The sequence below is a fragment of the Tachysurus vachellii genome, chromosome 21, assembly GCF_030014155.1.
Source record: "Tachysurus vachellii isolate PV-2020 chromosome 21, HZAU_Pvac_v1, whole genome shotgun sequence".
Lineage (NCBI taxonomy): Eukaryota > Metazoa > Chordata > Actinopteri > Siluriformes > Bagridae > Tachysurus > Tachysurus vachellii.
Genome location: NC_083480.1, coordinates 14,315,127 through 14,385,824, shown reverse-complemented (window position 1 = coordinate 14,385,824; position 70,698 = coordinate 14,315,127). Strand labels below are relative to the sequence as shown.

At 37.3% G+C, this 70,698-nt stretch overlaps 7 protein-coding genes across 13 annotated transcripts; 6 read left to right on the top strand and 1 right to left on the bottom strand.

Annotated features, from left to right (window-relative positions):
* The first annotated feature begins 3,752 nt into the window (after positions 1-3,752).
* LOC132837587 (P2Y purinoceptor 11-like) lies at positions 3,753-7,538 on the top strand. 2 transcript variants are annotated; one of them, XM_060857338.1, is made up of 2 exons: positions 3,753-4,293; positions 6,004-7,538. In XM_060857338.1, exon 2 carries the CDS (start codon positions 6,017-6,019, stop codon positions 6,905-6,907), a length of 891 nt encoding a protein of 296 aa, XP_060713321.1. In that variant the 5' UTR covers positions 3,753-4,293; positions 6,004-6,016; the 3' UTR covers positions 6,908-7,538. The 2 variants fall into 2 exon arrangements, with proteins under 2 accessions (XP_060713321.1, XP_060713322.1); XM_060857339.1 differs by having other exon boundaries at positions 5,875-7,538.
* Positions 7,539-14,050: 6,512 nt separating this feature from the next.
* On the top strand, positions 14,051-17,397 carry LOC132837588 (P2Y purinoceptor 11-like). 2 transcript variants are annotated; one of them, XM_060857340.1, is made up of 2 exons: positions 14,051-14,145; positions 15,773-17,397. In XM_060857340.1, exon 2 carries the CDS (start codon positions 15,786-15,788, stop codon positions 16,662-16,664), a length of 879 nt encoding a protein of 292 aa, XP_060713323.1. In that variant the 5' UTR covers positions 14,051-14,145; positions 15,773-15,785; the 3' UTR covers positions 16,665-17,397. The 2 variants fall into 2 exon arrangements, with proteins under 2 accessions (XP_060713323.1, XP_060713324.1); XM_060857341.1 differs by lacking the exon at positions 14,051-14,145 and adding an exon at positions 14,618-14,882.
* A 2,642-nt stretch (positions 17,398-20,039) lies between these two features.
* On the top strand, positions 20,040-22,141 carry LOC132864187 (P2Y purinoceptor 11-like). Its single transcript, XM_060897474.1, has 2 exons — positions 20,040-20,201; positions 21,181-22,141. The coding sequence occupies exon 2, from the start codon at positions 21,194-21,196 to the stop codon at positions 22,124-22,126; it is 933 nt and encodes a 310-aa protein (XP_060753457.1). The 5' UTR covers positions 20,040-20,201; positions 21,181-21,193; the 3' UTR covers positions 22,127-22,141.
* Positions 22,142-24,149: 2,008 nt separating this feature from the next.
* On the top strand, positions 24,150-27,846 carry LOC132864254 (P2Y purinoceptor 11-like). The gene is made up of 2 exons (XM_060897594.1): positions 24,150-24,274; positions 26,939-27,846. The coding sequence occupies exon 2, from the start codon at positions 26,965-26,967 to the stop codon at positions 27,844-27,846; it is 882 nt and encodes a 293-aa protein (XP_060753577.1). The 5' UTR covers positions 24,150-24,274; positions 26,939-26,964.
* Positions 27,847-36,196: 8,350 nt separating this feature from the next.
* On the top strand, positions 36,197-44,136 carry LOC132864057 (P2Y purinoceptor 11-like). Of its 5 annotated transcripts, none has more exons than XM_060897278.1 (5): positions 36,197-36,490; positions 37,134-37,281; positions 38,698-39,121; positions 39,381-39,478; positions 43,148-44,136. In XM_060897278.1, exon 5 carries the CDS (start codon positions 43,161-43,163, stop codon positions 44,061-44,063), a length of 903 nt encoding a protein of 300 aa, XP_060753261.1. In that variant the 5' UTR covers positions 36,197-36,490; positions 37,134-37,281; positions 38,698-39,121; positions 39,381-39,478; positions 43,148-43,160; the 3' UTR covers positions 44,064-44,136. The 5 variants fall into 5 exon arrangements, 3 of the variants coding, with proteins under 3 accessions (XP_060753261.1, XP_060753260.1, XP_060753262.1); XM_060897277.1 differs by having other exon boundaries at positions 38,698-39,124; XR_009650173.1 differs by lacking the exons at positions 37,134-37,281; positions 38,698-39,121; positions 39,381-39,478; positions 43,148-44,136 and adding an exon at positions 36,592-36,739.
* Positions 44,137-44,589: 453 nt separating this feature from the next.
* On the top strand, positions 44,590-50,914 carry eif3g (eukaryotic translation initiation factor 3, subunit G). Its single transcript, XM_060897280.1, has 10 exons — positions 44,590-44,708; positions 44,789-44,835; positions 46,325-46,413; positions 46,514-46,573; positions 46,698-46,802; positions 47,836-48,025; positions 49,060-49,167; positions 49,263-49,399; positions 50,612-50,718; positions 50,811-50,914. The coding sequence occupies exons 1-10, from the start codon at positions 44,686-44,688 to the stop codon at positions 50,824-50,826; spliced, it is 882 nt and encodes a 293-aa protein (XP_060753263.1). The 5' UTR covers positions 44,590-44,685; the 3' UTR covers positions 50,827-50,914.
* Positions 50,915-52,234: 1,320 nt separating this feature from the next.
* Positions 52,235-66,680, bottom strand: dnmt1 (DNA (cytosine-5-)-methyltransferase 1). Its single transcript, XM_060897028.1, has 34 exons — positions 66,484-66,680; positions 65,667-65,709; positions 65,270-65,377; positions 64,945-65,188; positions 64,753-64,825; positions 64,581-64,665; positions 64,451-64,491; positions 64,280-64,334; positions 64,089-64,172; positions 63,900-64,009; positions 63,698-63,816; positions 63,525-63,617; positions 63,285-63,436; positions 62,262-62,449; positions 61,014-61,194; positions 59,773-59,870; positions 59,216-59,366; positions 59,017-59,132; positions 58,503-58,701; positions 58,038-58,171; positions 57,733-57,909; positions 57,197-57,421; positions 56,884-57,076; positions 56,451-56,541; positions 56,230-56,361; positions 55,832-56,114; positions 55,188-55,329; positions 54,941-55,107; positions 54,677-54,854; positions 53,951-54,146; positions 53,705-53,868; positions 53,285-53,401; positions 53,119-53,209; positions 52,235-52,544 (listed from the first exon to the last, which is right to left on the bottom strand). The coding sequence occupies exons 1-34, from the start codon at positions 66,528-66,530 to the stop codon at positions 52,507-52,509; spliced, it is 4,515 nt and encodes a 1,504-aa protein (XP_060753011.1). The 5' UTR covers positions 66,531-66,680; the 3' UTR covers positions 52,235-52,506.
* Positions 66,681-70,698: the final 4,018 nt, after the last annotated feature.

Sequence of the window (70,698 nt, the reverse complement as noted above, 5' to 3'; positions counted from 1 at the left end):
CAGACTTTTCGCTTCCATTTATAGTGGAGACTGATGCTAGTAATGAAGGGCTACTGTAGGTGCAGTCCTCTTCTAGCAACAGGGTGACTGTCGGAGGGTAATAGCCTATGCTAGTAGAAGGCTATGCAATGCAGAGAAGAATGATCGGAACTATAGTAGTATGAAGCTAGAATTACTAGCTCTCAAATGGGCTGTTTCCGAAAAGTTCCGGGGGTATTTATTAGGCTCAAAATTTGAAGTGGTCACCGATAACAACCCATTATGTCATCTGAAAACAGCAAAACTGGGTGCCATCGAGCAAAGATGGGTGGCCCAATTAGCGGTTTTTGATTTTGAGGTTAAATACTGGGCCGGACGGCATAATGCCGCTGCTGATGCCCTCTCTAGGCAGCCATTAGCAGGGGAGCCTGTTAATTTTGAAGATGCAGAATACGATGACTGTGTTGCCATTTGTAATGTGGTCAACAAGGGTACGCCCTTAGACCCAGAATTGTTGACAGCTGGTGATCAGTGCTGTAAAGTTTCGTGCTGTGAAGTGTGGGTCTAGAGACGGGGGGACTACGTCTCAGGGATGTACATTTACTCTTCCAGGCTATGCTAAAGCTCAGCTGAGGGATTTTCAGCTAAAGGATCAAATTCTTTGCTCTTTTAGGGAGTTTTTTGATCAGAAGTGGAAGCCCACCAGTCAGGAATGACAAAGCCTACCTAAGCCTGTACTGTCATTGTTAAAGCAGTGGAAGTGTATTAGAGAGATGGATGGGTTGCTCTAGCGTGTCGTGAATGATCTTCTTCGTGGTGAGTGCCAGCAGTTGCTCTTGCCTGTCTTCTTAAAGGATCAAGTCCTTGAAAGTGTCCATAATAAGATGGGACACCAGGGCATTGAACGTACTCTTGACCTGTTAAGGCAGAGGTGTTTTTGGGTTGGCATGTACGAAGATGTTGAGGAGTGGGTTAAAAAGTGTCAACGGTGCATTCTAACTAAAATGCCGCAACCGAGAATACGCCCGCCCATGAAACCGTTTTTAGCTTCACGGCCTTTGGAAGTGGTTTACAGTGAGACAGTGGATTATACAGTGCTTGAACCTGCCTCAGATGGTCGGGAGAATGTGTTGATTGTTACAGATGTGTTCACCAAGTTCACACAGGCATTCCCTACCAAAGATCAGCGAGCTGATACCACAGCCAAGATTTTGCTAAAAGAGTGGTTTATGAAATATGGGGTACCTGAGAGGTTACAGTCAGACCAAGGAAGGAATTTTGAAAGTGAGGTGATAGCTGAATTGTGTCGGCTGTATGGAGTAAGAAAAACGTGTACGACTCCTTACCGTCCACAGGGTAATGCTCAATGTGAGCGATTTAACAGAACGCTCCATGAGTTGTTGAGAACGTTACCTCCTGAAAAGAAAAGACGGTGGCCAGAACACCTGCCAGAGTTAATCTATGCGTACAATGTAACCCCTCACGCAACTCACCGTATTTCTTGCTGTTTGGTGTAGAACCACGTCTTTCGGTTGATGCACTTCTAGGCCAGCAGCAAGCTGTGGATGGTAGGCAGGATTGGTTAGAAACACACCAGACTCGACTCGGAGAAGCTCAGGGAAGACCGAGAGAGTATGCAGAACGCAAGGCTGGGGAGAGACTAGCAAAATTAAATGACAAAGTTTACTGTCCTAATGTCATTGGTCAGACAGTTTATTTGCGTCACCGTCCTGCTGGTAGGAACAAGATACAGGATGCTTGGTCTCCTACAGTGTATAGGGTCTTAGATGTAAGGGGCACCACAAATACAGTTGAGCCTCTGGAAGGTGGTCCCAGTAAGAGAGTCCACAGAGTTGTCTTTGTGTGAATTCGTGTGACAGAGTCCTTGTGTGAATTCTGATGAGGAACTCATGGTAACAGAACATAATTTGCCCTCATCAGTGTCTGAGTGTCGGGTTGAGCAGGGTAAAGTGGAAGATGCTGACCCAGGCTATGTGGTGTTGGAGGAGGTTACATTACCTCGCCTGGAAAAAGCAAGCGGTGTACAGGTTGACCTCACCGGCTCAGTTGAGGAAGCCTTAGGTGTTGAACCTGTTTCTGTTCTAGACAGTGTGGGACAGCCAGAGGAATCAGAACCATCAGCGGTGCATACACCTTTGTCTAGGAGGCCTGTTCCCACGCCTAGAAGAACCTGCAGAGCTAATGCTGGTATGCATTCAAACCCATTCAGTGAGCCACGATCGACTTGTAATTCTGTATCGCTCAGTCCTGAAGTTTTTTCCCAGGTTCTGACAAGTCTTGGTAGTGTGTTCTTTAGAGAAGCTGTGAAAGAGGTTAAGAATATGTATTGATATCATTGAGGACAATGATTTCTCTGCAGGGGAGAATGTAGCCAGGTGCTAAATATAAATTATTGTGGTGTTTAAAAATTGGTCATGGTTCCTTTAAGAGGCGCACTTTTTCTCCTCTTGCAATAAAAGTTCGCGGATGTTGCAGCTGTGGGCTATGTCGGAGAAGCAATCTTTTTCACAGTGTGAGAGAACTTTATTAAATGTGCGTGTGACGAGTGAATCTCGTGGTAATTTAACAGATTAGGTATGTAAACATCATTATTTTCATATGTAAAAGGTTTAAGTGCCGTGTTTATTCTTTATGTATGAATATTTACGTAATGACTGCAAAATGTGCGTGTGAAATGTGCATATGCATGGTTTAATGTATGTTTTGCATGATGATTGTTTAAGGAATGAAACAAAGATATGACAGCTGTACTAATGTGCTTTTATTTCCTTTGTATATTAGCCACTACCGTATTTGTTCGTATTAGTTAGTGTTAATTAATATATGTTCGTATTTTACCAGTACCAGTTGGTATTAAGTAGTATTTGTTAGTACTTATCAGTATTTGTTAGTATTAGCTAGTAGTATTTGTTAGTATTGTTTTGAAGTATGTGTTTTTGTTTAACCCGACTTATGTAATTCAATTAGTAGTTGAATCTTGTTTTTTTTTTGTGTGTTAGAATAAGGCCTTTTGAGGTGTGTTCCGGTTTAATTTAAATGAGATTTAACCTTGTAATCTCCAAATTTATACTAGATTCATCCTTTTTGTAAAAGTGTTTAATTATACTTTTGGTGCAGTTCAAATTTGCTCCCTTCGAATGCTGTCTTCAAACAGCAGTTAGAATAAACCCCAATTTGAGAAGAGCATATTTGCTTCCGGTCTGTTGTTTTCTTTATTACACCCGGGCAAATCTATATTATTCCAGGTGTAAAACCCAGGGATGATTTGTCCTAATGACTGAAAGTAGTGCTGCCAAATTCACATTACACAACTGAGGTCATAGTGTGAGCAGAGTCTGTCCTCTCTACAGCACCGGGTTTGTTTGTATCGGCCCGGGCTGTGCTCACTCAGTCTGTATTTACTCAGGGTCTTCCTCAGTGTTGGGTTGATCTGTTTGTGTTAGTGGACCCCACACCTCATTGCCATATAGTGCAATGGGTTTAATTACTGATTTAAATATTCTGAGCCAGATTTTAATTGGAATTGTTTTGTTTATTTGATAGATTAGAAAGCCTGTTTGCTTTATCTCTGAGTTCGTTTAAAGACGGTTCGCTCTAAAAAAAAAAAAAAAAAAACAGACTGACTGACAAAAATAATAGATTTTTAGCAATAGTGCTTCCTGTGCTTTATAAATATGAAGATCTAGATATCTGTGACACTTGCTGTCAATTCTGATAGAGTTGTCGTTCATCTGCTTCCCCTTTACAGATTTTGTCAGACATGCTCTCTACCACAAAGAAAAAACACTGCCTTAGCCTACAAGAAGAGGAAACTGTCTAAATTTAAAGACAAATGGCTTCTTTTGGTGCTAAAACCTTTGCCGGGAAACATAGGAGAAAAGAAAATTGGAGCACAAATTTCAAAGGGGAAAGGAGAAAAATTCTCCATTTAGGAGGCCCAAGAGGAGGACAGGGCAAAGAAGGACTTGAAGAAGAAGAAAGAGACAGTGGCAATGCTGCCAATTAGCTTTGCTAATGCTTAACTTAAAAAACAGCTGCAAAAGACTGCAATCTTTCTAAAGATGTGCCAGTGTTTTAGTTGTTTAGTTGTTAATGTTTATTATATTTACAGCAAAAACTCATAGAGCTATTAATAATGTTGTTGTGTAATAAACAGTTGACAAGTTGGAAAAAGGATTCTGCAGAGGAAATATCACAGAGATGTGAATATGTCCCAGGAAAATCTGTATTTTAGGGAAATTACCTATTTGTCTAGAATTTGAAGAAATCTTGGATCCAGTGACATTACTGCTGGTAAGTTCAACAAATCAATCATCTATTAGAATTTGCTATTTAGAAGTTAACTTAAGTTTGTGAATTGGTATTGAATTCTTTTCCCAAAAAGAATTCAATACTTTCTAAATGCTTTCTAATACTAGATTTTAAGAGTAGATTGAATTGAGATTAAATTATTTTATTGATAGGTATTTGTACAGAATTGTACATGATATAATGTTTTTTAGAATAGATCTCAGAATACAATTTGTATAAATGGTTTTGGAAATTTTCTTGTATACCTTGTTAAAAAACAAAATCCATCTGAAGGCACGGTGAAGCTGATCTAAAGGCTTACGATGGCCCCAATATCTTCAATAAATTTAAACGTACACAAAGATACCCCAGTGGAAATGTACCAGCAAATAAAAGTCTCTGGTGAAGAAAAAAAGATTTTAACCTTTTTTAACTAAAATTCCACATTAAGAAGAATAATAAAAGTGATTAAAGTGAAATAAAGTGGTTAAAGTGGATAAAAGAGAATGAAGAATCAATGTGTGCTGGATGTCGCCTGCATTTACACCACAGTGTCTGCCACGGTACAAACAGGAAATGAATTAATTTCCTTTTTTAAATAGTTGTTCAGATTAAATGTGATAAATTATCTACACACACTTGAAGAAGACAGGCTATCTTTACAGGATCTGTTCACAGAATTCTTGTAAGCGAGGAAATAAACTCAGTTATATAAAGGTAGATTTTTTTTTATAATACTGAATTTTTTTTTTTAATGGCACGGCATTTTATCGCTTAAAAAGTGTCTAAATTTATTCGTAGAAAAGTTGCATAAAACTGAAAATTGATTAAATAAAGTGCAGTTAAGGAAATGTCTTGGGGACTTTGAAAACGATTAAAAAAATTTTTTTCTCTTTTGACTATTACGCTGCCAGTATGACTCTCGGATATGTTCTCAAAGAACTTTTATCTTTCTTTTATTATGAGAACGATTTAAGACTATGTTACTACTATTCTTTATACTTCATGTAATTTTTTTGCTTCGTTTTATACATACAGTAGTATAGCATACTAGATGACTATAAATTCCATAATATACAAGCAATTATGCATAAATAATTTCAAACCTACTGTATGATACACCAGTCACAGCCAAGCTCAGAACAAGACTATGAAGTTTCCTAATATTAAGTGTTGAAAGCAGTTAATAGTTCATTATGATTTAAGTATGTGAATTACTTTTGTTCAAGATTGAAATATTATAATTATATTTACATTAAATCGCTGTCTCGATAAATTTGGAAAAACAATGTTGTCATTGTGGATGATCAAGATTTTAAACGTTTGAATGGTTAAATGGTGTCATTTATCATGAAATGGGGTTGTGACCTGTTGACCCACGTCAGCGTGGGTCTGGAGGAAAGACTACTTTAAATGTCCTATGTTATTAATTGGATTTGTTCTAAAAATAAGTGGTTTGAATTGCTGTTTTTAGGTGGTTCAGTATAACTGAAATGTAGCCATAGATTTTTAAGGAAAAATTACTGTGTGTTACCGTATGGAAAGCTATATGGTAAAATTAATTAAACATTGCTATTTTTGCAGGAGAACCAAAAATGGCAGCAACTATTGGCAACAGGAGCAGGAACATCAACTGTAGTTATATAGTTCAAACAGAACTGTTACCTCTTAATTGATTCTAATACAGCTTCTTCTTTGCATTGCTGTTTTCAGGAGTCTCAGTAAAATGGACAGAAACAGCAGTTGTAACGATACATTTGCAGTGGTCTTGTTACCTCCTATCTATGGTGTAGAGATGTGTGTGGCACTGGTGGGGAACATACTGGCACTGTGGCTGCTTGTGACTAAGGAGAAGAAGAACTGGCACATGGGAGTAGTGTTTTCCTGCAACCTGATCATCAGTGACATCTTTTACGCCCTCACACTCCCACTTCTCATCGTCTACTATTCAAGAGGACGGGTCTGGGGATTTGGTAATGCACTCTGCAAAATAGAGCGCTTTCTCTTCACCTGTAACCTCTACGTCAGCATTTACTTCATCATGTGCATCAGTGTCCATCGATACCTGGCCATCGTTCATCCAATTTTCACACGCAAACACATTCGCCCAAAACACGGCAAGATCATCAGTGTGTTCGTCTGGATATTTGTTGCAAGCATTTCATCTCCAGTCCTCTACTATTCAGGTCTGATTAACAAAAGATGTTCCTTTTTTGCAAATTACAGCAGTAAAGCACTTAACCTTAGTAAGACAAGCAACATATTATTTATGACTGTTATAGGCTGTTTGGTCCCTTTTGTTTTTACTTTTGGATCCTATTTTGGTGTAACAATGGCTGTTTTTAAAAATCCAAATATCACCTCACTACAGAAAAAAAGAGTGGCGTTGATTGTGGGTTTAGGTTGCATCCTGTACACCGTGTCGTTTGTCCCCTTTCACATTCTGCAAATATGGAATTATAAACTGAGGGAAGAAAATAAGACTAATTGTTATGTGCATAATGGATACAGAGTGTCAATGGCATTAGCCTGCCTGAACATGTGCCTTCATCCCATCCTGTACATGGCTGTGTCTGACAGTATCAGAGCAGTGTGCTGCAGAAGTAGCTCAAATTAATACAACCTGTGATTTCACCAGTTGGAGTCATTATGCAAAACAGTTTCTTGTGTGTTTTTTTTTTTTATCATAATATGTTTAATCATGCTATTTCACACACCTGGAGCAGTGGGCAGCCATTCATGTTGCGGCGCCCGGGGATCAGTTGGGAGGAGTTCAGTGCCTTGCTCAAGGGCACCTAAGTCATGGCCGGCCCGAGACTCGAACCCACAACCTTAGGGTTAGGAGTCAAACTCTCTAACCATTAGGCCACAACTCCCCCCTGACCCTTTTGACCTGACATTTTTCTTTTCACTTTTGACCTGACATTTTTCAAGTGTTAATTGTAGTGCAGCCGAAATATACAATCGTATCTGCCACGATGTACAAACTTTACCGAAGGTTAGATAAGAATGTTAAAATTAAATGTATTCAGTATAGAGAAGCTATAGGAGCAAAATGATCAAGCTGAGAGAATACAACAGCTGCTTCTCTAACTGTATACAGCCTTGTAATGACATCTTAATAAATAAATGATATATTCCTCCATTACTGTCTGCATCATGCTTAAAGATGTACTTTGTATGTGTAAAACAATCATGTAAATGCTTCTTGAATGTTCTGTAAACAATATAAACGAGAAGTGTTTTAAGATTGTCGTCTGTACATTGTCGTGTCTCGTTTATTTATTTATTTTTTTGTGGTTGATTAGTTTTGAGGTTTATATTGAACAGGACCTTCAACCCACTTGACGGTAGCTGCCACAGAATCTGAAGATAGACTGTGTAACAGTAATACTGTTGAGTTAGTCAGCAATATATTATACATTTATAATAGTTATAATATAGTAGTTATAATAGTGTTTATCTTTCTAAGGAAGAATCCTGTTTTGCTTTAAACCTTCAGTGTTTTGTATGTGGAATATACTGATATAAGATTAATGTAAGTAAGTAATAAAAAAGAACATATCCTACATTTTACGTACTGTATTTATGGTTACATTTTTATGTTGTGGAGCATTATCACTTACAATTATTATCAGTATTGCTATTTATGTTTTTTAATTGGCAAAAGATTTGTGGACACCTGACCATTACACTCATACATGATTGATGAACATCCCATTTCCCTCTTTGCTGTTATAATAAGCTTCACTCTTCTTGGAAGGCTTTCCACTAGATTTTGGTTGAGTGGATGAGTGATTGACAGCTATGAGTTTAGTTTTCATATAACCTATAACTTAATTATGCATGTTGGTTGCTTATCAATTATAGTTAACCCAGAGCTTGGTTGCTTTCTCCTTTTGCCATCTCTCTCTCCTTCCCGTATATGTAACTCAATTATCACTTTATTTTGTTTAGTTAATTTCTTATTATTGTATTTTTGTTTGATTCTTTTGTGCAATTATGTATTTGTATTTATTTTCTTGTAAATAGTTTTTTTTTATATCTACTTTTTGTAGGTGTGTATATGTGTGTAAAAAGCTGCGTTTTTCTTTTTAGGGTGAATTTTTAACATTCCGTCATGGGTCTGCGGATTTTTAACTAAAAATAGTATTTTTAACTAACTCTGTTTCATTTATAATGTGTATCTTTCACAGGATAGCATAGGATAATCATAAGCCACTCTGTATTAGCAAAAAGAGGAAATTAAATTATGATATAGAGTACATGTGATATTCTCACAAATACAATTCAATTCAATTTTCAAGTTTATTTGTTTAGCGCTTTTTACAATTTACATTGTCTTAAAGTAGCTTTACAGTGGAGTGTGTGATTATAAATATACAGTCTGACAAATGTTGTATTGATGTAAAAGACCACATGTAGTTCACATCTCTTTAGTATCGCAGAGTCTAAGGCTGGTAGATCTCTAGATGCCTCAGGATTCTCACAGAGTCGGCCTCATATCAGCCTTCGTCGCACGGAAGACATTCGGAGCTGGTACAATTTCTGGATGCCTCGGGATGGGTAGAAAGAGAGAAGTAGTGGAGAGGGATTAACGTAGATTCTGTTCATATAATATTTGTAGGTCAGATGTAATAGAGCACAATATTATGGGATGTATTATGTGTACGCCTGACTAAAGAGATGAGTTTTTCATCTAAATTTAAACTGGGTAAGTGTGTCTGAGCCCCGAACACCATCAGGGAGACTATTCTAAAGTTTTGGAGCTAAATACGAAAACGCTCTAACGCCTTTAGTAGACTCAGATATTCTGGGAACTACCAAAGGTCCTGAGTTTTTTTATCTCAGGGAGTGTGATAAAATTGGGGTTATATGATCATACTTTCTTGTCCTAGTGAGAACTCTGGCAGCTGGATTTCGGACTAACTGTAGCCTATTTATTAAAGATGCAGGACAACCACCTAGTAATGCATTACAATAGTCCTCGAGGTCATGAATGCATGAACTAGTTTCTCAGCATCAGATACAGATAGGATGTTTCTCAGCTTGCCAATATTTCTAAGGTGGAAGAAGGCTGTGTTTGTAATATGGGCGATATGATTTTAAAGAAAAGTTGCTAATATAACACCCAGGTCTTTCACTGTTGAGTTACTAGTAACAGAACATGCCTCTAAATGTAAGTTGAATTGTGAGACCTTCTGTGTACTGGTTTTTGGACCGATAAGTAGTTTTTCTGTTTTATTGGAGTTTAACAACAGAAAATTACAACTCATCCAATCATTTATCTCTCTAACGCACTCAGTTAATTTGGACAATTTAGCTATTTCATCTGGCTTTGATGAGATATATAACTGTGTATTGTCAGCATAACAGTGGAAACTAATCCCATGTCCTCTAATAATGTTCCCTAATGGAAGCATGTATATCGAGAAAAGCAGAGGTCCTCGAACTGACCCTCGAGGGACCCCATAATTAACTGGCAATAAACTGGAGGTTTCACCATTTAATTCTACAAAATGGTGTCGATCAGACAGGTAGGAGCTAAACCAACTTAAAGCCTGTCCCTGAATACCTGTGTAATTTTGTAAGCGATCTAATAAAATGTTGTGATCTATATTGTCAAATGCAGCACTAAGGTCAAGTAGAACAGTCTTAGTCTGAAGCTAAGAACAAGTCAATTGCACAAGTGCAGTTTCTGTGCTATGATGGGGCCTGAAACCTGACTGAAACTCTTCAGATATTGTTCTCCTGTAAGAAGAGCTTTTCTAGTATTTTAGACTTAAACGGATGTGAAATGGGTCTGTAATTTGATAGTTCGTTAGGATCTAAATTCTGTTTCTTAATGAGGGGCCTAATAACTGCCAACTTGAAAGATTTAGGAAAGTAACCTAAAGATAGCGAGAAGTTAATAATATTTAGAAGAGGCTCACCAGCATTACGTAACACTTCTTTCAGTAATTTAGTTGGAATGGGGTCTAGTGAACCCCCACCTAGTGAAGTTGTTGGTTTAGCTGTAGTAAAAAGTTTATCTAACTCTTCCTGTCCTGTAATAGTGTGTTCGGATCTCTGTTTTTTGTTAATCTAGCCACTGTGCTAAATAAAAACCTGGGATTGTTCTGGTTATTTTCTATGAGTTTGCTCAGGTGCTTAGCTCTAGCAGCTTTTAGAGTCTGTCTATAGCTGGAAATACTGTCCTTATACGCAATTCTAAAAACCTCTAATTTAGTTTTTCTCCACTTTTGCTCGAGGTTACGGGTTTCTTTCTTGAGGGTGTGAGTATGACTATTATACCACAGTGCAGGTGTTTTGTCTCTAACCTTCCTTATTGGATGGGGGCAACAGTGTCTATTGTAATAGTGAAGATAGCGCCTATGCTGTTTGTCATTACATCTAGATCATTTGTGTATAGTAAGAAGCTGAGACTGATCAGGTGTGAATCTGTGTAAAAAGCAGCGTTTTTGTTTTAAGGGTGAATTTTTTTACATTCCGTCATGGGTCTGCAGATGAAAAATAGTCTTTTTGGATAACTCTGATTCATTTACAGCCTTGTTTATTAATGTGTATCTTTTACAGGATAGCATAGGATAAGCATAAGACAGCAGTGTCTGTATTAGCAAAAAGAGGAAATGAAATTATGCTATAGAGTAGATGTGATATTCTCACTAATACAAACATAGATGACACTGGCTATCTGGGCACATCTGTGAACAGAGTACTAGTGAGCTGGACGACAAGTTTAGTACCAGACATTTTATCAAGACTGATTCAGGGTAAGTAAGGTATTAATTTATACTACAGTAATATTTTTCCTTATTGTATGGTCTGCCTTTTAGCTTATAGGAAGTCCTGTAACTTTTCTTTTTGTTCCCATACTTCAATATCTCAATAGAACATATTTAAACCTTCTACAATCAACAACAATACCGCAATAAATTGTAAAATAAATAACATCTAATTAATATTTTTTTATAATTTGATTTGTTTGATAAATTGATAGACAAACTTCTCTTTATCTAAGAGGAGAAAGATCAGCCCTGAATCTTTACAATTGGGCCTGTTTATGTAATTAAGCATGTCATTGCTCATCAGCTGTAATTAGCCTGCTTCATACACAATATTCTTGTAAAATATAGAATATTTATATTTCTACATCATTCAATATTTGTTTGAAGTCCATTTTCAAGGTTCAGTAAAATGTGCATGTGGTTATTTGTTCTTTGCCGTTCTGTTGCAGTGGTCAAAGCATTCTTCCGCATTCATTTTTTGACCACAAAGGCACATACAGAAGAATTTCAATCATAGTTGTACAATACAAATGTAGTTTTGCAAAAGTAAGTTTAGATGAAAGACTATGCTTAAAATTCCAGTTTTGTAAAAATCTTTGTTTCTGAATTTTACTTCAAGAAGCTCAAGACAACAATGTTAGCATCATGAAGCTGTATGGTCAAAGCATTGACATAGGATTTCTATTTGGCTATCAAAATATTATACATTACTCTAAAATGCATGAATAATAAATGTAAAATTGCTTTTGAAAAAGTTAAACTTTAGAATAAACTTTGAAAGTACCATAAATAACAATAGAATTATTTTGTTAAGGACTTTAATAAACAGCTCATTATGACTTCTTAAGCCATAATGAAAAACAGTTTTTTAATTGTGTCTCAAACATTTGAATGCAAACATGGGTCTGGAGGTAAGACTAGTGTAATAGTTGTGGTGTGTAAGTTAAGATGCTTAAGTCAAGACGCTATGTCAAACTCTTCATCAATAGTTTTCTCCACTTTTTTTTCTCCACTCTTCTTTCATTTACCTCGACCCAAGAGGTCACGGCTGCCTCATTCCTACGCAGTCCATTTTTTCCCTTTTCTCTTAAAAAGATTCTACCCATCAAAATAAAAGTCCTTCTAAATCAGAAAAAAAGAGTGGCGTTGATTGTGGGTTTAGGTTGCATCCTGTACACCGTGTCATTTGGGCCATTTCACATTCTGCAAATATGGAATTTTAAACTGATTAACACCGGTAAGGCTAATTGTTATGTGCGTAATGGATACCAAGTGTCAAAGGCATTAGCCTGCCTGAACATGTGCCTTCATCACATCCTGTACATGGCTGTGTTTGACAGTATCAGGGCAGTGTGCTGCAAAAGTAGCTCAGACATATCAAATGAAAAAATCACAGATGCAGAACGCTTGTCGAAGGACCTTGAATTGAAATCCAGAGACTGAGACTACACAACATTTTGTTTTGTGTTGATTTGGATGTATGTTTGGAGTCATTATCCTGTTTAATGTTCAATGGTTAAATCTTAAACTTCTGGAAGACAACCAGCTTGAGGGCTAAACTGCGACTCTAGTTAGTAGAATTCAGTTTATTCAAGAATTACACACTCAACAATCACAAGATGTAAAACAATCTCAAAGGTAAATGTACCTCCATATTTTATGTTGCACAGAGTTTGGGGGATTTTCCTTAGTATTTTCTTGCTACTGTCCACAGTCATGTTGATGGCCTGCATGGCCAAAAAAAGTTTCAAACTGATTCAGATGGTAGATGAAGTGATTCCTCTAAATATCATGTTGTTGTATTGTTTTATTTGAAATAAATGTATAGAATTTTTCAAAAAGAAAAATCTGTTTTTTATTATTATTTTTACTATTGGCACAAGGTTTGAGAAGCCCTTATAATATTCTTATACTAAAATGTGACCCCAAGAGTTTGGCTGCAATCATGCAACGTTCTACTTTTTCCCTCAAAACCACAGGAAAATTCTCTATATTATTCCAGGTGTAAAACCCAGGGATGATTTCTCCTAATGACTGAAAGTAGTGCTGCCGAATTCACATTACACCACTGAAGTCACAGAGTGAGCAGAGTCTGTCCTCTCTACAGCACCGGGTTTGTTTGTATCGGGCCTGATCTACTGCCAGCCTGTGCTCACTCAGTCTGTATTTACTCAGGGTCTTCCTCAGTGTTGGGTTGATCTGTTTGTGTTAGTGGACCCCACACCTCATTGCCATATAGTGCAATGGGTTTAATTACTGATTTAAATATTCTGAGCCAGATTTTTTAATTGGAATTGTTTTGTTTTTTTGATAGCATAGAAAGCCTGTTTGCTTTATCTCTGAGTTCATTTAAAGACTAAAGGTTGGCTCAGATATGTTCAACCAAAATAAAAAAAAGATTTAAAAAAACAGACTGACAAAAATAATAGATTTTTACCAATAGTGCTTCCTGTGCTTTATAAATATGTAGATATCTGTGACACTTGCTGTCAATTCTGATAGAGTTGCCGTTCATCTGCTTCCCTTTTTCAGATTTTGTCAGACATGCTCTCTACCACAAAGAAAAAACACTGCCTTAGCCTACAAGAAGAGGAAACCTAAATTTAAAGCTTCTGGTGAAAGGCTTCTTTTGGTGCTAAAACTTTGATGGTAGTAAGTTTCCCGGGAAACATATCAGGAGCAATCAGCCGGTTTGGGAAGAGTAAAGGAGAAAAGAAAATTGGAGCACAAAGTTCAAAGGGGAAAGGACAAAAATTCTCCATTTAGGAGGCCCAAGAGGAGGACAGGGCAAAGAAGGACTTGCAGAAGAAGAAAGAGACGGTGGCAATGCTGCCAATTAGCTTTGCTAATGCTTAAATAAAAACAGCTGTGAAAGACTGCAATCTTTCTAAAAATGTTGCTGTGTTTTTGTTGTTCATGTAAATGTTTATTGTATTTACAGCAAAAACTCATAGAGCTTTCTGAGATCACTGAGATGTGAATATGTCCCATGAAAATTTGTATTTTAGGGAAATTACCTACTTGTCTGGAATTTGAAGAAATCTTGGATCCAGTGACATTACTGCTGGTAAGTTCAACAAATCAATCATCTATTAGATTTTGATATTTAGAAGTTAACTTAAGTTTGAAAATTGGTATTGAATTTTTTTTTCCCCAAAAATCACTGACTTTCTGTATATAGGTATTTGTACAGAACTGTACGATTTCATTTTTTTTTTTAATTATTATTATTATTATTATTTATTTATTTATTTTAGAATAGACCTCAGAATACAATTTGTATAACTGGTTTTTGAAATTTTCTTCTATACCTTGATAAAACAAGAAACAGAATCCATCTGAAGGCACGTTGACGCTGATCTAAAGGCTTACGAAGGCCCTAATTTCTTCAATAATTTTTAACATACACAAAGAGAGACACATGTAAGGCATTTTCTACACCAGTGGAAATGTACCAGCAAATAAATGTCTCTGGTGAAGTAAAAAAGAAATTAACCTTTTTTTAGCTAATATTCTGTCAAGTTTAGACTGAAGAACAATAGTTGAAAGCAGGGCAAAAAAAGATGCAGAAGACATTAAGAAGAATAAGAAAAGAGAATGAAGAAACAATGTGTGCTGGATGTCCCCTGCATTTACACCACAGTGTCTGCCACGGTACAAACAGGAAATGAATTGCCTTTTTAAAATATTTGGTCAGATTAAATGTGGTAAATGATGTTCACACACTTGAAGAAGACAGGCTATCTTTACACAATCTTTTCACAGAATTCTTGTAAGCGAGGAAATAAACTCAGTTTTATCAAGGTAGATTTTTTTATAATACTGAATTTTTTTTAATGGCACGGCATTTTACCGCTTAAAAAGTGTCCAAATTCATTCGTAGAAAAGTTGCATACAACTGAAAATTGAATAGAGTGCAGTTAAGGAAATGTCTTGGGCACTTTGAAAACGATTAATATTTTTACTCTTTTGACTATTACGCTGCCAGTATGACTCTCGCATATGTTCTCAGAGAGCTTTAGGAAACATGCCATTGTATCTTTTATCTTTTTTTTATAACGAGAAGGATTTAAGACTATGTTACTACTATTTATTATACTTCATTTAATTTTTTTTGCTACGTTTTATACATAGTATAGCATACTAGACGACTATAAATTCCATAATATACAAGCAATTATGTGTCAATAGTTTCAAACCTATGATACACCAGTGACAGACAAGCTCAGAACAAGACTATGAACTTTCCTAATATTAAGTATTGAAAGCAGTTAATAGTTCATTATGATATAAGTATGTGAATTACTTTTGTTCAAGATTGAAATATTATAATTATATTTACATTAAATCACTATCTTGATAAATTTGGAAAAACAATAATTAAATAATTAATTAACAACAATTAAATGGTGTCAATTATCATGAAATGTGGTTGTGACCTGTTGATAAACGTCAGCGTGGGTCTGGAGGAAAGACTACTTTAAATGTCCTATGTTATTATTTTGAAATTATTATTAAAGCTATATGGTAAAATTACCTAAACATTGCTATGTTTGCAGGAGAACCATAAAATGGCAGCAACTACTGGCAACAGGAGCAGGAACAGTAACTGTAGTTATACTGTATAGTTCAAACAGAACTGTTACCTCTTAATTGATTCTAATACAGCTTCTTCTTTGCATTGCTGTTTTCAGGAGTCTCAGTAAAATGGACAGAAACAGCAGTTGTAACGATACATTTGCAGTGGTCTTGTTACCTCCTATCTATGGTGTAGAGATGTGTGTGGCACTGGTGGGGAACATACTGGCACTGTGGCTGCTTGTGACTAAGGAGAAGAAGAACTGGCACACAGGAGTGGTGTTTTCCTGCAACCTGATCATCAGTGACATCTTTTACGCCCTCACTCTCCCACTTCGGATCGTCTACTATTCAAGAGGACGGGTCTGGGGATTTGGTGAAGCTCTCTGCAAAATAGAGCGTTTTCTCTTCACCTGTAACCTCTATGTCAGCATTTACTTCATCATGTGCATCAGTGTCCATCGATACCTGGCCATCGTACATCCATTTTTCACACGCACACACATTTGCCCAAAACGCGCCAAGATCATCAGTGTGTTCGTCTGGATATTTGTTGCAAGCATTTCAGCTCCAGTCCTCTACTATTCAGGTCTGAATAAGGGCAGATGTAACTTATTTGCAAATCTTAGCAAATCAAACGTGTCTAACTCTAGGGTGTTTATGGCTGTTACAGGCTGTTTGGTACCTTTTGTAGTTACGTTTGCATCATATTTTGGTGTTTTGTGGGTGGTTTGCAAAAATACAAGTATCACTCCACTGGAGAAGAGAAAAGTTGCCCTGATCGTGGGTTTAGTCTGCATCCTGTATGTTATGTCTTTTGTCCCCTATCACATTCTGCAAATAAGGAACTTTAAACTGAGAGAAGAAAATAAGACTGATTGTTATGTGCGTAATGGATACCAAGTGTCAAAGGCGTTAGCATGCCTGAACATGTGCCTTCATCCCATCCTGTACATGGCTGTGTTTGACAGTATCAGAACAGTGTGCTGCAAAAGTAGCTCAAATTAATACAACCTGTGAATTCACCAGTTGGACTCATTCTGAAAAACAGCTTCTTAAACTGTCCAGAGTTTGTGTGGGTTTTTTTTTTTGTTGTTTTTTTTGTTCATAATATGTTTAATCATGCTATTTCTTTCAGGACCCACTGTGGTACTCTATAAGACTGTAACAATGCTAAGCTGCAGTTGAAGCTAAATTTATCACCGTGCTAAATTGCATCACATTGAAATATTAAACAGCTTTCTAGATATCATTTACTTTTTTAGGATTTCCTTTATAAACAAGAGTGGAACATTCTGAATGCTTACCAAGTCAAAAGTGTGTAAAATAATTCTCCAAAAGTGTGGCAGTAAAACAACTACACAGCCAACAGTGGTGCTGTGGCTAGAAACTGACATTTCAAAATCTAGACCACAATATGGTGTTACAGATGTACAGTAGTAGAGGCACCAGAGACACTTTTGACCTGACATTTTTCTTAGTGCATAAAAGCAGGGCTCTCAAGACTTGAAGACAGGCAAGCATGACATCTCCAACCCCCCTGCTGTTTTCTGATTAGATATTGTGTAGCCTCTTTTTTTGATTGGCTGATAAGTGTCATTCCTGCCCGGTTCCATAGTTTTTTATTCATTAATCATTAATTTCATAAATAAATTATATATTCCTCCATTACTGTCTGCATTATGCTTAAAAATGTACTTTGTATGTGTAAAACAATCATGTAAATGCTTCTTGAATATTCTGTAAACAATATAAATGTGAAGTGTTTTAAGATTGTCGTCTGTACATTGTCGTGTCTCGTTTATTTTTTTTTTGTTGTTGATTAGTCTTGAGGTTTATATTGAACAGGAGCTTCAACCCACTTGACGGTAGCTGGCACAGAATCTGAAGATAGACTGTGTAACAGTAATACTGTTGAGTTAGTCAGCAGTATATTATACATTTATAATAGTTATAATATAGTAGTTATAATAGTGTTTATCTTTCTGGTATGTGGTTATTCATTCATTCATTCATCTTCTACCGCTTATCCGAACTACCTCGGGTCATGGGGAGCCTGTGCCTATCTCAGGCATCATTGGGCATCAACCCATCGCAGGGCACACACACACACACATACACTAGGGACAATTTTCCAGAGATGCCAATCAACCTACCATGCATGTCTTTGGACCGGGGGAGGAAACCGGAGTACCCGGAGGAAACCCCCGAGGCACGGGGAGAACATGCAAACTCCACACACACAAGGTGGAGGCGGGAATCGAACCCCGACCCTGGAGGTGTGAGGCGAACGTGCTAACCACTAAGTGTGTTCCCATGTGTTTGGAAGTTATTTATTATGCACCTATATTCAAAAATAGTGATTTTTATTCTGCTAGTAATTAGAGACCTACAGTATTAGTATTTTATCCTATAGTCCTATAATCCGATTGCAAATCACTGACACCCCTTTATTTGCTTTGCATCCAATGCTGTTTAGTTTCAGAGCAAACTATTCAAGTGAGATAGCAAAATGTAACTTTACAGACAAATTTCCTATTAGACAAAGGTGGGTTTGTTGGGGCAGTGTTTTTGAAGGATTTTGACACTGTAAAGCACAGAATTCTTATGTCGAAATTATTAGGTTTTAATTTTTCTCCGGAGACTTTAAGTTGGATTGAATCATATTTATCAAGTTGTACACAGTATATCCACAGGTGTTCCCCAAGGATCTATTCTGAGTCCACTGCTTTTTACATTGCATATCAATGATTAGCATTTAATACCCTAATCCTTTCCAAGTTAATCACCAAACTTTGGGATCTAAGTAACAACACCTCCATCTGTCACTAGATTATGGACTTTCTGACCAACAGACCCCAGCCTGTCAGGTCAGGCCACATCCGTTCTGCCACCGACACCCTAAAAACAGGTGTACCACAGGGCTGTGTGCTGAGCCCATTCCTCTATTCCCACTTCACTCACGATTGCAAGCCTGTGCATTGATCTAACTCCATAATCAAGATTGCTGACGACACCACAGTGATTGGCCACATCACCAACAATGATCAACAATGACCAACCTACAGGTAAGAGGTACAGCATCTGGCTGCATGGTGTGCCAACATCAACCTGCTCCTTAATACCAGCAAAACAAAGGAGCTCATCATGGACTTCAGGAGGGAGAGAAGAGGCACGCACGCCCCAATCCACATTAACGAGCTGCCAGTTTAAACGTGTCTCCAGTTTCAAGTTCCTGGGGGTCCACATATCAGAGGACCTATCATGGACCACAATACCTCCAGCCTCGTGAAGAAAGCTCACTGCACTGCAACGGCTGGTGAAAACATGAAAAATTCACAGGTACTCTACTTAAAGCTATTGAGGAGGTCCAAAGGCAACGCTGTCTGCATCGTGTTCACAGCATTCTTAAAGACTCCGGCAGGTGCATCAAGAGCCTCTGCATAATAACCAGTAGACTGAGGGACATCTTTTTCCCTAGAGCTGTCATCTTACCAAACTCTGCCTCCTGATGATCACTCACCCCTGTATATTATGTCAATATCACCTGTATATTTGTCAATATATTATATAATATATACCACCATATATATTTTATGTCTATAGCACCCAACCTGTATATCTTGTATAGCCATACCTATATATACGTAGCATATTCATCTGTATAATAGCTAATAGCTCAAGTATAGTGCCAGGTGTTTTTGTATCAGGGGAATGACTACAAGATGTATCTGAGTATAAGTACCTCTGTGTTCTGATTGATTCCAGACTGTCATTTAAGGATAAAAAGGTCTGTAACTTGGTTTAGTGTGTCAAATTTTAGATTTACTCATGATTATACAATATGTCATCAGAGGCTGCTTTGATGTATGTGCAATCCATGATTATTTCTCATATCACTTATTGTTTAACAACTTGGTTGCAAGCTAGTATTACTACTCTGAAATCAATCACAATAATTACTAAAAACTCATAAAAACCCATATAAAATGGTTACTGACGACTCAACACCGTCAACATTAGTAATGTATTCTTTATTTAAGGTACTTTGTACTAATTGCTCTTGGCTAGTTGCTTTCTTCCTTTATATGTAACTCAATTATCATTTTATTTTGTTTAGTTAATTTATTATTATTGAATTTTTGTTTGATTCTCATGTGTAATTATGTATTTGTATTTTCTTGTGAATAGTTTTTTTTATTTCTAAAAAAAGTTTTTTTTATTTCTACTTTTTTGTAGGTGTGTCTATGTGTATAAGATGCTGTGTTTTTGTTTTTAGGGTGAATTTTTAACATTCCGTCATGGGTCTGCGGATGGAAAATAGTCTTTTTGGCTATGTTTTTCACAGGATAGCACAGGATAAGCATAAGACAGCAGTGTCTGTATTAGCAAAAAGAGGAAATGAAATTATGCTATAGAGTAGATGTGATATTCTCACTAATACAAACATAGACGACACTGGCTATCTGGGCACATCTGTGAACAGACTACTAGTGAGCTGGACGACAAGTTTAGTACCAGACATTTTATCAAGACAGATTCAAGGTAAGTAAGGTATTAATTTATACTACAGTAATATTTTTCCTTATTGTATGGTCTGCCTTTTAGCTTATATGAAGTCCTGTAACTTTTCTTTTTGTTCTCATAGTTCAATATCTCAATATCTCATATTTAAACCTGCTTCTACAATCAACAACAATAACATAATAAATTGTAAAATAAATAACAGATCTAATTTTTTTTATAAATTGATTAATTTGATTAATTGATAGATAAACTTCTCTTTATCTAAGAGGAGAAAGATCAGCCATGAATCTTTACAATTGGGCCTTTTTATGTAATTAAGCATGTCATTGCTCATCAGCTGTAATTAGCCTGCCTCATACACAATATTCTTGTAAAACAAAATATTTCTATTTCTATATCATTCAATATTTGTTTGAACTCCATTTTCAAGGTTCAGTAAAATGTGCATGTGGTTATTTGTTCTTTGCAGTTCTGTTGCAGTGGTCAAAGCATTCTTCCGCATTCATTTTTTGACCACAAAAAAAAAATAAAAAATCAGAAATTGAAACAAAAAATTGAAAACAGAAAAATTGCAATCATAGTTGTACAATACAAATGTAGTTTTGCAAAAGTAAGTTTAGATGAAAGACTATGCTTAAAATTCCAGTTTTGTAAAAATCTTTGTGTTTTGTAATAAACTTTGAAAGACCATAAATTACAATAGAATTATTTTGATATACTTTTTTTTATTTCTTTCATTTACCTCGACCCAAGAGGTCACGGCTGCCTCATTCCTACGCAGTCCTTTTTTTTTTTCCTTTTGTCTTAAACAGATTCTACCCATCAAAATAAAAGTCGTTATGAATCTTCCCATTAAAATAGAAATCCTTTAATAAATACAAAATATATATCGTTAACAAAAACAACGAATTTTGACTCTCACACTAGCTGAAAAACTGTAACTGTACTGCTCCTAATTTATTCTAATACAGCATCTTCTTTGCATTGCTGTTTTCAGGAGTCTCAGTAAAATGAACAGAACCAGCAGCTGTAACAGTACATTTTCTAAGGACTTGTTACCTCCTATCTACGGTGTGGAGATGTGTGTGGCACTGGTGGGGAACATACTGGCATTGTGGCTGCTTGTGACTAAGGCGAAGAAGAACTGGCACATGGGAGTAGTGTTCTCCTGCAACCTGATCATCAGTGACATCTTTTACGCCCTCACACTCCCACTTCTCATCGTCTACTATTCAAGAGGACGGGTCTGGGGATTTGGTAATGCACTCTGCAAAATAGAGCGCTTTCTCTTCACCTGTAACCTCTACGTCAGCATTTACTTCATCATGTGCATCAGTGTCCATCGATACCTGGCCATCGTCTATCCAATTTTCACACGCAAACACATTCGCCCAAAACACGCCAAGATCATCAGTGTGTTCGTCTGGATATTTATTGCAAGCCTTTCATCTCCTGTTCTCTACTATTCAGGTCTGAATAAGGGCAGATGTTCCTTATTTGCAAATTACAGCAGTAAAGCACTTAAACCTACCAAGACAACCTACAGATTGTTTATGGCTGTTACAGGCTGTTTGGTCCCTTTTGTAGTTACTTTTGGATCCTATTTTGGTGTAATAATGGCTGTTTTTAAAAATCCAAATATCACCTCACTGCAGAAGAAAAGAGTGGCGTTGATTGTGGGTTTAGGTTGCATCCTGTACACCGTGTCGTTTGTCCCCTTTCACATTCTGCAAATATGGAACTTTAAACTGAGGGAAGAAAATAAGACTAATTGTTATGTGCGTAACGGATACCAAGTGTCAAAGGCATTAGCCTGCCTGAACATGTGCCTTCATCCCATCCTGTACATGGCTGTGTTTGACAGTATTAGAGCAGTGTGCTGCAAAAGGAGCTCAAACGTTTCAAGTGTACAAATCACAGGAGATCACTCTAAAGGAAATTGAATTGAAATACAGAGACTGAGACTACACAACATTTTGTTATGGTTTGGATGTATGTTTGGGGTCATTATCCAGATAAAATTTTCATCTATCAGTCAGTTTTGGGCTTTAATGTTACTGTAGTAAAATTGATAAAACACAGCATCAAAATTTTAATGTTGTACCTTCATATTTTATTTTACAGTGAGTTTGGGGAATTTTCCTTTCATGCAGTTGCTATTGTTGATGATGTGATAAATATGATGATGGCATGCATGGCCAATATCTAAACAAATTCCAGTTGTAGATCCATCAACAGGATGCTCTCAGTTCTCCAAAATAGTTTGTTGTTGTGGAGATGGTGTTTAGAAAAGGGTTTTGAAACTTAAAATCAAACCAACTGTGTAATTCTGATGTTGTCAACTTGTGTTCTTCAGCAGTTTTAGCTTGTCAACTTTCAAGCTTGCAATGCACATTTAGATTGATACTTTTGATTATTTAAGAGTAAATGCTGTGAATACAAAATGGCTAAAGTTGAAGAAGAAGCTCAAATTATTTTTTTCTTCATTTATTTTGTACAGTGCAAATACAAGTACAGCGCTTGTTCTTATTTTTTATTTGAAATAGATTATATTGATGTGCTACTGTCCCTGTCTTTAGCCAGTGAGATAAAACTGCATGATAAAAGCTGCATCTTTAGTTTTCTGCTAATATAAACGATCATAGAAATTTTTTCAATCTTTGTTTTTAACATGTTTTAATAAATATCCTGATGACAGAAAACTATGTTATCATTATTGATATTGATAAAGAATACATTATTTACTAATAACTACTACTGAGTAAGATTTAAAAATGTTTTTCTTTCTTTTGAATATTGTACTCTTACAAGCTGAAAATTGGAAAGCAGACCTTAACATTACATCGCATTACTTTTACAGTATTTGGGAGACGCCCTTATCCAGAGCAACATACAAAAGTGCTTTGAAGTCTCTATCAATGAATACATCAACACTGGTTCACTAGGTTACAATCTTAGGATACCATCAACTTAATACTGTACTCTGTTAATGACACACACACATATACATACATACATAAACAAACGGAAAATAAGTGCTAGTTTAAGCGTTTTAGAAAGAGGTGGGTCTCTTCATCCGCGTTTGAAGATAACCAGTGACTCAGCTGTTTGGACATTGAGGGGAAGTTCATTCCACCACCATTCCATCTTGCTTAATAAGCATAGAGTACATTTAAAAAGCACACGTAGATGCGTTCCTAGATTGTTATGCTCGCTGCCATTTATTCATAATATACAAAAAATAGAACCAATACTCTTTTGGTGTGGAAGGATATTAAGAAATATTTAGCTATTCCAAATGACATATCTTTTAAGTCTCCTATCGCAGTCAACCCTGATCTCCCCACAACCGTACAAAATATTGGTCTTCTGTCCTGGAGGTTAAGAGGAGTGTCTGAGTTGTGGTCAATTGAAGTCATTTCAGTCATTAAAGCAGGAATTTCACCTGCCCAGTAATGATTTTTATAAATTTCTTCAATTTCTGCACTTTTTTAGAGTCATACTCTAATGAAGGTAATATACGATTTGATCTTACGGAAGTGGAAAAACAGCTCCTCTCTTCATTCAGCTCATTCTCTACATTATAAAAGCATAAAGATATGTTATATTTTCATTAGTTTTTTTTTGTTTTGTTTTCCAAAGCAATCTGTAAATGAGGCATAAAACAGTCCAAGCACAGAGCTTATAACAATGCTGAGAATGATACACCATCCTTTACAAACTGTCCAGAACCTAAAGAACTGAATCTCCATCTGCCTACCACACTTACACAATATGTCCTGTTTGTTTGTAATGCATATGCAAATACTTTTCTATATAAATGTATTTGCCAGCCTTAACAAAGCAGGTAGTCAAATAATTCATGACTCAAGGGGACTGGACTAAAAAAGTTTGCATTTTAAAGAGATTGTAATCTAAGTTCACAGTTTAAAAAGAAGACAAAGACGATGGAGAAAAACAACAACAGGGAAGCACACACGATGCTGAGTGTATGTCTTTATCATTGATCTCTTTATAAATCTTGCTTGGTGTGTGTTGTAAGTGTGAAGCCTTAAGAATCTGCAGTCTTCAAATCAATTGACTTGAACCGGGTAAGTATATTATACACAAGCTTGATTTGTACAGTTACAAAATTAAGGTTTTCTCTAAAGTCCAGTCCATGTCTATTAGCAGTACAGAACCGCAGAAATTCTTTTTTACATTTATATTACCGACACTGAAAGTTAATCCTAACTTTTGCTTTTATTATAGCTGGGGAATTGCATGTATCTGTGACATGTTAAAAGAACATTTTTATGGACTGTACAAGCTTCAAAGCTCAATATTTCATGATATCATAATTGGATATGGATATTTTATTAGATAAAGATAAAAATAATGATTTCATGGTATTGACAGGTTCAATGAACTGTTAATTCATGGAGTAATAGATATTCATTAGTATGTTAAAATTGTGTTTAATCTGTATTTAAGTCAAAAGAGATTTTATTTATTCTTTTTTGTTTATTCTATTCTATTTAACATACATTTTGGTAACAATCGGTAATCCACAGAGTGAGTGAATCTGTTGTGATTATAGTTTCTCCTTGTTCTCAGGAATTTAACATATTCATAATATATTTGTTCTTTGGTGTCTCCTGTATCACTTTTCAATTGTAAATGCTAGCATTTCTTTTGGTGCCTTAGACAATAATTATTGCCCAAATGCTACTGAAAATACAGTACGATACTGTGAAGAAACATTCTTCAGCTTAGTTTTATTGCTTGTTCCTGAAACCTAGACATGTAACATGTTGGTTTCTCACCAAATAGATTTTTCTACACTATTCGTTTGAACCTGTAAATGGAGCTTGGATCCATATTATACCCCTTTAGACTAGTATGTGATCTTTTGCTGCAATATCTGTTAAATAGGTTTATATATGGGTCTTTTTGAAAATCAATTTGTGCTGCATCAGAGAAATCCATTCTATTCTAAAATCTTATTCTACAATATATCATTTATCAATGATATTTTTCTGATTATTGATTGCACATTAGATGAATTAATGGGCTACCATGAGTATCTGAACTCTTGTAATGAACATTTGAAATTTACTTTGGAATATGATAAACATTGCATCAGTTTCCTGGATATTTAGGTATATAAAGATGGCACGACCATAAAAACTGATGTTGCATAAAATACTCCCCACTTGTGTCAGAATTTAGAAAATCTGTTTACAAACTTATATTTTTTGTGGGGAATTGTCTGTTTCTATGCTGACTACATTTTGGTGGTTTTTATGCATATGTGGTGTTATTTTTTCGCATTATTTTGGGGTTGGCTTGTATATACAGTATATAGAACCGTTTCTGCCATTGAGTGTTTTTCTATGCAAGTGTTCACTTATATATGAACTGAATAAAGGGGCTATTAGGCTTGTTTAGACCAAATCAAGCTAATTGAAATCAGAGGGTGTGTCAGTTGATTGTAAGACCTATATATCCCTTTAACAAATGTGTTCACCATTTGCTTGAAGAAGACCCAGTAGGGTCGAAACTTTGCCTTTTATTAAATATGGGAGTTATAAACAGTGTTGCGGACATTACATTTTTTTCACATTTTTTTCATCTTTTGCTGAAATAACATGAAATACAATATCATTGTAATGATGGAGTATGGGAATCTGTATGCGGAAAGATACACAGCTTTAATGATGGACAGGCAAACAGATACAAATCACAATACAATATCGAAGACAGACAAAACAGGCAGAGAGGTCAAAAACATAGGCAAGCAGTCAAACAAGCAAAAGTACAGACGAAAGAAAGGCAAACAGAGAGTAATCTAAAAATCGATAGCAATGGTCATTAACAGAAACACACAATGAACACTAGGCAAAGCAAGACTTGGTATGCACAGAGTGAAAATACTTTGTGTGGTGTGTATTGCGCACGTCGCTTAAATACCCGGAAGGGACCCAGAAGTTAGTTTTCAGGAGAGAGCCCAATCCCCACCCATGGGGTGTTCTCACAATCATTTTTATGGCTGCTGTGATCCATTTCAGCTCTGCACAATTCCAGCTTTGCTTGTGATTTTTGTCAATTGTTCATGGAAGATTTCTTCCAGGTTCTTCAGGTTGGTTTAATGACTACAACACTACCATGTTTCACTGTAGGGCTCATGCTAATTGCTATATGGTCTGCATTTGTTTTGGTGCTTTTTATTATAAAATACAGTATCTCAATCTTGGTCTCATCACACAAAAAGCACAGTGCTTTCATGTTGTTCCTGGTGCACCTTCATCTCACACTTAGCCATCGTACTCTATGACTCTTTCAGGTCTTACTGTGGCTGCCCTCATACTGTAAGTCTCTGCTTAGCTATTATGGGACACCCATGACTTATTGTGGTATAAATATTATTTTAAACTTCCTAATTTATTAAATCCATTTGCCTTTTAGCTTCTGTTGAATACTTCGCATGTCTTTATTTCACTCCTCCCTTCTTTTTTATTGACAATTCAACTGAGGTGTTTTTTGTTAAGACAATGGGAGCTTCTGGAGCTTCTGGAAACTGATGGCCTGCGATTGATTTTCTCTAAAAATGCTTTCTGATCATGTAATTATTTTTGAATGTAAGCAAACTTGAGTTGCCATTAAACTTACAGACAGAAGAATATCTGCATTTATCTTTTGTTATTCTTATAAATCTGATAAATTCCTGTAAACAATATACTGTATGTCAAAAGTGCTTTCTTTATGTTTTGCAGAAAACTGAGTCCAATTAAAGGTGAACATGAACAGGAGCAGCTGCAACAGTACATTTCAAAGAGAACTGTTACCTTCTATATACGGTGTGGAGATGTGTGTGGCACTGGTGGGAAACATATTGTCACTGTGTCTGCTTGTGATTAAGGAAAGAAAGAACTGGAATATAGCAATGGCGTTCTCCTGCAACCTGATCATCAGCAACATCTTCTATGCCCTTACTCTCCCCCTTCTTATTGACTACTATTCAAAAGCATTAAAATGGGATTTTGGTGATGCTGTCTGCAGAGTAGAGCGTTTTCTCTTCACCTGTAACCTCTATGTGAGCATTTACTTCATCATGTGCATCAGTGTCATTCGATACATGGCCATTGTTCATCCTTTCTTCACTTCTGAGCACATTTCCTTAAAACACGCCAAGATCATCAGTGTGTTCATCTGGATCTCTGTGGCAAGCATTTCCTCTCCCATCCTTTACTATTCAGGTGTCAAGAACGACAGATGCTCCTTATTTTCAGAGCCAGGCCAGGAACCCAATAAGGTTATCTTTAGGGTGTGTATGGCTGTTATAGGTTGTTTGGTCCCGTGTGTAGTTACTTTTGCATCCTATTTTAGTGTAATGGTAGCTGTTTTTAAAAATGCAAAAATCACCTCCCTGCAAAAGAAAAAAGTGTCTCTGATGGTGGTCTTAGTCTGCACCCTGTACACTGTGTCTTTTATCCCCTATCACATTCTGCAACTATGGTATTTTAAAGTAAAGGAGGAAAATAATACAAATTATTATGCGTGTAACGGATACCCAGTGTCGAAGACCCTAGCCTGCCTCAACATGTGCCTTCATCCCATCCTGTACATGGCTGTGTTTAACAATGTCACATGTTTAAGAAGGAGCCCGAATTTAGTTTTATGAATATTTTTAACCAGTTATATATAAAAACAGTTATATTCTGAAAGGCTTACATTTGCAGCAGCTTACTTTGGTGTAATCATACCTGTTTCTGTTAATCTTTTGGATCATGTAGTAAAATGATGAACGGAAAACATGAGAAAATGATAAATGATAAAATGATAGCATTTACTGTTTTCTATTATGTGTGGCTTACACCTTAAAGGTGAACTATTTTCATTTTGTTCTTTCATAGTATATATCTAGCAACAAAGTGAATAAAATGATAACTGATAAAATGATGTTTTCATATAGAACATTGCGTTTTGTAAAATTGATTGGATCTCCAGATCAATCCTGAGATTAGGATAAGAAGCTGACTCTATGTTAACATTTTTAAAGCTGAAAAAATGTAAAAGTTTTTACAGTATGTTTTTTTTCTAATTATTTATTGTTGCACATATTCAACTTAAGTATAAACTATAAATATTAAGTATATGTTTTCACATATTGTGATGTTATTTTGTGATATCAGCCACCGCTACTCAGGATAATGACTGTGTAGATTTTCTTTGTGTTTTCTTCTCTTGTTCTCTGGGTTAGCTGGTTTCCTCCCACTGCTAAAAAAACATGGCAGTAGGTGGACCGTTTAATCTACATTGCCCAATTGGTGTGAAAGTGTGAATGCAAGTGTGTATTCCTTGAGTAGGCTCTGGATCCACTACAACCCTGATCAAGTTAAAGCAATTACTGAATATGAATAAATGAATGAATGATCTTTTATTATTAATTAATATTAACCCTTGTGGACACTTTAAAAATACTACCTTTTCATGATGTTTGTGGCCAAAACGTCTACTAAATGAAACTTATATAAAAATATTTCAGATTCTTTTTTTTTTTTTTTTAATTTCTTTGCATAAATCTGTTAATAAACCTCAGTTCTAATCAAAACTTCTAAATCTTTAAAAAAATGACTTTTTATTTACTAATTGCTTAGTGACATCACAATTTTCATAAAAAATACACACAAAATGAGTTATTTTTAATATTAAAAAGGATTTAACTGGATTAAAAATTTTTTATTTACCTTTTATTACAGTCTTGGATATGTCAAAGATTACTAATATCATTGGATTTTATGCATTGTTAGTTTTTGTGCAGCTTTAGATTTATTGTATTTTTGTTTTACTTTTTGTGGCCCCATTTGAATACAGAAAATTATAGACCTGGTCAAAAATTTAGAAATAATCTTTCCAAAGTACATGTTATGTAAAGGTTTGTCCCAAAAAAATCATTCCTCTAACTGAAACACAGAGAAAGATACGGTCAAACAATGGGGAAGCTATGCCACCTAATGGCCACCAGAAGTGTCCAAAAGGGACAGACAACAGACAGGTAGATGTACGGACAAGCCACTGGTAAAGTCTTAATCTTAGCATGACATCACATCATCCGTGTATGTTACACACACTACTGCTGCTGCATATTGTACAGAAAGCATAATATTGCACAGTATTGTTATTTGTACTTCAAGTTAGAGGAGAAAGAGAGATTCTGGTGTGAATTCGATGAGGTGATTGAGAGTATTCCCACGGGTGAGAGAGTGGTGATAGGAGCGGATTTTAATGGACATGTTGGTGAGGGGAACACAGGTGATGAGGAGGTGATGGGCAAGTTTGGAGTTAAGGAAAGGAACCTTGAAGGACAGATGGTAGTAGACTTTGCTAAGAGGATGGACATGGCTGTGGTTAACACTTATTTTCAGAAGAGGGAGGAACATAGAGTGACTTACAAGAGTGGAGGTAGGAGAACACAGGTAGACTACATCCTTTGTAGAAGAGGCAATCTGAAAGAGATTAGTGACTGTAAAGTGGTAGTGGGAGAGAGTGTAGCCAGACAGCATAGGATGGTGGTGTGTAGGATGACTCTGATGGTCTGTAAGAGGAAGAGGTCAAAGATAGAGAAGAAAACTAAGTGGTGGAAGCTGAAAAAGGAGGAATGTTGTGAGGAATTTAGACAGAAGTTGAGGCAGGCTCTGGGTGGTCAGGTAGTGCTGCCGGATGACTGGGAAACTACAGCAGAAGTGATCAGGGAGACAGGGAGAAAGGTGCTGGGTGTGTCATCTGGAAGGAGGAAAGAAGATAAGGAGACTTGGTGGTGGAATGAGGAAGTTCAGGATAGTATACAGAGGAAGGGATTAGCCAAGAAGAAGTGGGATATGGACAGGACTGAAGAGAATAGACAGGAATACAAGGAGTTACAGCGCAGAGTGAAGAGGGAGGTGTCTAAGGCCAAGCAGAAGGCATATGATGAGTTGTACACTAGGTTAGACACTAGAGAAGGAGAGAAGGACTTGTACAGCTTAGCTAGGCAGAGGGATCGAGATGGGAAGGATGTGCAGCAAGTTAGAATTATTAAGGATAGAGATGGAAGGGTGCTCACAAGTGAGGAGAGTGTACAGAGGAGATGGAAGGAATACTTTGAGGAGCTGATGAATGAGGAAAATCAGAGGGAAAAAAGAGTAGAAGGGGTGAACTCTGTGGAACAGGAAGTAGATAAGATTAGAAAGGATGAAGTCAGGAAGGCTTTGAAGAGGATGAAAAGTGGAAAGGCAGTTGGTCCTGACGACATCCTGGTAGAGGTCTGGAAGTGTCTAGGAGAGGCAGCAGTGGAATTTTTAACTAGTTTGTTCAACAGGGTATTAGAAAGTGAGAGGATGCCTGAGGAATGGAGAAGGAGTGTGTTAGTGCCGATGGTGACGTGCAGAGTTGCAGCAACTATAGGGGGATAAAGTTGATGAGCCATACAATGAAGTTGTGGGAAAGAGTAGTGGAAGCTAGGTTAAGGAAGGTGGTGGAAATTTGTGAGCAGCAGTATGGCTTCATGCCCAGAAAGAGCACAACAGATGCAATTTTTGCTCTGAGAATGTTGATGGAGAAGTATAGGGATGGTCAGAGGGAGTTGCACTGTGTGTTTGACTTAGAGAAAGCGTATGACAGGGTGCCAAGAGAAGAGCTGTGGTACTGTATGAGGAAGTCAGGAGTAGCAGAGAAGTATGTCAGAGTGGTGCAGGACATGTATGAGAGGAGCAGGACAGTGGTGAGGTGTGCTGTAGGTCAGACAGAGGAGTTCACAGTGGAGGTGGGACTGCATCAGGGATCGGCTCTGAGCCCCTTCCTGTTTGCCATAGTGATGGACCAGTTGTCAGAGGAGGTCAGACAGGAGTCTCCTTGGACGATGATGTTTGCAGATGACATTGTGATCTGTAGTGAGAGCAGGGAGAAGGTGGAAGAAAACCTGGAGAGGTGGAGGTTTGCGCTGGAGAGAAGAGGAATGAAAGTCAGTCGTAGTAAGACTGAGTACATGTGTGTGAATGAAAGGGAGGGAAGTGGAACAGTAAGGTTACAGGGTGAAGAGGTGAAGTAGGTACAGGAGTTTGAGTACTTGGGGTCAACAGTCCAGAGTAATGGAGAGAGGGGGAAGAAGTAAAGAAGCGAGTGCAGGCAGGTTGGAGTGGGTGGAGAAAGGTGTCAGGAGTTCTGTGTGATAGGAAAATATCAGCAAGAATCAAGGGGAAGGTGTACAGGACAGTGGTGAGACCGGCCGTGCTGTATGGTTTAGAGACAGTGTCACTGAAGAAGAGACAGGAGTCAGAGCTTGAGGTAGCCGAACTGAAGATGTTGAGGTTCTCTTTGGGTGTGACAAGATTGGACAGGATTAGGAACGAGTACATCAGAGGGACAGTCCATGTTGGACGTTTGGGGGACAAAGTTAGGGAGGCGAGATTAAGATGGTTTGGACATGTTCAGAGGAGGGAGAGTGAGTATATTGGTAGGAGAATGTTGGACATGGAGCTGCCAGGCAGGAGGCAAAGAGGAAGGCCAAAGAGGAGGTATATGGATGTAATTAATGAGGATTTGAAGCTAGTGGGTGCAAGTGTTGAGGATGCAGAAGATAGGGTTAGGTGGAGAGAGATGATTCGCTGTGGCGACCCCTGAAGGGAAAAGCCGAAAGAAGAAGAAGAAGAATTGTTATTTGTACTTCCCACACTTTATGTACATAACTGATCAGTCATATATTCTGTATTCATATTTAATACTCATAATGTCTACTGTATCACATCTACATTGTCTTGTATAATCTGTATTATCTTGTCTTCTATAGTATAGTGTTAGTTATGTCTGTATTGTTTGTATAATCTGTATTATCTTGCATAGTATAGTGTTATTTATGTCTGTACTTTTGAGAGTCACAAACAGCTGGAACCAAATTCCTTGTGTGTGTCAACACACTTGGCCAATAACCCTGAATCTGATCATTGTGGCGAGAGGTCAAGACATGACCTAAAGAAAAATAAAAGGTTTTCTGGTGGAAAAAATATGAGAAGCTGGTACACAACTGTGATGAATCAAATCATCTGGTCTAAGCTTTATTGTCTCTTCCTGTCAGGACTCAGCCTGGACTGTGGCCATGTGCTTTTGTTTATGTTCTGTGTTCACGTGTCAGCCCCGCCCTTGTCTCTTCCTGCCCGCTTCTGCACACCTGTTCATTATGTTTCTGATTGTGTTGTCTATTTAATTGAGCCGCGTTGCCTTGTGCAGCGCGGAATCCTGTTGTCCTCATGTCTGGTTTTGTCTTTGTCCTGTTTCGTGGTTTTTTTAGTTAATAAATCCTGTTTTCGTTTAGCTGTCCTGTGTTTGGGTCCGTTTTTACCCCCGCGTCCGTGACACTTCCATCCTAAATCTTTAGAGTTGTAATTTTTGATTAGCAAGACTTTCCACAACACTAACAGAGAAAACTGCAAGTAAATGTAAGCACTCAGTGATGGTATACCTCGTCTATAGATGTTGTTTTCTCTCCCTAACAGGATGGACGTTCTCCTTTAAATCAATTTTGTTTAAAAAATGCTTACATTTATATACCTGAGGTTTTTTTTAATATTTTGATGTTCAAAAGATACTGAATATCAGGAATGCCCTGGTATGAACTTAATTGTTGTGCAACGTGTAATGTAAAGGACACATGAATGGCTCAATTGATACATTCTCAATGGTCTTAATTACTTACAACTGCTCTGGTAGCTCCAGTATTGACCACAACCACTAGAACAAAGTACACAATAAATCAACTTCACATATTTACACAGTTAACAAATTATGCACACCGCTGCTGCCACCTGTCTTACTGTCCCTAGGACAACTTACTTTAAGTCCTAGGCTCAGTGTTGTTTTATGTATTACTGCATCAGCTTTATTCAATTCAATTCAAATGTATTTGTATAGTGCTTTTATCATAGGACATTGTCTTAAGAAACATAATACAAAAAGTTTAATATTATACAAAGATTAATATCATACAAAAGATCAAGATTAATATTAGACTTATATTTAATTTTCCTATTTTCCCTGGGTCTTTTTGACCCGGATTGAAGATTTTAATGTGTCATAACTTTGGTTTTCTTCCACATATTTGCCTGAAATTTAGCAGGATTGTTCCAAATTATGAACTTTGCAAGCAAAATTCATTTTGTCTATTTTTGTTGAACTATGTGTTCGTAAAATAAATACATTGCGTTTTGGAGCAGCTTAGGTCATTTTGACCCGGCCACATTTAGTGGGGCAATAGGTCACACTTTTGCCCTTTTCAGCACAATGAATATACATACAGACACAAAAATGCACACATAAAATGTCCACTAACACACGCACCCAAAACACACACTCACACCCCACACACACACACACAAATTGGGCATTGCATTTCATTAGGCCTCCAGAAAAGAAAAAAAAGCCAAACATTTGTAAATATTTCACACTTTTGATATGCCTTCACCTAGCAGAGGGCAAAATATGATCTACCGAAATGATGCCACACACACACACACACAGTCAAACACTGTTCAAAGCATTGGGCATTGCAATTCAGTTGGCCTCCAGACAAAACAAAAGCTACACATTTGTAAACATTTCACACACACACACACACACACACACGCACACACACACACACACTCATACACACACATGCACACACACACACACACACACACACAAACACACACACATATTGGGCATTGCATTTCATTAGGCCTCCAGAAAAAAAAAAGCCACACATTTGTAAATATTTCTCTCTTTTGATATACCTTTGCCTAGCAGAGGGCAAAATATGATCTACCGAAATGATGCTACACACACACACACACACACACACACATTTTTGATTTATAAGCATTCAAGTCAATTTGGCCTGGAAAAAAACAGGTTTTATTATTTGCTGACATTAAAAATGGTCAAAATGGTTTCAAAATAATCTCCTGCCCTTGAAATATACCAGCCTGTGCATTAACTTTTGTGCCTCTATAGTGAAAATAATTAAAAATTTCTGTTTTTTTGTTTGTTTTTTTTTACTAAAATATTAGGCATTTTTGTATACAAATAAGGTTTATTATACCAAATATAAATTTTTTTTTTTTTGCAAAATATATGATAATATATTGGAAACAAGTTTGACTAAAAAGGTGAAAAAAAAAGGCTATCATATATACTTAATTTTTTATAAGCAGTCAAAACAGACAAGGTCAAGTTGACTCAGCGCTCCTAATTTGTATAGGAGGACAATAGGAGGGTTAAATGCAGAGATGGGGGACTCGAGTCATATGACTTGACTCGAGTCGGACTTAAGTCGCAAATTTGAGACTTGAGACTTGCTTGACAAATATTAAAAAAGACTCGACTTGACTTTGACTTGACATTCATGACTTGAGACTTGACTCGGACTTGAGTTAAATGACTCGAAATAACTTGTTTTTAGTTTTTGTTTTATCTTTTTTGTCTATTTTGTTTTTAAATCTGTTTTAAAACGCACACAAGAGCGTAATCTAACCACGTGCCGCAGCAGGCAAGCAGAGGGAGCACGCGCACTAACTAATAAACCTTAACAGTCGTGACGAAACATAGAAGGCGCTACACCAAAAATAATTAAGTTCAGGTACCGGGATTTTGTGCAAGATGAGAAGAGAAGAACAGCAGTATGCGACCACATCGCTCACAATTGAATGACAAAGTTCTATCAAAATACATTTTTAGTGAGCGCAATGTAGTGTAAATGGTTGGTCACTGTTTATGTGGAAAGTCAGCTGTTTTGCAATAGCACTTAAAATTGGTCTTCAGTGTTAGGCTTTGGGTGAAAAGCGTACGGATCATTTATGGGGATGCACATATATATAAATAACATAAATATAAAAAACTTCAGAGTTGCAAGCACAGCCATATTCTAGTCTCGCACACACACACACACACACACACATTCAATTTAAAGCGATAGTTCACCCAAAAATAAAAAAATTGTGTCATATTTTTCTCACCCTCATGATGTTACCAACCTGTATAAATTTCTTTGTTCTGATGAACACACGTATATATTTTAAGGACTGTTTGTAACCAAACCATTCATGAGCCCCATTCACTTCTATAGTATTCTTTTTCCCCACTATAGAAGTGAATGGGGCTCATGAATGGTTTGGTTACAAACATTCCTCAAAATATCTACATGTGTGTTCATCTAAACAAAGAAATTTATACAGGTTTGTAACATCATGAGGGTGAGAAAAATATGACAGAATTTTCATTTTTAGGTGAACCGTCCCTTTAATATTAATAAATTACACTCACTTCAATCATCTCTCTCTCTCTCTCTCTCTCTCTCTCTCTCTCTCTCTCTCTCTCTGTCTCTCTCTCTCTCTCTCTCTCTCTATGTCCCCCCCCCCCTCTCTCTCTCTCCAATAGTTAATTCACTTCGAGGTTTGTGTGATTCAATAATTTACATATTTTAGTTGACGTGATTGATTGTTGTTGTTATTCTGTTGTTAAAAAGAAAGGATCTAATTTAAGGATGTGTTCATGTCCCATTAAATGCGAATGCCTGTTCAATAAATGCCATTTGGTTGCATATGAAGTAACACCCAGTCCCCTCTATGAGGGGGTGGCTGCCCCTCGGCGGACAGGCCGAGTTGGGGCAGGGCAGCATTCTAACGTCCATCATCTTCCCCGAGCTGTAGGAGAGGTAAGGAATAGAGCTACCAGTAACCCTGAGATTGTGTCCAACCCCATTACAGTTTTGTTTAGGCCTTGGAGTTAGGAAATTGAAATTTTATTGCCATTTATTTTTAGTCCATCGTCGGGGCGCCGATGCAAAATGAAGGGGTAGATTGTGGCAGGGGGAGTGACTCCGATTACGTCACGGTGCAGGTGCAGCGTTAGCTTATTGGCAGCTCCACAGAGCTATAAAAACAGGAGCATGCACGGTTACCTAGGATGTGTCACTTGCTACGTCACTAACGCGCTTCCGTCACTTCCCGGAACTAGATGAAATTGCTTGAGTCGGTAAGGGGAACGCGGTGTTGGTTGTTTTCTTGGCCATTGCATGTGTTTGATTATGAGAAGTGCGCTGTTTTAATGTGTTTTAGAGACGGCGATTGGTTTGAAGAGCACTTCTGCCTTGACCCTACAAGTCGCGCTGCAATGTCTGTTTAGTATCGTCACATAAATCGGGCATAGATATCGGAGAAGCTGTGAGAACCTGACGCAGTGCTGGATCACTGTTTTGTAACGGCGTTTGCTGTGAAAGATTCCATTGGCTTTTTATAAAACGTTGATGTCTGCGATTGGTAGGTATTTAAGCACACATGTATTAGAATGGAGAACATATCTAACAGAGTAACAGTCTCCCTTTGTTTATAGGTGTCGTAACGGCTCGTAATTATTCCAGTCGGCGTGCTCCGCGTTTGTATGACTGCAGTGCTGTCCTGTTTCCAATCCTGTTTCCAATCCTGTTTCCAATCCTGTTTCCAATCGGGTTCCCAACCGGGTTTCCAGATCTGTTTTCAAACCTGCTTCCAAGTTTATCTGTTGTTTATTTTCTTTCTGTGGTTGTTCCATATTTTGTCTTTTTAGTTTTACAATATATTATTTTTGAAGTATTTCACTTGAAATGTTGATTTGATTCTTTGGCTTACTGTTGTTCTTCAGTTGCATTTGGTTTTGTATTGCTTCTGGGGTTTGAACAGTTAGTCAGGATTTCGTGATTTCTTGTCTAAGTTATTTTATTTTAACTGTATTGGATTTAGTTTTTATTTATATAATTTGGTTACAAAGTTTATTTCCTTTTTTTCTTTTTTTTATATTTTGTAGAAGTTGATTTATTGGAGCAACTATTTACTGGTTGTGAGAATTTAATCATTTATTTTTGTTTTCTTGAGTTGACTCAGTCTTTAAGGTGACTGGTTGATGTATGTTATCTTTTTTTGGCAGGGCCTGTGCACTAGGGGTGGAGGACTGGCTTTCGGTGGTGGTACTTCCTCACAAGTGTGTTGTGACTATCTCACTGTGGGTGTGTGTAAACAGTGAAGTGCAGTGATTCACCTATGAGTGTGGCCTTTTGCTCTGTTTTCCTGTACTGGTAAGCTTTAGTCCCTGTCCCTAATTTGTTCAAGAAAGATCTGTAGCTCGTTTGGCTGAAGGTTTCTTTATTTATTTTAATGTTTTAATGAGAGTGTCAATAAAGAGGACTTTGTATTGTGACTTATGTCTCTGACTCTAATTGGTGATACGAACTTGTGTATGCCAGTGGTAGGTGTCCCTTTCAAATTCTTTGGGTGAAATTCCCAAGGTGGCGTAGTCGAAATCAATATCTATCTTGTTTGTATTTTAGTAATTGCTCTAGAACCCTTAACACCCCTCGCAACGCCACACATAGAAACCATTGTACTTTTTTATATAAACTTTTCCATGGTCTTCTTTCCATGTTTGAGGCATATTGAAACTTTTCATGCTTTTATGTTGGCCTTATTTCAGTTACATTTACATCTTATTCTTTGTAGTTTTGATTTTTATTCATTTTTAGCTTTTTATTGTATTTACAACTCACCTGTATGTGGATACCTTTTAAAATAAATGCATATAATCATTTTTGTTGCAAATAAAACTCTCATAGTCCATAAATACTGTAGATTTAACTTTGTTTAATATATACATTTAGTTAAATCATCAAACATTTGTATGACTTGCCAGTGACTTCCTTGACTCAAGCTACGACTTGACTTGACTTGACTCTCACAAAAAATGACTTGGACTTGCTTGAGACTTGAAGGTTAAGACTTAAGACTTACTTGTGACTTGCACATGTGTGACTTACTCCCACCTCTGGTTAAATGTGTTTGTATTTATACCCAATGAACAAGTCTGAGGTGACTGAGTTGACTGTGGTGAGGAAAAACTCCCTTAGATGGAAGAGGAAGAAACCTTGAGCGGAACCAGACTCAAAAGTGAATCTCATCCTCATTTGGGTGACACTGGAGGGTGTGATTATAAACTGTTATAAACACTGAAAAGTGTTATTATGAATAATATCCTTTCTACAGTTATATACAGTCTGACAATTGTGTATTAATCAGGAGGTTGTTGTCCTCAAAGATCACATGTACTGTAGTTGGCATCTTCTCCTTAAATGTCGGAAATATTTATGAAGTGGAACACAACTGGAGATGGAACATCTCTAGATGCCTAGTGATGAGTAGAAAAAGAGAATCAAGTGGAGAGGAGTTAGTTTAGCGGCTGTGTATAATATTAACCAGCACTAGATACTAATGTGCATTTCATCTTATGTACTGGAGCACTATATATGGTTGAAATGACAATAAAAGCATCTTGACTTGACTTGACTTGATTAAAGCAGGAAACGGCGATGACTAGGAACAAAATGTTCAAAGTAAACACACTGATGTATCTTCTGAATCAAGCATTTCTAGATTTTCCTGTTGCTGTTAACTGATGCATGCAGTTGGTTTCCTTTCTACATTTGCTTTAACAACCACAGAAACACAGGATGCATAAACAGCAGATTACCTATCATCCACCCACTTATCATCTACTTATCATCCACTGTTGGTGATGAATTGGCGAGCGAATTCAAAAAGCAAAAATAAATTCTGTAGAAGAAAAAGAAATCTTCTGAAGCTTTGCTTGCTTCAATGTCAAGATTAAGAAGGATGTCCAGCTAAAGAGATTACAGCTGTAGGACAAGCAATGAATTAAAGACAGAAACAAAAGAAGAGAGAATCAGGAAGAAGGATCATAATCTGCCAAAGACCAAAGACAGGTTAAGACTTTAAAGCAGGCCAAAGAGGAAAATATGCAAGATGGAGATTGAGGAGAAAAGGTGAAGGACCAACCAATGCTGAAATGAAACCTGAACCAGGATCTACACCTCAGTGGATGCACCATCAGTCTTTGACCTCATGGTGGTAATGTTTTCAAATAATTCAAACTCCATAGACCTTCTCTTACCAGTCGTAATTCTTTTCTTAAAGATACACAAAAACAAAATTCATATTGCTTGCTAAATAATTCTTACTGGCCAAATTATTTTGTGTCTAATTTTAGAAAACAAAGAATGCAAATAGAAATGGAATAGAATAATAGCACTACATGTGGTAAAAGTAATTATTGAGGAAATGAAAGAAGGAGAAAGGCTAAAAGATGTGTTGACATGTCATACAGGAAAACCTAGACGTAGGGGAGATGGGCTGTCTGTACAGAATTTGTGAAAAGACTTTGGGTTGAGACAAGCTCAGCAAACACTTCGAGATCTTCTCAAGGTAATTTATGTTAGTTCTTTGTTTTATGAGATGCTTTTTCTAGATTCTAATTAGTATCAGATTTTATATTTCAATATATTTTTAAGTGTAATGTACAAAAGGATAAAAAATTAAAGCAGCTTCACTTGAACCTGAGAGATGATTTAGTTTAATGATTGATGATTGTTTAGGAGAAAGGCTGCCACAAGAGAAAATACTCTAGAGATTATTTGGTCATTGTTGAAAAACTCAGAAATGACTTAAAAGAATGAATCATAATGCTTACAGCATGAAGCCAGAAAACATGATCATAAAAACCGACAAGAGTATTTGAATATATTTTATGTCTGTTGTTTAGTGATGCTTTATTTAATATACAGTTATACAATATATCACTTATATCAATTTCATTCATATTTCAATTTCTTCCTTGTGTGTAACGTGCTTCAGATAGATAGTGTGGGTTTATCTAGTGCCTGGTGGGTGGGCATGCAAATTTTTTCCAGATGCGCAGCAAGTAAAAGTAAAAGAAAAAAATGAAGCAAAATACAGTGAGACTGTTTACTGCTGAGACTGGTACTGCTATTGTATGTGGAGGTAATGTTTCTTAATTTTCCTGCCAATTCCCAACCATAAGCCATCTCTTCCCGTCATACAACGGCTACCACCTGGGAAGCATTAAGGTGGTAATTGTAATCTAAAAGTAGGGTAAGCCCTGTCTTTCCATTTTTAACCAAATCAACAAGTCAAAATTCACCCAGGTGAAGACATTGAGAAGTGAAAGTAACCTCTATCAGAAGCAAGCTTTTCACATCACACATTTGTTCCCCTTCTGTGAATTAGCTTTAAGGTTGACTGCTTTATGGCGTAAATTATGGCACCTCTGTGTCAATGCTTTATGATATTAATGTTTAATGTAGAACATTAGGCACATTTCTATCATTTATTTTCCAGCAGTCTAATAAAAGCTAGTAGTCTTTAGTAGCATCTTATTTAAACAGTGTAAGCATAGCCTCAAATGATTAGATAATAATCCCCATGCTTCATTGCATATCTCATGCCCACAACTTCCAACAACATCCTCATTTATGAATCACACTGTCATATGATAAAAAATACTTTCCATCATCTATCTTCTTACAGATCCATCTGGTCTTGAGCTAAAATATGCTAAATAATGCTAACGATCCGACAAAGTAATAGGAGGTTTCCACATTGTCTCACATGTGGTGTATAGCATTTCGTAATCCATAATATCCAAATACTGTTTCTAGTCTGGAGAAGAATGCATTTTTACTTTTTAATGCCACTGTCTAATATTCAGTTATTAACTTAAAGCATTAACTACAGTATATTAATCAGTCATATTCATATGCAAAAGCAGGCAAGGAATTAAATAATGTTAAAAAAAACAAAAAAAAACCTGATGTTTGAAGTTCTTGTTTAAAGCATATATTATTTGTATTTCAGGTATACAAATTAGTAGCACTAGATTAGTATAATTTAATAAGAAGGACTAGACATCTTACCATCCATGGCAATGCTAGATATTTAGTGAGGATGTCACTAGTATATATACACATTGTTTTGCTTGTTTTCAGGTACCTGTTAGTATTGAATACTAATTTAGTATTGATACAATCAGTTGTTGTGTATTATGTTTTAGAATAGAATCAGACTAATTTAAATAGCACTTTTAACAAAAGCCTACATCATTACATTCAATACACTTGCTCTTGGTTTTAAATGTGTAGTACAGGTTTTATGGAGTGTTTTGTATTTACGGATGTTGTTCAGTAACCTAAAGAGGATAATCAATTAAAAATAATTACAACAGGCAGTAAATTGTGTAAAATGGGAAGAACTGGGAAGTGACATGGAGAGACATTGACTATAATTCCAGTAGTATGTTATCTGAGACAGGTCTTCTCTTTAACCTCCACCCCTTCCACTCCCTGACTGTGTGTGTGTGTGTGTGTGTGTGTGTGTGTGTGTGTGAGAGAGAGAGAGAGAGAGAGAGAGAGAGAGACAGAAAACAGACCTTAGTGCTGCAGATTGAATTGTTGCCAGGTCAGCAGTTAAATCTCCCTTATTTTGAATTGTATGGGATTTTTCTTTCTTTCTTTCTTTCTTTTTATCTTTCTTTCAGTTATGTATTCACCTACACTTTTATTCACTTGCATATCTACTGAGGATATAATAAAATATAATAAACAAGTGACAGTCTGTGTCAGTAAAAATAAGGGTCATGGCACGTAATGTATATGTAATATGATTCTAACATAGAAAATATATGATTATTATAGGTTTGTGCTTTGCTTTTGTTGACTACAAAAAAGCATACATTAAGTCTACCACTGGCCTTGGCTAGGATGGATTCTCACATACCTGGCAACCATGTCAGCTATGTGGACGGAGAGCTCTGAAAACGGCAAATAGAGGTGTATGTTTATAGATGGCAGTCTGTTTAGTACATATATGACTAGTTATTAGACTTTTTTTCAGTATTGATAGAATCATTTGCTAAATACATTCTTACTGGATTTGGGTCTTATTAATGTAGCTGTAGTTTAGCTGCGTACGAAGCTCCAGGTGCTGAGACATTGCACTTTCAAGTGGTGAGTAACGGCTTCTCTCTAAATAGATAAAGTAGCCTTTATTCTAAAGAGATATTTACTCCTTTTTTTATTAAGGTTCTCTCACAATGCAAGTATTCTTTAATTTGAGGTGAATGCAAAATAAAAAAAAGAAGGAAAACACATTTAAAAAGTAAAGGTAGAAGGAAAAGAGGTAAAAAAATAAAAAATAAATAAAGAGCCTAGAAAATGTTAAACAGTGGGAGATTTATTTATATAAGAAAAAGTGCATTTTGTTTAAACTCTTCAGCCTTATTTACAAGATGCATATACAGGCCTTTAAGTAGAAGTGGAAACCTTTATAAATAACACTTTATATACTGTATTAGTTCTTTATTTTAAAAGTCTCTCAGTGGGTGTTTTTGGAGGCCGCACATCTGTATGAATGCTTGGGGACTGAGTTCATTTACCAGAAAACATCTGTTTTTCCTAAAACCTCCAGACAGATTTGTTACTCACATATTTATCTTGAATGCTCATTCCTTAAAGATTACAACAGTTTGTGTAGCCCAGAACAGTGTATTCACCTCCCATAGAATTGTAGTACAATATTCTTGCATGGGTTTTTATTTAAAGCAGCCAATTTTTCGGTGTGTGTTATGTTAATACACTTATATGTCAAATCTAACACACCAAATGCAGCACGTCAATAACTGCATGATGCATGCTGAAGGTTATAAGGCTGATTCAGTGTCTGGCCTCTACATCTGCACTGTTGTCTCAGTTGAAGTATGTAATAGTCATTTTAATAGTACTACTAATACTAATACTAATATTATTGGAGCTCCAGATTAATTAAATGATTAAGTGATAAGTACATCATGTAAGCAGATAAGTATAAACAATGAAAAATAACAAATAACAGCAGTAAATAAACACTAAAATAAGGTAATTCATAATATAACAGTATGCATACAACATGTCAATTAGGGAGATAGTGGGCGGAGCTTGTATAATCACAGCTGAAGCTGATTCGTTATTTGTTTAATCTTTGATCAATTGTGATCTATCTATCTATCTATCTATCTATCTATCTATCTATCTATTTTTGCAGGAGAAACCATAAAATGCCAGCAAACATGAGCAGCAGCAGCAGCTGTAACAGTACATTTTCAAAGGACTTGTTACCTCCCATCTACGGTGTGGAGATGTGTGTGGCACTGGTAGGAAACATACTGGCACTGTGGCTGCTTGTGACTAAGGAGAGAAAGAACTGGCACACAGGAGTGGTGTTTTCCTGCAACCTGATCATCAGTGACATCCTTTACGCCCTCACACTCCCACTTCTCATCGTCTACTATTCAAGAGGACGGGACTGGGGATTTGGTGAAGCTCTCTGCAAAATAGAGCGTTTTCTCTTCACCTGTAACCTCTATGTCAGCATTTACTTCATCATGTGCATCAGTGCTAATAGATACCTGGCCATAGTTCATCCCTTTTTCACACGCAGCTATGTAAAACCGAAACATGCCAAGATTGTCAGTTTGTTTATGTGGATCTTGGTGGCAGGCTTGTCATCTCCGATCCTCTACTATTCAGGTTTAAAAAAAAAAAGATGTGCCTTATTCGCAGATTCAGAACATGGACATAAAAAGTTAATATACAGGTTGTTTATGGCTGTTATAGGCTGCCTGATCCCATTTTTGGTTACGTTTGCATCCTATTTTGGTGTAATATGGGTGGTTTTCAAAAATAACAACATCACATTGCTGGAGAAGAAAAAAGTGTCTCTTATGGTGGCTTTAGTCTGCATCCTGTACTCTGTGTCTTTTGTACCTTATCACATTTTGCAAATATGGCACTTTAAACTGAAGCATTTAAAAGTGACTAATTCTTATGTGTGTAATGGATACCAAGTCTCAAAGGCGTTAGCCTGCGTGAACATGTGCCTCCATCCCATCCTGTACATGGCTGTGTTTGACAGTATCAGGACAGTGTGCTGCAGAAGGAGCTCAACTGACTCTACTTAATCTACTTTTTTTTTTTTTTTTTGTTAACATCTGCTAGTTCTACTCTACCCAGTGCCTGGTCTCATTGCAAGTATACATTATATACAGTTAATTGCAAATAAATAAGTGATGGAAAACAATTTCCTTGTACTGATATATTCATTATTATCAAAGTGCCATAAAAAATCTTATAATACTGGTCAAATTTATCATTTGAGATGCTGGTGAAGCCAAATAACAGCTTTAAAAAATGCTTTAAAAATACTTTAAAAAAGACAGAACAGTTATCTTTAAAAGTGTGTACCATAAAACGTCATTTAAAAGAAAATAAATAAAATATTTTTTTTAATTAAAAAACTTAAAAAAAAAAAAAACAGAATTCAGGGCTTTTTTTTTAATAGTTAATTCATCTTTATTAGAAAATATTTAAATACTATAAAAAGAATGCCACTGGAAGTGTGCAAATTAAGATATTTATATTACAGCTTTTTGTAAATATTTGCTGTCTTGTTAGCGTTCTTGCTTTGCTAATGTACTTGATGCCAGGCCAACGTTGACGTCACTGAGATCTCGCGAGAAAGTTCTAGAACGTGCTCTCGGGAAAGTTCTGCGCTAGCTTAGTGGTTACGAGCAGCGGGACAGAATGCCGTCGATTGAATACGACGAGTAAGTATTTTTATTTAACATTGCTTTGTTAATTTGTGTTAAATCTTACACATCGAGCTAACTGTAGATCTCTTTCTTAGCTCGAAGCCAAGCTGGGCTGACCAGGTTGAAGAAGAGGGAGACGAAGGTAAGCTTAGCATTAGTTAGCTTAGCGTTAGTTAGCTTAGCATTAGTTAGCGTAGCGTTAGTTAGCTTAGCACACGCGCGTTCGAAAAGCGAGGCCCCATACAAGTCCCACATTATTGCGCATTTACACTGATTAGGTGTCTGAATAGACTTTCCACACGTCAAAACTCGAAAGTTAAAATGTAAAGAGATTAACATTAGCTAAACTGAATGTTATGACGTTTTTTTTAGCTAGCGTTATAATTAGGCTTTTGGCTTTTAGCGTCGTTGCTAAGCTAATCTTTTCCTACCGCTATGAAATCAGCTGGGATGGTACAGAAACGTGTCCCTGTGGCAAGGTTCTAGCTAAAGTTCTATTTTTTTTTGTTAATATGCTACAAATAACCGAACTGAAAGACATCAGAACATTTGCTGATGCTTTTTTGGCGCTGTTTTGTTGTTGTTGATACTAAAATAGTTCCTTGCTTTATTCGTTGCTAATTACTTAATGCTCCATAGTAATATCCTGGTTTACGTAACAGATGAAGTTCAAATGCTACTAGATACTCAAATGCTATTAAACTCCCTATATTTGCATATTTGTCATACAGGTTGCCATATGGGTGAAGGATAATAAAAATAATACATCGGCCTAAACTCTTCCTCTGTCTCTGTCCCTCTCTCTCTGTCTGTCTCTGTATCTCTCTCTTCCTCTCTGTCTGTCTCTGTCTCTCTCTCTTCCTCTCTGTCTCTCTCTCTTCCTCTCTGTCTGTCTGTCTCTTTTAGTCTCTCTCAAAAAAATCCTCTGTCCTGGAAACTTTCCTAAACTTTAACTTGCAACTAAGGCTGCTTTTCTAAGTGATAAATGAATTTGCTTATTGTTAAAAAAAAAAAAGTTACTTTTTCCAAAATCAATTTATTACATGTTTTGAAATGTAGAACAAGCACATTAATATTAACATGTCATCCATGTTACAGCCGTGAGATTATACTAATATAACGTGCACCTTCACCTTCTTACCAGTCACATTCGAGCCTTCAGCCGTGTTGTGGTTTAAAACAAAACTGACTGGTGGAATTTACATTTAAAAGAGTTGAGCTTGTTTATCACAGTTTTTTTTTTATTGTGTTAAGGTTAATGTAAATAATCTGCTTTAAATTGAATCATTCTTTTCTAGTCTTTCAGCTCTGACTTGCATTCTGGAAACACAGCCTCAAATATAACATTGCACATTACCGTTGGTGTGACAGTTATCAACCCTGAATAGCAGGAAAGCCAAACATTACTGATCTGTGTCGTGGTCCTAGAGTGCCCCGTCCTACATGTTTTTGTGTTTCCTCTCGTATACCAGGCACCTTTCAACCCAGTTTAGACAGGTTGCAGCTAAATGAGATGAATCAAACAGATTAGAAGCAGAGAAAACAGTAAAATGTGCAGGACAGGGACAAAACCATGCTGTAGTAGACTTTCAGTTTAATAAAAAGTCTAATAGTTTTCTCTTCTTTTGAAGGCACACTTCCATCCCCAAAAGAGACAGTCAAAGGCAATATCAAGACTGTCACAGAATACAAGATAGAGGAGGATGGCAAGAAGGTCAAGGTGAGAACATTTCTTAAAACAGGATTTGATTTTTCCAAGATTCTTACTCACTTCTTATTCACTTCTTACCTGCTTTACCACCGTTTACTTCCAACTTTAGATTGTCCGAACTTTCAAAATTGAGACGCGGAAAGCTTCCAAGGCTGTAGCTAGGAGAAAGGTATGATGGCTTTGGCTGCTGTGTGTATATATTATGCACATGTTTTTCTAGCTTGGAAAATAAAATGAAATCTGGATGTGAATCTTTTTTAAATTTAATTAATTTCTGTCTTGCCTGTATGCAGAATTGGAAAAAATTTGGAAATTCTGAATATGACGCACCGGGGCCTAATGTTGCAACCACCACTGTCAGTGATGATGTCTACATGACCTTCATCTCCAGTAAGGAGGTACGTATTTAAAAATCTTATGATGACAATGATCCACTGGATGATGTACTGCAAAACAGTACAATGACTAATATATTTTATGTTTTTTTTTTGTTATTTCTGTTGTCAACTGTAATAAGTACTCAGGTGGGAAATGTCAAGTTTCAGAAAGCGTCTATATAACAGACATAGTGATGTGATGTAAAACACTGTCCATGTACAACTAACTATCTGATGGATCGATATAGGGGATGATGGTTTGATTGATGGATGGATGCTTGGATGAAGGACTGGGTGGAGTTTAATTGGAGTAAGGATGGGTAGCTTTAATGGTGGATTCATGTATAGGTAGGAGGGATTGTTGGCATGATTGGTTAATGGTTTGTTTGGATAGATGTTTGGTGGATTGATTCATTTCATCTATTGCCACATGATTGGCTGATTGGATGAATAAGCAGTTGTGTTTCAAGTGAATCAGAATCATGTTTATTGGACAAGTGTGTTGACAATTGGAATTCGGATCCAATTGAATTTTGGAATTCGGTTCCAGCTGTTTGTGACTCTCAAAAGTACAGACATAAATAATAATACTATACAAGACAAGATAATACAGACTATACAAGACAATGCAGATGTGATATAATACAGTATGAGTATTAAATATGAATACAGAATATATGACTGATCAGTTATGTACATAAAGTGTGAGTGCACAGTATTGCAAATAACAATACTGTGCAATATTATGCCTTTGTACAATATACAGCAGCAGTAGTGTGTGTAACATACACTGATGTGGTGACTGACAGTTCTGATAATGCAGTACTTATAGATATGAAGCAGGGAATATAATTATGGTGAGTTGTTAATCAGGGTGATCGCCTGGGGAAAGAAACTGTTCCTGTGTCTGGCAGTTTTGGTAAACATGGGTTAATGGAATGAGTTGATGGATAGATTGATGGTTGACGTGATTGATAGATAATTAAGGTGGATATTTTGGAACTATGTTTTTTGGTAAAGAATCAGAACCTGATTGTCTTTCCCTGTTTTTCAGGACTTAAATTCTCAAGACCAGGATGAAGATCCCATGAACAAGTTGAAAGGTCAGAAGATCGTATCCTGCCGAATTTGTAAAGGGGATCACTGGACCACCCGCTGTCCTTATAAAGACACACTGGGTCCCATGCAGAAGGAGCTTGCTGAGCAGCTGGGCCTGTCCACAGGGGATAAGGAGAAGGCTGCAGGTAGAATGAGCACTCTGTGCTCTTCATTATATCTGATTCTTCTGATTTTGGCATTTTGATCCCTCAACACAAATTTCCTCAAGGTGTTAGTTATGGCCTACTCCATTAGTAGAGAATAAAACATGAGACATGCTGATATAGGAAACTGATGTAATCTGACAGTTTTCTTTTTTTTTTTACCATATCAAAGCTGTATATCGTCGCTGTCGGGCAGACAACGGTTATCTCCAAAACCGTTATTTTTCAGGAAATGGAAAAAAAATGCCGTATCTTATCTGCAGTGCACAGGGTGGAGTGCAGTGGATTGTCTTGCGCTAAATTCCTGTCCTCAGACGAGCACCAGAACTAGCAGGGGTCAAGATTTTTTTTTCTTTGAGCCCAGTGTTTTGATGACATTTACAGAATACGTGTTGATTCGTTGCGACTCTTCTTGAGGAGAAATATGCCGCGAAGCTCTCCCACGGAGTGAGGAAGAGGTGGACAGTTGAAGTGTCCAATGGAGTTATGAGATTTGCGCTCAAGCTATTTTCAAGACTTTAGATTGGTTAATAACCTGTAAAAATAACAGACCCACGTGGGGACTGACCAATAGCATCGATATGTGAAAAAATATGAAATTGACCAAATTTGGACATACGAGGTTTCTGCCCGACAGCGACGATATCTAAGATATGTTTGATATATTTTGTTTGAATTGTGAAATGTTCTCTTTCAAGTCAACACATTTCGGAACTATCCCTTCTGTAGTCAGTGTGCGTTATTTTCCTAGAGTTGTTTAACAGAAAAGTTTTATTTATCTTACCCAACACTGCTGAGATGATGAAATGCTACAATTTCCCCTTTGTTGTACCTTTCCACTGTTGTATGTTTATAAAACCAGAAAAGGTATTTACACAAACCTCCTGCTATTCTTAAAAAAGAAAAAAACAACAACAAAGTTTGTCACCGTAAAAGGGGTCATAAAATGTAACAATTCTTCACTATAAAATGATGAGAGTTATTTTGAGCATGGATCTTCACTGCCTGTTGTTCAGAGCCAGAGCCTGCTCAGCCTGTCCAGAGCAAGACCGGGAAGTACGTTCCTCCCAGCCTGCGGGACGGAAGCACGCGCCGAGGAGAGTCCATGCAGCCCAACCGCAGAGGTGTGTTGAGATCCAGAACACTTATACTTGGTGTTAACTCAGTTCATTTGTTTAGCTATCAGCGCTAAGATAACATGGTTTTTATTTCTGTCAAGCTGATGACAATGCCACAATCCGTGTGACCAACCTGTCTGAGGACACGAGGGAGACAGATTTGCAGGAGCTCTTCAGGCCGTTCGGCTCCATCTCTAGGATCTACCTGGCCAAAGATAAGAACACAGGCCAGTCTAAAGTAAGTCTCCTTAGTAACTATAACACTGTAAGCACACAATACTACAGAGTGAACAGTGGTAGAAAAAGAACTACCCCAAGGTTACCCATGTTGGCAGTTTATAAACCTTACACAGTGGTGTAAAAAAGTGTTGGCCCCCTTCCTGATTTTTTTTTTTTTGCATGTTTTTCACACTTTAACTAATATTTAAATTTGTTTCTATGATCTGAAACATTAAAGGTAACAAGTAAACACATGTAGTTTTTAAATGAAGGTTTTTATTATTAAGGGAAAACAAAATCCGAACCCACATGGCCCTGTGTGAAAAAGTGTAACAGGAGGTGTAAAAACACTGCATCTCCACTGCACATGAAGTGTCTGCAGTCTGCAGTCTGCAACTCGTCAATTCAATTTGATGTAAAGCGCGAGAAGTGTGAACATAACACCTTTTTGTGCACCCTGTCTTAAACAGGAGTCGACTGTTTAATGCTTTCAGCACGTGAAACAAGTGACAATAGCTACACGGTGTAATGTTAAACTTGTCCTGAATTTTTAGATTTCTGTTTCCTAGCAATTGGCCAACAATTACAATTGAACAGCACCATGTTGTAATTTTTTTTCCATTAAGATAAGACAAAACTCAGCTCTTTATAATACCAACTACAATAAAATAATGTTTGTCTTTGATAAATAACAAAAGTATATATTAGAAGTCCCATAAATATATAAACCTGATATTTTAAACATTGTCAGAACTGCTGTCAAAGAAAACTGCCCAAGAAAACACTTGACCAATCAGAATAGTAGTGATGAAGTGAACTGTTGTGAAGCACTGAATCTTTCCCCTCAACTGTATCATGACCTGGTTTATTAGTCACGAAGCTTTTCAACATGGTGCACACTCGTATCATCTTGTAGTCGAAAGGTTGAATAGATTCCAATATTTCATGTGTCTGAATGAATAAAAGAAATTATAAATGGGATCAAAGGGTGGTGATGGTGACCAGGCATTCATTATGTGAGGAGTGAATCAATTATAATTTATTAATATTATCAGGGAATGGGACAGTCTCTTGGTTTTATTTATTACATCCCCTGCCTTTTAGAAATGTCTCACTATTTGGTATGATTTGAAGCTTTGTGGTGCCTCTGTATTGAATGTGACATCACTAAAGAGGTATGAATAACCATAAACACTCAACTGACCTGTGATTTCTTTTTTTTTTTCTTTAGGGTTTTGCCTTTATCAGTTTCCATCGGCGTGAGGATGCAGCCAGAGCCATCGCAGGAGTGTCAGGCTTCGGTTATGATCATCTTATCCTCAATGTGGAATGGGCCAAGTAAGTGATGCTGAAGGACACAAAAGATTGTGCATGTCCTTGCTTGTACATGTAATAAATCAATATAAAATATTTTTTTTTTTCTTTTCCAGACCATCCAACAACTGAGAGCGGATGCTTCTTTTATATTCCAGGAGGAAGACGCCATTGTTTTGGTTGGGAATTGCTATTGGTTGAATAAACATTATGATGAGTAGTTTTGCTTCTTGGTTGTATTTTTAACATTTAAAAGACCATAAATTCTGGAAGAAAAACAATCATTACACAAACCAGTTTTCTTCATGATCTTATAAGGTACCCTGAAGGAACTGATAAGCTGTAGTGAAAAAAGATATTTTTGTAAAGGGGAACTTGGTAAAGGGGAACATGTCCATTATGTATTTTAACCTATTTAACAAAATTGTTACGTGGCCAAAATAGATGCTTAACTGTATGCTGTTTTTAATGGGCAGTCTGTCTTTTGTTTAATGTTTTAATTCACCTTCTGTAGTGGGTGGTACGTATGGGGTTAATTGAAGTTCAGTCAAAATGAAAACACTGCAGATTGACACAGAAAGCAGACCAGATATGATGTGAAACTCTCAGTATGAGTACATCTGTGCTCACTACAGGAAGTTTGCTGTCAGCCAAGTTTTATATAAAATGTACACTAGTCCTGTTTTTTTTTTTTAAAAATATTTCCAGGTGTTAAGGACATTAACATTTTTAGTCTTTACAAAACTGACCAGATTCCTTTTATAAATGTCTTCAGGACAGGGATTTATTTTTAGAGGATAAAGGCTGGCAAGAGAGTAGCAGGAAACTTGGGTGTTTCAAAACTATGAAATGTTAGTCATTAATAAATATAAATGTATAAGATTGTATTGCCTGAGCAATTTCACAATTATCAGTGTAATACATGAGAATCATTTGCACATAAATAGCTAGATTTAACTATTCAGTACACCTGGACAAGCAGATACAGGTCAAGAGTATCAAAATCTCTCCAACCTTGACAGGGTTGCTGGTGCCAGATGGACTGGTTTGAGTATTTCAGAAATTGATCATTTAGTATTGCCCTGCACAACAGCCACAAAAGCTTTCACAGGGGGGGTGAAAGGAAAGGGAAGAGGGGAAGAAAAAAAAACAGAATAAAAACAAACAAAAAACACCTGTCTTTAAACCCATGAACCAGACAACCACAATGCTGGCTCAACAAATTTATAGCTGATGTACGTTGCCCATATCTGCATGATGGTAATTTCATCTATTGCCACATGAGCTGATAACCTGTACAACTGCTTATTTGTGCAGTTTTCTTAAATGTCATTTCAAATGCAATTTAATTATCACCATCCACACCTGCTTGGGAACAGGACTAGCCTTCAGACATTAGCAGAAGCTGTTTAATTTAGTGCACAGATTTTATTGCTAATTTGTACCAGAATGAATTAAAAACAGGGGAAAAAACTAATAATTGTAGCATACTATGCACTAGAATCCATTTTACTAAATACACATTTACACAAACAGGACATCCAGTTGATAAGAGCTTTATTTGAAATATTACAACATATAAAAACTACATAGAATTTATTCCACACCTCAGAGTGGAGATTGCAAACACGATTAAAATTACATTTAGAAAATGAATAAAACCTCACTTTTAAATGGCACTGCACAAACTGCACGTTCATAGAGAGGCCAGCTGAGTGGCTAGGCTCAACAACAGCACATGGGTTAATGGAATGAGTTGAATAAATGGGATGTGAGAAACCTCCATGTGGAATTAAAATATTCAGAGGATTGCTACTCGCATACCTCCATCTTCTCCTGTTTCACAGATTCTGAAAGGAAAAAATAAATAAATAAATTACTCCAATAGGCAAGGCAATTTGTATAGCACATTTCATACACAGGAGGTCATTCAAAGCGCTTTACATAGAAATTAGAAAACAGTTTCTAAAAAGTAAAAATAAGAGACAATAAAATTATAATAAAAACAAAGAACCAAAAAAAAAAAAAGTTTAAAATATGTTAAAAAGAATAAAACAAGTGATTTGGATAAAAAGTGCAGTCAGTGTGAAGCAGCACAGTGCTCATTTAGTAAATGCAGAGTTAAACGTTTTTAATCTTGATGTAAAAGTGTCTACTGTTGAAGCACATCTGATCTCTTCTGGAAGCTGATTCCAGCTATAGGTGGCATAATAACTAAATGCTGATGCACCTTGTTTTGAGTGAACCCTTGGTATCTGTAACAGACCTGATCCTAATGATCTGAGTAGTCTGCTTGGTTTATATTCAATTAGCATATCTGTAATGTATTCTGGTCCTAAGCCATGAAGTGATTTATAAACGAGCAACAATACTTTAAAATCTATTCGATAGGCTCCGATTGTGTCAAGATTAATACTGACATACCTGTAGCATCTTCCTTCACCTTTTCCAGAACGCATTTCTTGATTTCAAGTCCAATGGCTTTAGAAAGAGGTGGAGGCACTGCATTTCCAACCTAGCAAAAAGCAAATAATGTAAAAATAAATAAATAAAAATCCAGATATTACAGTGAACAGGTGCAGGTACATACCTGTCTGTGCTTGTCCAGGATATTGCCGAAGAAGCGGTACGTATCAGGGAAACCTTGCGAACGAGCACATTCCCTAACACTAACAACGCGGTGCTGTTCCGGATGAAGCACACGCCCCTGAAACACACAATTAGGAATTACTTTGCAGGACACACACTAATTATTGCTTTAATTTCTACAGAATATAAAAACAATCGGTTGCCCAATAATCCACAGACATGCTACAGTTAACTGATTCTGAAGAATATAAATAACTGAAAACTGCATCTTGTATTATCTGTCCGTTCAAGGCAGGTTTTTCCTAAAGCAACTAATAAGGAACAAACCACTGAATAACTTGTAGACTCAATACAAGCAATTTAATCCAATACAATAAGTAAAAACTTTCTAGGTGTTCTGGTGTCGTTTTCAGAGCTGTACCTGCTTGCCCATAGGCTCAGGGTTGGTAACTGTGGTGCTAAAGAAGCCATCCCACTCCAGCCTACCATACAGTCCAGCCCAGTGGTTATGACGATTACCCGTGTGAGGTAAACACCATGGAATCAGGGTGTTGAACTGCCTGTCTGCTGGGTCACACGGTTTACCTTTTGGGAATGAAAGACAAAACGTCATGAACGAGAAGTTTCTGCAGCCATTTCTCTGCACCAAACAAAAATGACAACACACCTTCAGAACAAGTACACACTCCTCTGAGGGCACCAGTGGCATTGCGGCCATTTTTCTTGTCCGAGTGCGTGTACCGAAGCTTCTTTGTTGTTGTTCCGTCCCGTAGTCGCACCTCAATGTTAGGCAAGTCTCTCCAGTCAGAGCCTGGTGCCAAGGGGATGTGACGCATACGTGCTTCGACCAGGGCACTCATGTCCTGTAAGCATCAAAAAGGACAATGCAAGAGTAGATTAAACATGTCAGTTATGTAAAGCACAAGATGGTTGTGGGCAATACCCCAAAGCAAAAATATGATAGCCATGAGGTGTGGAAGAAGTGATCCATCTACTTGGAAAAACATGCCAGTGTTATAAAACCCACTTTCAACCCAATACAGCTGTAGCAAATGAATGCACTTAATTCATTGGTTGTTTATTTTCCAAGAGAAATCTTTTCGATTCTTGTTTGTGGTAGTGAAACAGTCAAGTCATCCATCACAATTGTTTGGCAAAAAAAAAAACCCTATGGCAAAAAGTTGCATTTAGAGAGTAATACAGTAACAAAACATACAGTTAACATTTCTAAAGATTCTGTGGGGTCCATATAGTAACCTTTTGAATTTATTTCTATGGTTTCTTGAAGTAACAACCTTAATGTAAATCCAAGACCTGTAGTGCATGGCCTACAGTCATGCCCAACAAATTATCCATCAAGGTACCATTACGAAAACCATGAAGTCAGACTAACCTTACAAATATGGTCCCTGAGAATGGGCTGGTATTGTGCACCCCGGATGTGTCTCTGGAACCAGGATTGCGGCTCGCCGTTGTAGGAAATCTCCAGAGCAGAAGCTCCGTTGCGGATCTCTGGGAGGTCAGACATGGTGTCCCGGACTGTAATGGTTCGATAAATACCGCCATTCCCTCTGGGGAAGTAAAATATTAGCACACAATCCAAAATTATAGCCGACCATGGGAAGGGAGGGGGAAAAATAAATGCTGGAGCAGTTACCTGGTGACATTGGAGACATATTTTTTGTCATCAACCACTACACTGAGGGAGCATGCTCTTGGAGCAAACACATGCAGTGGTTCTGGGTAGCGTGGGAGTTTTTCTCCTGGAGCAGCAGCCAGTATAATTGCCCTGCGTCGTGTCTGGGCTACACCATACTGCCCTGCCTACAGAAAGGGGAAAAAATAAATTGCGGGGGGAGATTTTTCATGCTTGATATTTATCTTTGAGTACCATAAACACTTACTTGTAGTACACCAAACGTGCACTGGTAGCCCATGCGCACAAGGCAACGCAGTGTGAGTTTTAAGACCATGGAGCGCTTAAAGGACACAAAGTTCCTGACATTTTCCAACAAGAAGAACTTTGGCCTGTAGTAGTCACAGTAACTGAAAACAAAAACACATGACCGAGGTGTCAATATTGCCTAAAAAGAAAATTCTCACAGGCAGAGAAAAAGGTTCCTAGGGAATGTTGGTATGAGGCATTTCATTTTATGATGTATACCAAGCAACAGTAAGAAAACCATATTGCACATGTCCAATATGACTGCTACTTAAGCAGTAATGCAAAACTAACTGCTACCAGTGAGTTTACTTTCACTAAGGCAATTTTAGTCTAGTTTAGTCTAAAAAGGGCAATAAAATTTACCACTGTGGCTACAACAGATTTTGGCACCTGATGACCTAGTTGAAGTACTGACTAGATTTAAAAAACAAAAAAAAAAAAAAAATTAAAAATTGCTGACATGATTTCAAATTGGTTTGGAAAATGTAATTGTAGAAAAACTGAAGATTAACAATGCAATTTAATAGTTTACTTGAGGTTTTTAATATATAGAATATATTTTCAGGCAGAGGACAATAACGTGTGGGCACCATCTATACTGACCTCAAATAAGAGACAACAAGGGAATTCTTAAACTTTGAGTAAGTGCGCGAGTTAAAGCGATTCATTCCACTGAAGCCTTGGCATGGTGGCCCTCCACACAGCATCTCCACATCCCCCTTCTGTGGGAGTTTCTGGCCAAGGGAGTTAGTCTTCTCTCCAGACATTACAAGCTTGAGCAAAACATTGCAGTCCTCTGTGAACACTGTGGTGCCTGGGTTATTTAGCCTGAAGGCCTGTGCAGCAGGATCCCACATCTCAATTGCCCAGTGGGTCTCAGAGATATCTAGTAAAAAGACAAAATGCATCAGTGCATACCTTTGCCTTTTTTTTTTTTTTTTTTTCCTTCCCCCCAGGGAGAGATGGGTGTTTGGAGGTAACTGCAAATGGCGAGGACTTACTTGCTTGATGAAAGCCTTCAGACAGACCACCACAGCCAGAGAATACATCCAGTGTGCGCAGTTTGTGGACTTTGAGTTCTGGAGTCTCTTGCTCTTGTGCATCCTGTGTGGAAGCTTTTCCTTTCCCTTTACCTAAACAAAAAAAGTAGCAACATTTAACAATGTCTGCACACAATGTACAAAATTACATAACTCACTTTTATTAAGCTCGACATTTGTACCTTTTCCCTTTCCTTTTCCTTTGCCCTTGTTTACAACAGAGCGAGCATGGTTCGGTGGGTCCTCGAAGGTTTTTGATTTGGCATTGTAGGCCTGTGGTGAACAATAAGACCTTGTTTTTGAAGGGAATGTCATTTTAATAGAATTAGTTCTTCAAAATAATCTCTGCAATCTTTGGCATCAATAATTTTAAAACTCAAATAAAAAGGAGAGAGTGTTTATTACAATACTTATCAAATCTAACTGATGGGAAAGTTATTGATGAACATTACTGAAAACAATGGTGCGATGAGCTGCTATTACCACCACAAATGCATTTTTTTTTTTAGAATGTTAAAATATTTGCCTTTTATATTATGTCAGCAATTTACTAATGAATTACACTGCTCATAAACAAATTAACATTAAAGGATAGTAAGTTGGCTCCAGTTTTACCTCTAGGAAGTAAAACCGATCAGGTCCACCACTGGAGTACTCCTGCACATTCTCCACCAGGTCTTCACCATACTCTACTCGACAGCGACCGAGTACATCGACCATGTTCACAGACGCCTCTTCGTCACTCCAGTAAAGTAGGTTTACATCAGTGTGGTAGCCTGCCTTTGGCCCCTTGTGGGTGTTCTCTGGTCTGAAAAGAATGGTGTTAATTTATGTACAATATAAATGGCACCTAACAAACCAGAAAGAATTAATTATCAGTATGCAGCTTATGGACTGATGTTCGTTTGCACTGTTCACGAATACTTACCGGTAGAATTTGTAGATGCGTAGTTTGACTTCTGATACATCTGGCTTGCCATTGCTGCGCTTTGTACAATAAATCTCTTTAATTCGACCGATACGGAATGGCTCTGGAGCATCCAGATTGGATCCCTTAATGTAGTCTGAGGACTTCCTGTAGTATTCTGGATAAAGGTCCTCATCGACATCCTCTTTCCGATGAGGACGTTTTGCTGGGCTTGCAGATTTCACCCTGGTATACAGATCAATTGTCAAAAGTGCCAACTGACAAAGGAACAAATTCTGGTCAGCAGATTTATTCTGATTTTTATGGGTTTAACCTCAGACCAGTTCAAATAAAAAAAAATAAAAAATAAAAGTCCAAATATGATCAGATCTTCTGGTACAGTTCAATTACACAGATCAAATGAGTGTTTACAGTATTTGTCTTCCATACCAGATTTAAACAATTTGATTAAATTAATAAAAAGTACAACTTAGACATTTGGCACAGAAGTTTTTAAAATGCATTTGTGGACTAAATTTGCTTTGTTCTTCACTTACCCAAAGTTGAAAGCCTCAGGTGGCAAGTATACACCATCTCCCACTCTGTACTGCTCCCCCTTCAGGCAAGCCAGTGAATACAAGACCTTCGTGTCACTCTCCTCATCTAGGATATCAACGACACGCGGCATCTCTTGATCCTGTTGCTCTGCGTTTCTAGTGCAGCTGGCACAGAACCTGCATTTAAGCAGAATAGGGTTAAAATTAAATCAAAAACCCTCTGCATGAACTAATTCATAAATATTGGCTTAACAAATAAACTATGACCAATTTTATTCTAATGTTAATAAATATCCAAAACAAACTTGTATTTGGAGTCTTCCTCTGGGACCACCTTGGGTGGTGTCTCAAAACGAGCAAACTCCCCATCATACCAGAGCTGATAAAAGAAACTTTTTCCATCGTCCTCAATGACTTTTATGACATCAATAAGACCACCCTGAGAGAGAGAGAGAGAGAGAGAGAGAGAAAAAAGTAACTAGTTTAAAAACACATTTAATATATATAAAATAATAAAAATTAAAAAAGCCTAAATAATGTGCAAAAACTATCCACACTGAATATCCATGACTGAGCAAATTCATCATCTGTCTCTTAGAAATTAAACCTCCATTTCTATTACATCAGTCTGTACTGTATCAGAAAGCCAATAGGTCTAACAGCAAATTATCTATATTTCTGCATTTGGCAGTTAAATCTCAGCATAATAAAACCCAGTGGAAATCAATCAGCTGTGTGTAGTAAAAAGTCAAAGAGCAAGAAAATCACACCTCCATGAACCAGTCATCTGAGGGGGCCTTGTATAGCACATTAACTTTGCCATGCACAAAGCTCAGCTGCATGTCCTCACACTCATCCACAAGGAAAAGCTCCAGAGGGTCTGAAGACTCGCCAAGAACGGTGTCTGTGCCACGGCAGAACCAGTGCGCGTGAAACATCTTCTCATCCTCCTCCCATAAAGCTGTAATCCTTAAAGAAAAAAATAATAAAAACCACGACAAGTAAAACGTCAATGCCAGGCAACCTTTGTACTACATCCTTAGAGACAACTTGGAACCAAACCTGACCATAACTATGTACATGACATGAAAAAATCTAAAATTACTGATTTTTAAATAAATCTCTTACCAAAAAAATGTGATCAATTCATATATTTAAATTTTCATACTTTGACACTACTCAATCCAGCCAACTCAAAGGATAAGATTCAGCATTAGTTTACCACCCAAATATTCCTTTTCAGTTTGAGAACATTTTGAAAGTAAAATAAAGAGCGCCAGTTACCTGGCGAGGTATAGGGCATGAGATGGGTCATCTGGGCTAACAGACACACAGTCTCCAACTTCCAGCACCTCATTTTCCACACGTACTTTCATATAGTAGTCACGTTTTCCTTCTGTCTGTGGGAACATTTAAATGAACCATTCAACAAGAATGCAACCAAGGTTGTAAAAGTGGCACTAACCATCTAAGGTGTACATACCTTAATGGGGTCTCCCACCCAAGTGATCTTATTCTTGGTCTGCTTTTTCTTAGCTTGGGACATAATCTTTGATGCATCTTTAAGTGGCAAGACATCATCCTCATCAATATTTTCATCGTCCTCTGCTTCCTTCACTGCCATGTTGGGGCACCTGGATAAAATGCATTTTATATGTTTAGCTGCATTTACAAGTAGTACTCTTAGACACATTAAACCTATGAGCAAAAAGACGTTTGTACCATTTCTCCTTCAAATAGACAAGACTGTTTAACTGAAATAGTGTCTGGTGTTCATTAGTATTACTCACAACCAAAACATGCTGTGGAAAGTATGAGAACACACAGTACTAGGTACCCACAATGTTACACACTGACTCGTTTATAGATAAGCCTATGCTTAAGCATGGCAAAAGTTCCAGTCTATCCAATTGAACATTAAAACTTTCCATGCCGTAATATTACCCCCCACAAAATCTCAGTTCTCAGAAAGAGTGGAGTTAAGCTCATCTTATTTATCACACATGGTTTTGTTCGATCTTTGTGGCAAATTATGTATACCTCCTCTTTTGACAGGCCTGCTTGCTGCGACCACTGCCTCCAAATTTGATCATGTCCTTACATGTAGAGCATTTACCACAATCAGGGGCTTGGCACACCTAGGGGGAAATACAGTAAAATCTTTTTCAGTCATTATTAACACAAAATGAAAGTCATGGCAAACCCATAACAAAGCCAACTTGGCCAAATTCCAAATGGTTTTCAGGGAATATGCTCGCTCACAACCTCAAACCATGAATGCTTTTGGGACACCCTGTAGTACACCATGAATAGGGGATAAATGAAACCAAGAAATTGCAGTCATGTAGAGGACATTTTTCTAAACACAAAGTCACTATCATGATGAACTTATCATTTATAGGGTCTTTCCCTTACATATGGAGATTTCGCGAATGGGATGTTCAGATTCCAATAAGACATGTTAGAAATTCAGGGTTCCCACTTTTTCAGAGATCATTTTCCAGGACATTTCAAATTTAGCAAAAAAAAAAAAAAAAAAAAAAAAAAAAAAAAAGGATCACAGATTCACGGCCTAAAGTAATATGTTCTTCTCTCCAGAAGTCTTAAAAACAACGTACACTTTATGGCTATTACTTAACTATACTTTTAAAGACAATTTGTCATGTGAATGAAATTTCAACATTTATAAAATAAAAAAGACCACATATTAATTCCCTTTCCTTTCTCAGGTCAATGCCGTCATGCATGCTTTAGTTTGCTGTGCATTCCCCTTGCACATGATATTCAGATTAACAAGGTCAATATAACCTGCTTAGCTGTCACCATTGCTGAAAACATTCGAGCACTTAAACCATTCCTAGCGCCTGAAACTGCCAACACAAGACTGCAACATCCATCACAGCGAGATTAAACAGCATAACATAAAACCCGTCAAAACTCAGCGTCCCTGAAGAGAGCGCTTTCTGTTACTAACGTTAATTGTTTCGACCAGAGTTGTAAACTGTTCTTTAAATGATCAAGAACATTTAAAAATAATAATTTTCCAGGACAACAAGATTTTTTCAAGGACAATTTGTGTTTTCTCTCATTTTCCATGTGTTTTCCAGGACGCGTGGGAACCCTGAAATTAAATACCTGAACATTTCTATACCAGTTATCCAGGTAAACAACTTACTATACATGGCTTTTCACACAAGATCCAAGTTTGTCCGAATAGTGAAAATCAAGAAGGTATAGATTGATACTACTTATACAAGGTTTGAACACAAGTTAAGGCTCACCTCACAAACCCCACAGCGCTGCCTCTTGACTCCACCCTCTTTATTATTCTGCTCAATCTGCTCTGCAAAGAAGGCATCAAAGATCTGGTACACAAGCTTTGTTGTGGTAGCTTTTGTTGGACCCTTGACGTCCTTCTCAATCTTCGTTGGATGACGAATAGCTTGTCTTCTTGCTGCTCGCCTGGAAAAGCGGAGTAAAGTTGGAGAAAGGGACCCACATTAGTAACAAATACAGCTGAATGACAATCACTCACTGGCTAAGCAGAGATGAAGACATGCAGTTTTTAATGATTGGGGGAAAAAAAAAAATAAAAAATTTAAAGCTTGGTCAGGGCAGGGTGATGCAAGCTTTATCGAATCTCTATTAAAATTAAACAGCTTAAATTTCCAAACCTACAAGCAAGGATTTTTAAAATCTTGGTTGGGATAAAAACCTGTACTGACAGCATCTGCTTGGAGACAAGAATAAAACACTCCTGCTCTACAGAGCTGTTTCAAACACCATAATGAGACAAAGTAAATTATGAACAGTGTGACTGCAACATCACCCATCCCTTACAGCCAATCATGTACTTCCTACTACAAGTCAGCATAAAAACAACCAAAAAAACAAAAAACAAAAATCACAAGCACTCCAGAGGCGCAAATTAAGAAGGTTACCTACCAGTAGAGCAGCATGCTGCATTAGGGAATGCCAGAGAAGCATTAGACATCAACATGGCACAAGCAGCAAACAACCCATTTGTAAAACTGAACCCAAACCCACAGCAAATTTGATACAGTAATTGAACAAAAGATGAAAATCAGCTTTAGATTGAGAGAAAATACAAACTCATCTACAAGTCAAGAAATTTAAGAACTTCCTAGATGATATTGCACACTTCGAGTACACGTACATATATTTTGTGGAGGTTAAGTTCTGTTAGCTTTAGCCTGACCAATTCAGTATCCTGGGTCGAAAAGGAACAGAAAACCAAAGAGCTTCCAAACTTTTATTGGCATGTTAATTGGTCCAGAAAATGTTCAAATGGAACAACTTTTTGTTGTGTTTATAGAGGGGGGAGGAAAAAAAAAAAAAAAAAAACCCCACTCCACCACAACTCCTATACACCTTCCCATACAAGAGGCCTGTAGCAGAATCAAATCTTTTGTATACAGAGCACAGCCTTAAACTTGGAATATTAGATTTAACACTAACTACAGTTAACGCTGTGAAATTCTCACACCCCCCAATTTGTCCCAGCCTACCTCTTGCCCAGGGTGACTCCAGCCAATTTGATTAGGTCCCTCATGCATGGGGTTACAATGATGGGCTGTTCGTCAGAGTCTCCGGCCTCGTCGTAGCTCTCCACCTGTTCCACGACAAACTGGGCATGGCGCAAAAGTGTGTCCTCAGTGAAGCGATTGAAGTTCAGCCCAGCTGGGGGGACTGTGGTCTGTAAAGGGAGAACAGAACCCATTCTGAAACAGGGTTTCTGCAGGGTTTAATCAGTCAAATTTAAGACTTTAAGACCTTTTTATGACCATTATGATTTGAATTTATGACCTACACGAATTACGACAGAAACAGAATCCCGCGCTGTACTTGACCGGGTAACGTTATTGACAGAGCCGAACAAAACTGACGGATCGCCTGCACCCACTGCAGGCCTTTTACAGCAACGATATGCTTTTCCGACTTTGCATGCGACTTCAAGGCTTTTATGCCTAAACTAGACAGCTCCAATGTCTTCTTACACCGAGTGCAATAGGCTTGATACCGATTGTTAGCGACGGGCTTGAGCCAGCTACTAAACGCACCGTCTTTGAGCCACAGATCGTTAAAGGTACATTTTCCCATTGTGATAGCCAGGATGATTTTAATTAAACTAAGCAGTGACTCAGTATGATACAGTATGTTCGGAGTTCACGCGGGTTTCTGTGAAAGTCCTTCCGACAAGTCTGTATGCTGCTGCATGGACCTTGTAGTTCTGGAACGCTGTGATACCAGCATGATACCACCCAGATTCCTCATACAGAACTACAACAGGCGAAACAAATGAATGCCATTGCCACCGTGAGCGCATTTTGATTGAAGAACAAATTAATGGACGAGCATATCAATTTAAGACATGGCTAAATGTTTTTTATGACCTTGCATGGAAAATCCGGACGTTTGTCTTTTTATGGCCTTAAATTCTTATTGTTAAATTTATGACTATGACCCCGCAGAAACCCTGTGAAAACTGCTACTCATTTTCATTAACTCAATGAAATTTTAAAAACACCAACCTCAATTTTGTTCAGGAGGTCCTCATATGAAGCATCTTGGTTCTTCTGAAGAAACTCAACCACAATCTTACTCATGTAGATTTTCTCCTGCATCAGGGCAAAGATTAGAGAGTATTCCTCACTCGGCTCCATCAGGATGTAGTCAGCAAACGCTGTAGAGCAGACAGACAGAAACCATGAGCAGCCAAAGCAAAACACTGATTACAATAGATTTAAAATGATGACACCTCATAACACTACCTGTGGTGAAGCCAATCAGAGCTTTCTCTCCTCCATCAAAGCCAGTGATCCACCAGGCATTGATTGGACCCAGCTTTTTGGCAGGTACACCACCTTGGAGACACAAATATAGCATTTCATACATAAGGAGACAAATATACCTCATTTAGCATTGGTGGATCATCCAAACGTACCATCCATACAAGGATTGTCGTCATAGATGGGCTTGACTGCACAACTGAAGTACAATTCAACATTCTTCTCGATGAGTCCAGAATCAAAAGGACACAGGTGGCCACGTTTGTCATAGACACTGAACAAAATCAAAAGAAAATAATGTAGCAAAAGAAAAATTGAGGGATTGAAAAGATCTCAGTAAACCCCTTCTCCTCTTACCTAAAGTTAGTAATTTTGTGTTGAGGCAAATCTTCATAACTTTCAAACCCATCTTCATTCGAATCAAACAACGAAAGACGCTCATCTGTCAACATCTCGGGTTCATCAAGCTGCCAAATAAGATACAAGAAGAAAATAAGCATTTCATTTTTTCACCAGCTCTAAAATGGGATGGGAACTAAACGTTACCGCATCATCGGGATCTCCCTGAAAAAACTTCAGGTCAGAGTCATCCAGGTACTGCCTGCAATCAGGACACTTGGGGGGAGGAGTCTGAAATAGCAGAAAAGAAAAATGTTAGAGGTTTGTGAGTTAGCGTACGTCAGGACAACAGGCTTGACAGACATCAGGTAAACGTTAAGTGAAATGAAAAGCATCACCTTGGCTGTGTTCAAAGGCTTGGTCTTCTCAGCATTGGAGTTTTCAGTGGTTTGTCTGAAAAACAAGTAAAAAGAGATCATTTTAAGCATCATGGCATTAATGCTGCCTTCTCACAACCGAGTCCCTTTTAAAGACTTGAATGACAAAGTAAAATTAAATTTTAAACCTACTTCTCTTCCACTTCTGTTTTAAGACGCTTTTCTTCACGGGTCTTTATTAAAAAAAACAAAACAAAAAACAAAACCATTAGTTAATTCAAAATCAGTCTTTAGCACATAAGCTGAGAAAACACACTATTACCTCCTCAGCATCATTTTCCTCAGTGTTAACCTCTGCATCACCATTTGTAGCTTCGCTAATCACCTCATCAGACTTGCGCTTGGGCCTGCAGGAGAAATTTCAAACTAGTCATAGCGTGCGTATATATATATAAAAAATTCTAATTTTAATCCATTTTAGATATTGTCCTTACACTCTTGAAAACATTGACATGATCGTTTGTTGTTTTCCAGAGTTGCGTGTGACCCTTGAGCTTGCAGGAGATTCTGTCATTTGGATCAGAGAAAAGTTCAAATTGAAGGCGATTAGTTGAGGGGAGGGAAGAAAAGAGAAGGGAAAAAAAAAAAAAAAAAACACTGGACTGCAATAAAAATCAATCACTCACTTTTAAGCTCAGAGTCCGCTTTGCTGCGTCTGCCACCCCTTGCCTTTGATGTACTGGGTGACTTCATTGTTTCTCCTTGATCCTGAGTTTCCATGGCTCTCTCTTTTTCGCAGTTATCTTTATGAGATCCATTTTCAGAGAACCCATTCGAGTGCCCGTTCTGCTCCGCCCCATCGCCGTGACCGTCCTTGCCCAAACTTAAAACCTTCTTCAGCACAGCTTTCACTTCAGATGTGTACACCTCCTAAAATAAACAGCGAGAACGTGAGGAAGACGTTCAGTTACCACTTGTGTTTTTATTTACAAGCACAAGAGAGACACTCACCGTTGTAAGTTCAGAGTTTTTCAGTCTGACCTCAAGGTTTTTGAGTTGAACCTGAGTGTCATCACGCAGAAAGTCCTGCAGTAACCTGAGCTTCTCCTTCACGCAATCCTACGGACGACAGACATTCGTCTATCCGTCACTAATAAAAGGGTCCTCCGGCTATTTTTTTAAAGTGCATAAAATCTTGGTTCTTAAATGAGAAGAGTTATTTAAACTAAAACGAAAAACCTTTAGTCTCTTACGATTAAACACAACAGTCAGAAAAATCAGCACGAAGTAGAAGATGCAAAAACACCGTAAAAATTAGTGTAATAAAAATGTACGCTGTATTGATCTACACACACGACAGCTTAATCTCATGCATGTTCAAATTCACAAGGGCTTCACAAGTACGTACCTCATCCGACAAACTGTTGTCATCTTTATCGAGCGCATGCAATCTGGAAGAATAAAGTGCCAATCATTAGAGCCACAAACATTGTGTAAAACAAAGAACACCACATTTACCAATATCGAAATGTTTTCCTTAAAGCTTCCCAACAGTAACAGACTGAATGTTTATTCTCGTGTCTTCCAAGTTCAGATTCCTGTTGTTTTGCACCGCATAAAGTTTGCAATGCTCAGACGTTTGGTCAGTTTAAGTCGTTTTAAATGAAGTATCGCGATAATGATGATATCAAATCGTCACACCTCTCCAGCCCTACGTCATGCGTCCTAATTAAATCCAACGTTACAAAAAGCTATAAAAAAGATTTTATACAAACTTAACAACTGAGTAAAAATAAAGGACGTGTCATGCAGGAAAAACTAACTAGCGAGTCCTATCGGGTGTGTTTGGAGCTTGCAGTCGCAGTTAACGGTAAATAAAACAAGACAAATCATGTGGGAATTTGACACGCGGAGGAATAACAGTAAGCAGCCATATTATCATCATTTGGCGCCAAATTCAGCCTGCAGGATGACAGCGAGCGCGTGAGCCTAGTTAGCTACCATGCTAACACACACAGACCAAAACAAGAAGCAGGCTAGCAAGCTAACTGCAGCTAGCCAGATAATTTGTTATACAGAAAAAAAAACACTAATGATTTATAACAAAAGCTAACGGACACAAACTACCCGTGTGTTTTGTAAACGAGCCCTGATTCGATGATAAACAGTTTTGTTATTTATTTTTTTTTAGTCTCCATTTTGTTTTTTTCTCCCAGCTAACATACCGTTCTTTTACATCCTCAGGTAAACACAGCGAGGTCCTGGTAGGCATTTCAGCAGATAAAACGACAACGAAGTGCAGCCTCAGAGAAATATAGTTTAAAAAATACAGTTAAAAGCGAACAGGTTTATAAAAACAGACAGGAATAAGAAGAACAGCGGCTTCACCGGGACACGGCTTTAAACACTGCCGTGTGTGTGAGCGTGCGCGCGCGCGCGGGCCGCTTTTCGCGCGGCTAATACAGACCGTACCACGAGTTCAAAAAATAGGGTGAACGCGAGTTCTAAATACAAATATCGAAAAGACGTCTGTTTATATAAATACGTTTGTAAACTATTACAGAAATAGAATTAATACCCTATAACGAATGCGTCGTTCGTTTAAAAAAAATCACTTTTCACCGCTATGATATTACCAGATCATTTTATTCAAAATACCTCTCGTTGTAATGGAATGGTCCAAAGTGACGTTTCAGGAAAGCGTCCACCATATGATAGATAGTATTGGAGTGTTGCCAGATCCTCGTGTAATTTAAAGAAACAGAATACTTTAATTACTGTCAGAAGTTGACAGCTTTTTTTTTTTTTTTGTCCCAGGACTGAATTGACATATCAGTATATATAGTTACTGGGGTTATCAGTAACTATATAAATAGTAAATAATAACGTTATAATAACATAACAATATAAAACAGTTTAACTCTAGGACACTGGTGAATACAGTTCGAATAACAACAGCATGTTTGTAACAGTAATTATTCACTAATTATGGCTATATTTAGGACAAAGCATTTCACTACATGTGGTACTTTGTATGATTGTGTAAGTGACACGTTTGAATAGAATTTAAATATGAATTTGTAAACATATTTTTATAACAGTCTCCTTAAAATAACTTGTATAAAGTTGCATTTAATATTACTGTGTATTTAACAATGCTAGTCATTGTGAATTTCAGCAGCTTTATTATTTAGAAGGAAATGTAAAGATGTGATTCTTTTTTGGGAGGTCGGTATGAATGGATTGTTTTGAAACGTAAATCTGGCAACCCCGAGTGGTATCCCTGTGATTGGTGCCATGAATGGCGGGAGATTTACAGCACTGCAGCAGTAATGCAAGCTGTTAGCCTTGTACTATCGGGATCCTTCATCTATTCTGTTGCTTGTATTTATTCTGTCTTATACAGATTCAGATTTCTGTTCTCTTCAGGTGACATTTGCGGTTTTTTTAATGTGCTATAGATGTGAAGCTGCTCGACTATCTATCTATCTATCTATCTATCTATCTATCTATCTATCTGTCTGTCTGTCTGTCTGTCTGTCTGTCTGTTTATCTATCTGTCTATCTAACTATCTGTCTATCTATCTCTCTGTCTGTCTGTCTATCTATCTGTCTATATGTCTGTCTATATGTCTGTCTATATGTCTGTCTATATGTCTGTCTGTCTGTCTATCTATCTATGCAACTGGAGAAGGTGAAATGCAGAATCTCCTTTCTATCTATCTATCTATCTATCTATCTATCTATCTATCTATCTATCTATCTATCTATCTATCTATCTATCTATCTATCTGTCTGTCTGTCTGTCTGTCTCTCTCACGTGCTCACACTTATCTACTATCTGTCTGTCTGTCTGTCTGTCTGTCTATCTCTATCTGTCTGTCCATCTCTCTCGCTCATCTATCTATCTATCTATCTATCTATCTATCTATCTATCTATCTATCTATCTATCTATCTATCTATCTATCTGTCTGTCTGTCTGTCTGTCTGTCTCTCTCACTCATCTATCTATCTATCTATCTATCTATCTATCTATCTATCTATCTATCTATATGTCTGCCTGTCTGTCTGTCTATCTCTATCTGTCTGTTCGTCTCTCTCGCTCATCTATCTATCTATCTATCTATCTATCTATCTATCTATCTATCTATCTATCTATCTATCTATCTATCTATCTATATGTCTGTCTGTCTGTCTATCTCTATCTGTCTGTTCGTCTGTCTTGCTCATCTATCTATCTATCTATCTATCTATCTATCTATCTATCTATCTGTCTGTTCGTCTGTCTTGCTCATCTATCTATCTATCTATCGATCTATCTATCTATCTATCTATCTATCTATCTATCTATCATCATCATCATCATCATCATCATCATCATCACCAACTCCCGAAACCTGACTTATTAACACGACCCTGCAGTACCTGGCCAGTTGAACAGAGGGCGCCATAGTCTCAAATGTGAGAAATTTCACACAATGCATTCTGCCATGGGCCTAAAATAGGTTTAACCACAAGATGGTAGTGTTTTCTTTAGGTTCAGATTCGATCTCTAAAGCCCTGCATATTCTTGCTTCCAGTCTAACCCCAAATTCACTCATCAACTAGTGATTAAATATTTCCTGAGCTGGATCAAGTGTGATCAAGGTTAAATCATTGAGCATGGAGTTCCCTGGACAAAGTCTGGGAATTGTGTTGTGGGTGGAAAAGGAGTTTATGAAATGGGATGCACAGCATTCCGGTTATTAGGTCAGTTCTAAGATTGCAGCTGTTGTACAGCGGTTTGTTAAACCTGATGTCATTTCCTGCAGACAGTTACTGGCCTTTTTCCCAGCAGCGTGGTCTCCCATGGGGCTGCTTGCATTCCCACTCAGGAATTCTTTGACAGCAAACCGGGCCAGAATTCTATCCGGTTTACTAGCTGCAGCTTTTAAAATCTCTTTTTTTTTTTGGAAAAATACTTTTACAAAACAAAAATGACATGTATACTCATTAAAAAAGGCTCCACAAGGGTTTTTTAGATAGCCTTAGCCAATCATTTGGTGCAGCTGGTAGTGCCTGTGCCTCACATCCTGGCCCCTGTATAGAAGGATCGATCCTGAGCTCAGTTTACTGTGTCTGCAGAGTTTCACATGTTCTTCCATGTCCATGTGGTTTTCTTATAAGTTCTTAGGTTTTATCCGTAACTGCCAGAAACTAGTAGTAAATGTACTGGTTACTTTAATTTACTCCTAAGTGTAAATTAGCACCTTGAAAAAAGTGCCCTGTGCCCTGTGATAAACTGGCAACTTTTCAAGGTCCTGGTCCTGCCTTGGACTCAGTGTTCTCTGGAAAAGCTTCAGATTCATTGCAACCCTGACCAGGAAAAAAGGGTTACTGAAGATTAATGTGTCAATAAGTAGGCTTTTCCTAATGTAAAACAATAGAATAAGACACAATGTTATATAATACTCATACTTATTTACTACTACTAAAGGCTCACTCTAGTTCCCTAATGGTTCTTGTAGTTCTTCAGTTTGGAGCTTTATAAGGGAACTTATATAATTGTTCTATGATGAACTCATTAATATTTTCTTTTATAATTGTTGGCCTATAGACTGTCTACTGAAAATTACACTATTCATCAGCAAGCTTCAAAGCAGTCTCTTGACTCTTGAATAGTATGTCATAACAAAACATTCAAACGCTATATTCAAATGGATATATATTAAACTAACGTATGTCTTACATTATTATTTAGCATATATAGAGCTTCTCATTTTGAGTTTTAAAAGTAAGTGCTTTACATATAAAAGCTCAACAAGGCATTTAATGACATAAATCTAAATTTGAGTTCCCGATAAACATATTATAAAAAGTTTAAGAAAAACTCTTCCACCTTCTTTCCACTGTTGAGTCATCATGAAGGTTCGGGGTAAAATATGTCTGCCTCAGCTGAGTCCTATGTCGAGTGTTTAAACATTATAAACGGCCGATTTAAAGCCAGGCTGCAGAAAAACAGCACTGTGTAACGTCCTCATGCACAGATTTGAATGTATGATCGACTGAAGTGAAAAGCTTACTCAAAAGGCAAAAGATAAACGAATCACACAACATTGAAAAATTGGAGCCTTTAGGAATGCAGTACAAAGTGTGTTATTGTTTTTAGAAGTTCAAATTCAAATATAGTACAGAGATTTATTTAAAATGTGAAATATAGGAAAAAAGATTTATACACACTGAAATTTAATTAATCAAGTTTTTTAGGTTTATGTTTAACAAGGCTGTGTTATTATTCCTCCAAAATCTAAACTGTTCATCAGAGCCAAAATCCCCACCTGAGGTTGTCCTATGAAACCCAATGTTTTTTTATTAAGCCACTTTCATTTACCTCGTATCACCTTCTTACCTCACGTCAATGCCAGGCTTGCGTACTGTAACGAGTTGATACACCCCTGTA

Excerpts from the sequence above, each read along its gene's own strand:
- LOC132837587 (XM_060857338.1), top strand. The coding sequence starts at position 6,017 with ATGGACAGAAACAGCAGTTGTAACGATACATTTGCAGTGGTCTTGTTA.
- LOC132837588 (XM_060857340.1), top strand. The coding sequence starts at position 15,786 with ATGGACAGAAACAGCAGTTGTAACGATACATTTGCAGTGGTCTTGTTA.
- LOC132864187 (XM_060897474.1), top strand. The coding sequence starts at position 21,194 with ATGAACAGAACCAGCAGCTGTAACAGTACATTTTCTAAGGACTTGTTA.
- LOC132864254 (XM_060897594.1), top strand. The coding sequence starts at position 26,965 with ATGAACAGGAGCAGCTGCAACAGTACATTTCAAAGAGAACTGTTACCT.
- LOC132864057 (XM_060897278.1), top strand. The coding sequence starts at position 43,161 with ATGCCAGCAAACATGAGCAGCAGCAGCAGCTGTAACAGTACATTTTCA.
- eif3g (XM_060897280.1), top strand. The coding sequence starts at position 44,686 with ATGCCGTCGATTGAATACGACGA. Across the intron at positions 44,836-46,324 it reads TGAAGAAGAGGGAGACGAAG|GCACACTTCCATCCCCAAAA; the intron begins GTAAGCTTAGCA and ends CTTCTTTTGAAG. Across the intron at positions 46,414-46,513 it reads AGGATGGCAAGAAGGTCAAG|ATTGTCCGAACTTTCAAAAT; the intron begins GTGAGAACATTT and ends TTCCAACTTTAG.
- dnmt1 (XM_060897028.1), bottom strand. The coding sequence starts at position 66,530 with ATGCCTACCAGGACCTCGCTGTGTTTACCTGAGGATGTAAAAGAACG. Across the intron at positions 58,702-59,016 it reads CATGCCCTATACCTCGCCAG|GATTACAGCTTTATGGGAGG; the intron begins GTAACTGGCGCT and ends TTTTTCTTTAAG. Across the intron at positions 56,542-56,883 it reads ATCGGTTTTACTTCCTAGAG|GCCTACAATGCCAAATCAAA; the intron begins GTAAAACTGGAG and ends TGTTCACCACAG.